The sequence below is a fragment of the Vigna radiata genome, chromosome 11 (assembly GCF_000741045.1).
Source record: "Vigna radiata var. radiata cultivar VC1973A chromosome 11, Vradiata_ver6, whole genome shotgun sequence".
NCBI classification, from domain to species: domain Eukaryota; kingdom Viridiplantae; phylum Streptophyta; class Magnoliopsida; order Fabales; family Fabaceae; genus Vigna; species Vigna radiata.
In genome coordinates, this window is record NC_028361.1 from 1898968 (window position 1) to 1965427 (window position 66460).

Genomic DNA, 66460 nt, shown 5'->3' on the forward strand with positions numbered 1-66460 from the left:
ACACGTGTCAAAATGTGATTGGACGATTTTAAATTAAAAAAACAAATTTTAGTTTTTTTCTTCCAAACATACCCTGTCTCAACTTTTTTAATTTAAAATCGTCCAATCACATTTTGACACGTGTGCAGTGTCAAAATAATGTTAAAAAATAGTGTTAAAATATCATTTTTCCTTTTAAAAATTCAGAAATTAAACGAGGATTTACTCAAAATTATATGACAGCATCGCAAAACGCAATACACAGAAGACAGTATAATACCATCGTTTTGTGTAAGGGAAATACAACCAGATAAATTAACGGTACTAATTTGACCAAAATCATGCATAAGTATGGTGTTGACATGAATGAGAAGTTGATGGAAATGCAACCCAACCATATAGCTGTCTTTAAGGAGAAGGAGGAAGCGTTCTTAGGCATGTGAATAACCATAGGCTTGTCCATACCCAACAAAAGGAGGAACTGCCTGATCAAAACGTGACATTTGTTGAGCATTCGGAACGCCCATTACTGGTTGGGGTCCAAATTTTCCATCTCGCTTGTCCATTTCAATCTTATGCTGAGTCTGCAAGTAAATTCCATTTATGGTATAATCTCTAAACACTTACAACTAAATTATTTACAATTTCTGAGTTATAGATGTCAATTTTACCTGCATGCAAGCACACACCCTACAAGATTCCAAAAGATACGCATAAATTAGCAATAAATTTCACCATAAACTGCACAATCAAAGAGGAGAGAGAGGCTGCATATAGAGAAGTCTTACGTGCAGTAGACAAAGTCAGCTAAGCAGGATAGTAGTTGGGAAGCCTCTCGAAGTTCACTATTTCCCACAATACAAGCAATGATAGAAAATATGCAGGCTAGTTGTTGAAGGCAAAACATGAAACCCTGAATGAATTACTAAATCAGATAACAGAATATCATAAATGAGACACAGTGGGTAGTATATTTTAGCGTGTGTGAAAGAGAAGCAGAGAGATTATACAATGATGCAATTATCACATTGCGTGGTTTGAATGTTAAATTCATCTTGTAACAGAAACCGAGTTGAAGCCACTGAATTTGCAAAACAGCATACAACCTGAAAAGTGAATGAGGTAATACATGTAAAATGTAGCAGAAAAAGGCCTGGTAAATCAACACAGAAAATACATGTAGAGTGACTTAGAAACCAAACAACCCAATAATAAGAAAGGTAATATATAAATGAGCTACAAAGTCAAGGAAGTCGAAAAACAAAAGGAGATTGACCTTAATTGGCATAGCAATAGAAAAGGAAGGCATTATTAATTCATCAATCAGATTTCTGATAACAGAAAAATCATTATTCATTCGGATGCCTATTAATTCAGATGTAGTTTTTCAAAAGGAAGCAAGAGATGTTGAAGAATGGTATATACCTCCGCAGCGAGGCAGAGTTCAGGAAATTTGCTTTCTCCACAGCGACCGCTGCAGGGCATGTAACCAGCACAACATGTGTATCTGAAGCAAGCAAGCAAAACAAAACCATAAAACCACATAATCCAGATTGAAAAGTTAGGGAGGCTTAAACTGAATGAATTATTACCTTGACATATCATCATAAAGAGCTCGTTTACGCAGCAGATATGATACACACGGTGCACTATAATTGGACAAATGCAAATTAGATTACCACGAAATAGATACATCAAGAAAGAACTATAATTGTGATTCAACTGGCAAGGAACTGGAGCAAAATAGGATCCAAAAAAGAGAGCGGAAATTTGATGATGAGGATGTATGAACACAAGTCAACGTTGACCCATGACTGAAAAATTGGAAGCATTTGGAAGAGAAGACTTACCACCAGAGAGCAAAGCAACAATCTGCAAATATGGAGAAAGAATACGTGAGGAGAGCATATGATGTGTTTGTGAATATGTGGGTGGAAGATAGAACTTACACGGAGTGTCAGCTTGAATGGTCGTGAATAGATCAGTGTGCCAGAAATTGCGGAAGTTCTGGCGAAGCTGCATCTTCTCGATATGCTGCTGCGATGCCATTTCCTTCCTCTGCTTCACCTCACCTCACCGATCATCAACCTAGCCTATCCAACCATAATAAATAAGGAAACGAAGACCCAACACAGCACAACACAACTGAGAACAAGTCTTCGTAAGAAGTTTCAACGTTAAAAACAATGCTACCATTATTTTGTTTTAAGCTTCGAAGTGATCACCAATTGGCTCGTTCTTGACTCGTACGTAAGTTGACTCCTTATACCTGTCGTAATAGAAGAAAACCCAAAGAGTAAGATTTAGTACAAAAGAAAACACACAACTTTTACGAAGAAAATAATTTTAACCAGGTTTTTTAAAGATTACCGTATACAATACATTTTTTTTTTAATTTTATTTAACACCAAAATTTCCTGAAAGTAAATACTATGATGTTTTAAATCATTAAAAAAATTAATATACGTAATACTATGATGTTTTCCATTTAAAAAATTTTAAATAGAAAAATGTGAAAACGAGAAAAAAGGAAGCGCCGCTTAAGGTTCATTGAAAAATATTTGGATAAAAAAAATAAAAGGATTTAAGCACATAAGTTCACCATAAGAATTAAAAACTCTAAGTTGGGTAGTTGGGTTGGGCCCGTCCACTAAGTATTTTTGTGGCTAATTAAGTTTAAGGTTCTGTTAACAGTGCGTTTAAGTCGTATATCAATGATTGGATATGACTGCTTCTGCTATAAAAAATAGTTTAAATAATATTGACCATTTTTTACTGCGTATTATCAAATGTTTTTCTTACTCAATCATCATTTCTATTTAGATTCTCCAACAATGAGTGGAATAAACAATCTGTTTTCTAGGTTTGTCTGTTCATTGGATCTGAATAAAAAAAATAAAGAGCGAAAACCATGTTGGTTTGGACCTTCTATTAATTTTAAGTTAAATAGATTTTATTCAAGTTTCATGTTTGATTTTAAGAAAATAGAGCCATCCAATTATATTAAGAAAATCATATTTTTATATGGAACGAACAAGGAGAAGCATTTCGTTGTCTCTCTCTGTGTCATGCCATGAGAGAGAGAGAGAGAGAAGAGTTAGTAATGAATTTGGAATTGTGTTGTTGCTGCAGTGCAGGCCCTCCATTAAATAAGTCAGAGCTTTGCGGCTTCTCATAAACAAACACAAAAACTTCGTCACTTTCATTTTTTCATTGAGTCAAGAAACCTAGAACTTTCCTTCAGTTGTAGAGGATTCAGGGTAGAATACTGTTAATTTCAATGTCTTCTGATCTTTATACTTTTGACATTCCTTTCCCCAGACATTCAGACACAGACAACATGGTCTCCTACGATGCAGATGGAAATCTCATGTTTTTCTCTGATCCTTATTCCTTCCCTTTCCTCACTGCCTCTCCGGTTCATGATGTGGCTAAAGGGAATTTTACCAACTCTCTTCACCCTTCTTTCTTCTCTTATTCTCCTCAGCAAAACCAGAGCCTCTGTCATGCTAACCTGGCGCAGCATGTATCAAATGGCTCAAATATGAAGTCTGAGTTTAGAAATTTCTCTGCTTTGCATGGCTCCGAAGTGACAGGTGAGGAGTGCCAAATGGGTATGGATTACTCCTGCAATCAGCACTTTCTTTCTCAAACTTTTCATGCTTCTTCTGATAGTGCATCAAAGGTAATGCAGAGGAGCTTCAGCTGTAACTCTTTCGGGGTGAAGCCAGGTTTCCCCTTTGAACCTCACCCCGACACTCTCATGGACTCCCCAAATTTTCAATTGCATGCTCTGATTTCCCCTGAAAACAGTTTCTTCACGGGACAAATGAGGAGGGTGTGTAGTACTGGAGATTTACAGGTTCAGTAACAAACCCACTTCTTAAATTTATTAACTTTATCTTTAATGTAGTACTTATCATCGTTTGTAATTAATATCGTCATGATTGTCTTTCGAAGGTTAATTACCAAGACAGCAAATAGAAACTATTTATTTTATTTTTATTATTAATTAAACTTCGTTTTAGTTTCTGTTCAGAACATGAAAGCAACGGATATGTCTCAAGTGGAGAGCCCCTTGTTGGAGGAAGCATACTTCAAAGTGGGGCGTTACAGTGCCGAAGAAAGAAAAGAAAAAATCTCTAAATACAGAGCGAAGAGAAGCCAGAGGAAGTTCAACAAGATTATCAAGGTACAGAAGACAGTAGTGTTTGTTTGACGATAAATATGATTTTGCTTTTTTAATTTTCATTTTGACTATTCGATTAGTGCCAATAATTGAAAGACAAGAATGAGAATGGTGCATTAGTTTATGAAAGATACGGAGGAATTTAGAGGGAAATATATACGAATGCATGATTAAGAGAAGAAAATGATAAAGAATAGAATTGAAAAAGAAGAGGGTCTGAGTGTGTTGTTTTTTATTGTGGTACCAACCAAAACCAGTATGCATGCCGAAAGACGCTAGCCGACAATCGAACCCGCATACGTGGCAGATTCGCTCGCAACGACGAAATCAGCGAGATTCCGAAACCACTTTCTTCAACTTCGACAACAGAAGAATACGAAGACGAATTCTGGGTAAATACTATTCATTAACATTTGATTGCTCTTCTTAAATCTCAATCAATAACACATTGTGTTGTTGCTAATAAGTTAAAGTTCATGTCTGAGATATATTTTTATACAGGTTGAGTTCATCGAAGGATTAAACGAGGAGGTCATCGGTTAGATGGAAGCAGAAGAATGTGCAGAATTTCAGTTTCTGTATCTATGTGTCTTTGGAGTCTTGACAGAAGCGTCTTTTTGGAAGACCCTTTCTACGATACCACTTAGAACGAAACAAAACAGCCTTTTGTAGGCAAAGGAAAGATTACAAAAGGCTTTTCCATTCATCTTAAATAATAAAAGTCTAAGTATATTTGCAGCATAAGATATGGTATGGAAGTCAAATGTAAGTTGGGCAGTTATAGGTTGTTTTTGTTGCTTAATTCTATTCTTGTTTTCCATTTGTTCATTGTATATAACCATGTATCATATTAAATAAATGTATGGTTAGAAAATATGTACACACTTTCTATTCTTTCTCCTATGCTCATCTTAAACAAAAACGATAACAATAGAAAGGATGAAATATCTTTTTAATTCTTATAATTTTATGGAAAATTAATATTCGTGCTCAAACTTTAAATATAAATTAACGTAATTATTTTAATTGTGAATCACCTTTAAAAATTAAAATATGTAATTAGGGGGCGCGAAAAAGAAACATGCACTTGAATTGAAGTAATGATTCGTTTTGTATTGAAGTGGCAAATATAGTGTGTTTTGGTGCATTATTAGAATTTTGTGAAGTGGGACTTCTCTTTTCCAATCAGATACTGGTCAATTAAATTCCAAGGATAAAGGACGGTTATTCAGTAGTTTATCTTTATGCTGTCAAATCATTACCCATAATCATTATATTTAACATAACAACATTAAATATAAAAAAAAAACACGGGCCTCCAGTTTCTTAATATTAAATTTATTTTTCAACCCTGTTGGTCTGTAATGGAACTTCATTGGTAATAATCTAATATATCCTCACAAAGTTAACTTTTTTTAATTTAAATACAAAACAATCATGTGGTAAAAGATCTTTATTTTTATGTTTAAATTTCTTTTACCTTAAGTGTATAGTTTTTATTTAATTTATAACAAGCATTCTAAATATCATATTACCAATATTTGTATTTAATAAAAGTATATTTTTTATGTTAAATATAATTGTTCAATTTATGAAATATAAAAGTATTGTATATACAAATAAAAATAAACAAGATACCAGGACATGACTGCTTTTACAGATTCTCCTGTTAAATTATGAGGTGTCAGTACAATGAGATGCTTCTGATCTTTTTGGATGATATCCATTTTCATAGCCCTCTTTTGGCATCTTTTTGTACATTTTAATAATTAAATAAAAAAAAAAATAGCTCGAAGTAATCAATTCAAGAGAAGTATACCTGTGTAATAACGGTTAATTAATTTATCTGGAAAATATGTACTAAAACTTTAGTTAATAAATATAAATTTTGTAAAAATGTAATTGACATGAAACGTTATATAACGGACATTTTGGATAAAAATAGCTTATGGTTTTGAGTTAATTTGAATTCTTGTTGTCTTATATTAAAGATGCTTTTAAATAGAAAATAGCATAGATGGGGTAATTATTAAATTGAATAATAAAAAGATTACCGTGTCACTTCGAGACGAGTGAAATAATATTCCTAATGGCACCAAGAAGACGGATTTATTTAGTCCTATTTTTATTGAAGTAAATTAGATATATAATTCCCACAGTAAAATATTATAAGAGAGAATAATAAAGATATTTTTAAAAAAATGAAAAATACGTGTATATACTACTTAAAAACTTAATGAAATATATAGAAACTTAAAAACTCCTGAATCTAATTACAACTAATCTTAATATTAATTTTGATGGAAGGTTTGACATTTTGGGAATGAATAATGGGAATGGTAGAAAGGGGCACTTCCACAAATGCAAGGTAAGCTCTTTTTGACAATAGCTTTTGTGGGTGTTTTTGTTTAGTATGAAATTAATTGTACATAATCAAATTCAATTTGCCTACGTTATAGGTAAAAGCAATGAGAATATTCGAGTCAATTTCCAAGGTCTTCGCATGCAGGTTCCTGATGTCTCAGTGCAATTTGCACGCATTTCTTTTTTCTTTGCTTTCTATTAACTCCACTACCAAAATTTCTTCTATAGCAAACCAAATTCTATACATTTCAAATTATAAATTGAAAATAAAAAAGATGGGTAACCTTTTACAACATGCATATTTTAAGTTTCAGGCCCAATACTCATGTGGGCTGGGCCGCGCCAGGTGGAAAAAGATTACGCGCCAAGAGTGAAGCAGTTTCATGGGTAACCTTTAAATACAGTTCATCTCCTATCGTCTACGTCTCAGTTTCTTCTTTCTTACTGTCTTCGATTTCGTTGCGCGTCATGTGCTTCTTTTCATAATTATCTATTTTCGGTATTCGTCAAACTTCTTTCTCTTCATTCATTAGTTCACGATTGTACACTTTTTTCACAAGTTGGGACAACATTGAACTTTTTAAAAAGATAAGAGTACTTGACATTTATCCTCTAAAGAGGGACCAAAAGAGGTATTAAGCCAAGATATAATTTAGATTTAAATTATTGTTGTACAGAGTTAAGAATAAGTTGAAAGTTGTTTTTCTGTTTTTAAAGTTGTTTCCTATTTTCACATACGTCATTAATGAAAAAGGTATGAATGAAAGTATCGTATTTTATTTCCTGTAAATTGTTTAACATGTTTCTCTGTTTCGCGCTCGAAACCAAGTAAAGAATATTTTCTCTTCTTTATACCTCTTTGTTTTCTCATGTAGTTTTTCATTATTTATTTAAATTTTCTTCATTATTTTTATTTTTCTTACAGAAATAATCTGGAGAAGGACACCCTTATGCTCCGATGAATTGGCCCGAAGATGGCGATATCTGATCCTGGAGTACCTGTACTCGAACCACCGCATGTGGAAAGTACTATAAAAATAGACTCCTCACTTTACCGTACACTGTGCGAGAGGGTGAAAGAACAAAATCCGACATTTCCAAAATCTTTCAATTAAAGAATACTGTTTCATCCTCAGCTGGTGAGGCCGATCTTAAAGATTTTATGAAGTATTTTCATTGGCAGATGAAGGGATGGCGCACGGGTTGAGCCTCTCCCATAGCTATTGACTTACAAAAAAAATTGGAAATGCACGAGTTTAGATTCGACATTCTGTGCAAGATTATGAAGAATTTTGGAGAGACTACGTCTTATTATTCTACAACAAAACTTTAGAACAATAGAAAACTAGAGGTGTCCAGAACTGAAAAAGAGTTGTTTTCTTTGTATGCACATGGGTTTCTTTTTTAAACTTTTCCACGCTGTCAACTAAATCGTTAAGTATTTAACTTGATTGTACACTTTTTTCCACAAATTGGGACAATATTGAACTTTTCAAAAAAGGTAGGACGCACTTGAACATTCACTCCCTAAAGAGAGACCAAAAGAGGTATTAAGTCTAATTCATATATTCTTTCCTTAATTATTGTACGTTAATTATTGTACGCTGATTATGTACATTCTATATATTGTACGCTGGTTATGTACATGTACGCTGGTTATGTACATTCTATATATTGTACGCTGTTTATGTACATTCTATATAGTTAGAGTTGAAACGTTGCATGAATTGATTCCCATAAGTGCTACTCTAAATAGGCCACGTTTACAGAAATTAACAGGTCATTCTTTCAGCTGTGCAAAAGAGTTAACCCCGTTACCTAAATTTAACAGCAGGGGTTTAATTGATTGAAATTAGCACTTATAGAAACTCAATTGGGGATTCTAATAAGACAGGATCAAAATGGGAAAACCTCCCAAAAATAGAGACAACTAAATGGTTTAAATCTAAATGGAAAATAAATAAGGACAATAAATAAAAATAAAATCAAGTTTCATTTCAACGGGTGTAGAATCCAACTCCTCGTCACTTTACTACTATTATGCCAATTAATTTTTACTAAGTATTTATTCGTTTATTATTTTTTAATGGTTTAATCAGATGATTTTTCCTATTTATTAATTTCTTACTTATTTTGTTATATGAGAACTTTTGATTTTTAAATATTTTATAAAATAATATTCAAAAATCATAAAAAAAATTAAATATTAATAGAAAAATATAGTTTTATAATAGTTTTTAAGCCATCCATTATTATAAATAACTACTCTTAGTTGTACGTAGACTAATAGATTTGCCATTTATCCTCTCTGTATGAAACAGACGGATCTCGGTTCAAAGAAGGCATTTAAAATTTCCTTTTTTCAATGGAAGCACGTTAAAATATTCACTTGAATCATATCCTGAACTATAGTGAAATCTTTGTGGAACTCATCGAAGCCAGAAGGTTCGAGGAGGAAGGGAGCTTTGTGAAATCAGCTCTCGATCTTCTACTATTTTTGTGTATGCAGGTCGCCCGACAAATGTGCAACTGTCGTGCAAGGGGTCGCGGCCGTGGCCATTGGGGTCGTGGCCGTGGCGACAACGAAATCAATAATGCTGAGTGAAGCACCGCAACCAGTTGAGTGAAGAAACACTTTTCAAGATTGTAAATAATTTTCAAGGTTGCTGGATGTATGTGATTGTATACTTTTCCAAATTTTCAAGATTGTATAATATTCATGTAGTCGCATATTTCCACTACAAAAATAGGGGTTTATCCTGCGCTTTTGAGAAACCTTTTAATTTTTTTTTAAATATTTTGGCAGTCTTCCGGAGCTTGAAATCTTTCGATTTCGGTGATGAGAGTGTGTGTAACTGTGAGAGGAGCAAGAATCAAATTAAGTTTCTTTAAAAATTCATAGTATAAACTTTTGAAATAATGTAATTTGAAATTATTTAGTTGTGATTTTTGAATAATATAATTAATCGATGTTTTTGGAACTTTAAATATTAAAGTTTTTAAAAAAATACATTTTTGTATTATAAATTTTTTTAAAATATATGGTTTTTTTCAATAATCCGTGCTTGCTATATTCACATCCACAACCTAGAGTAGTGGTCGATTTGGGAATTTTTCTGCCACTATACTACTCCGGATATCCAAAAATCCAGTCCTTTGTCTGCCGCTGTCAAAGCCGCTTTCTCAAACCAATTCATCTGTGCAGAAATCACTTAGCGTGTTATTCACCCTTTTATTCATTAACTGGATTCCAATGTAAAACTCCTAACAAATGTCTCAATGTGGCATGATTTGCCAACGGTTCATCCTAACAAGATAGGAGTTTTACATTGGAATCCATTAGAGTGTCACTAGGTCACTAGGTAATAAGAGGAGAATATATAGGCATAATTTGTTATGACGGTGATGTTGCCAAAGCTTCTTTATTCTATTTCTTTGGTTTTATGTATTATCTAAGCTTTATCACGCATGGAAGTTATCTTATCCTGTTGGGAATTGATGTTATTAGTTGACATCTTTTCATCATTTTATCCTCAGGGCACTAGTACAAAAATTATATTTTATGATGTACAAAAATGAACTATGATGTACACAGTTTTGTATGTTATAATAGGTCACATAGATAATTTTGTATGTACGTCATAACTCTTTTTTGTACGTTATAAAATATTATTTTTTGTACTAGTGGATATGATGGGGAGAAGCCAAAAGTTGACTTAAATTGTCACAATCATTTACATTTGTATATGGTCAGCAGAGAGAGTTTGTTCGGTGTGTAGTCAAGTTTGTCATTTACTCATGATCGTCTGTCTTGTAGATTTTTTGAAACATAAGCTTATGAGTGTTTATGTTTCTTATAATGCAGGACGTAACTAGCAGAAAATTTAAAGACGACAACTTTGAAATTCAAATGCACTTCCCATATGATGTAGAGAGTTCTCGAGGTTATTACTAAATCCATATAGTTCTTTTATTCCTTTTTATTTTCCACTATACCTTATGCTAAGAAAAGCAAATACACAATGGCCAGAATAGTAGAATGCAAAGTTCATTTCTCTTCATTCTTCTTTTTTATTTGCAATTTGAAGACAATTCAGGTGTATGCAAAAGTGGGGTTTGTAAAGTTTGTGATGATGAGAAGTTTTGTCCAGATAATCTTTTGAGATATCTTAGTTATATTTTGATAATATATTTCATCTTCTTGTTTCATTCAAATATTTAGATTGAAGACTTCAAGAAAAGTTAATCATAATATGCGAAACATTCTTATTTGAGAACTAAATAAATTTTTGTTATTTTCTTCAATGCTGTATTCAAAATAAAAAATTGCTTAAATAAAATTTATTTCACATAATGAAAAGCAATTTAAAAAAATTATATCTAATAATAAAAGCTCAATGGCAGAGCGTCAGTTGTAATTAAAATATTTTTTTTAGTAAAACTATTAACTAGCCTTTATAGCTCAGTGGTAGAGCGTCAGTCTTGTAAACTGAAGGTCCGTAGTTCGATCCTGCGTGAGGGCAAAATTTAATATTTTTCATTATTTTTTTTCTATTATATGTATTTCTATAGAACTTTATCCAGTCATTTTATTTTACTTTTTCAGATTAAAAGTTACAGCAATTGTCGCAAATTCATTCAATCATTTCTGATGTAACTAAATGTATTTTATTTTGGTATTTTTTTTCTATTATATGTATTTCTATAGAAGTTTATCCGACTTCTATGGTGACTTTAAATAATGACAGATACATTGGATGCATACGATGCTAACAAAAATAGTCTGCATTAGCTGGTATTAACTTTTGTTGATATTTGTGAGTAAAAAGTATGATGGTGGCAAACATATACGTTCCGGATCCTGTTTTAATATTTAATTCAATCCATTAAATGACACCCGTTGTTGCACCTTTAAATTGAATCAACTCACCTTATAACCATGATTACTTTGCAAAGCAAGTACAACTGTAGTTCCAGTTATTCATAAATTTAAGGGTTAAATATGTTTTTAGTCCCTATACTTTGAAACGATTTTGATTTTAGTTCATTTTCAAACTATGCTACAATTTAGTCTTTCAACTTTAGAAAACTCTGGTTTTAGTCCTTTTTATTATTTGTTGTTTCAAGCACGTTTTGTTATAGCATTTGGATTGTTTACACTGTTTGACACATTTTTACTTCAATGTTAACTGAGAAACGCGTTTCAAACAACAAATAAAGTTAAAAAAATTTGGATGTCACGAAAAGAAAGCAAAAATTTATAATTTCCTTGAGTCGAAAATAAATTAAAAATTTTGTTACCAAAAGACTTAATACAACTTTAAATATTTTGCAACAAAATATAACACGAAAAGAAATAGTTTGAACCAATTCTTTAATCCTTTGCATACATTAAATAAAACTTTAAGAAATCTCTCTCCCAGTTACAAATCCCCTTTCTCGTCAATCTCATAACATCAAAATCGTCTGCATTCCTATCTGTACTTCCGTATAACACACATTACATGATCACTGCACTTGCGCACACACTGAACAACACAAACAAATGTATGAGTGAGCTAACGTTTAAAACATATGTATAAAACATACCCCAATAACCAACTATTCATAAGAAATTTACCAAAACCTCGGAACATGTAATAACATAAACCTCTTTTCAGACCAATAACTAATTATTCCAAATTCACTTTTTAACTTTACCCACTTGATTCTTATTGTCAACGACCAAACCAAACATTCCCAAGACTAAAAAAAAAAACTTAATTTAACTCGTTCTTTATGTTCTAGTTAGATCTAAACACAAAACAACCAATGTATACCATTAAGTTCAATTTACTCAAGCATTTATACACACACAATATTCCATATTTAAACAACCCAGTTCTGCAAAACCATTTCAATATATCTCCCACAAATTTCCAAATTCCAAGCATCCATTTCACATAACGACAAACCTTAAACATTTAATTCACGTGTAGAGTTTAATGCATGATTTCAAGCATATAATATTACAATCCCCTAAGTTATTTTGCTCTCTTTAACTTATACCATTAGATTTTGCATACCTTAAACTCTTGTTAATACCAATCAAAACAGAGATCAAAACCTGTATAAACATCACCAGGCAAACACATACATAGCCTACAGTTACTCAAACATTTACAACACAATAGTAATTATACCCGATCAACTCTTGCTTTTGAAGTAGTCTTAATTTCCATCTTAATAATGTAACTAGTAATTAGGTAGACATATCTTTAGCATATATTCAGACATACCTCCATCAATATATTCTCACAAATTATACTTTATTATACCCAGTTTCAACAGCTACTCAATCCTAACATTTTCAATACATTATATACATGATTCAAGTAAATTAAATATTTCAACTCTACATCTTGAAACACAAAGTAGTTCATGCTTTAAACTGTCAATCTACTATTTTATAATATATCACGCATTTAGTATACAAAACACTTCACCAATTATTAGAGTTTCAAATAGAATTACTGCAACACCATAATTATATCCAAACACATTTCAGTCACTACAGATTATAAAAGTCAACCTTCATGCTAAAATGACATTATACCAAATAAACCACTATTATAATTCATATCACATGCATTTGGATAGAGTATCGTTAATCACCCATCGAGTGCATCCTACCTAAAATATAACAATCAAACGAGGCATTACTAAAACCCAATACCACCGAGACAAGGAATGGTTCCAATTCATATCAGAATACTCAATCAATGAAAACTCATTCATCAGAACCAAACAACAAATTTTAACAGTATCATAACGAACATCAAGCATGGCAGTATCTTTAGTCATGATTGTGACAGAAATCAAACAATGCATCACACAATTGCAACACAAATGAAACATATAATATTAGTTTCTCATATCCTTCGATACCATGGACTGAACCAAACATCATCGCCCTAATTTCCTTCCCCAAACACACAATTTTATCGAATACAAGCAATCAAACAAAACCAGAGTAGCTCTCCATACCTGACCGAGAATCCCACAAATTAAAACCCTTCCCGCAATTTCTCAACGTCTTTCGCTCCACCTCCACTTCTCCTCAGTTGGCCCTTTGTCCCTGGTTGTAGCTCCTATCCTTCGCATCCCCACGCTTGTGTTTTCCAGCCACTCAAAAACCCTACGACCAAACTCCATCTTCCTCTCTTCCCTCTCTAGCCCTCACACCCCACTTCTAAAGCGTCCCCCCTCAAGGTTCTTCTCTCCCCCACGTTATAATAGGGCGGTTTAATCCCCTTTCCTCCCTATTCTCATGTCGTAGCTCTCGCTACCATTTCTCATCACCTAGGGTTCGTGGTTTGCAAATGAAAAAATAACGTACAAAGGAAAGAATGAAAATGAAATAAAGCCCAAGGTTTATCGGTTAGCTAAAAAGAAATAAAATCCTGTTTTGGTCTCTCTATGGTTCAAAGGCAAGACCTCGAGTCACACACCATCCTTACCACTAAGCCAGGTCATTCTTCCTTGATAATCTAACCATTTTACGTTCTTTTAAATTATTATTATTTGCTTATTCCACCTTTTTAATGTAACTAATAATATTTCCCGCCTTGTAAGACTTGTATGCACCACAACCAACTCTATCTAATTATATCTCGTATAAGTCTTATTTTATTAATAACCAACATTTTAATTTATTAATTTATACCATAATCTATACAATTTCTCGGGTCTTACATTTCTTCATATTCGTACTCTTTCCAATTCTTAAATTCCCAATTTCGCCATGACCAATCCTTCTTCCACCTCTGCCCCATCTTCCAATATTATCATTCAGCAAGATAATTCTTCTTTTCCCATCACTGTTATTCTTGATGACTCAAACTACCCCCTTTGGTCCCAGTTAATGGACATGTGTATTGGTGCTCGAAACAAATCGGGTATCTCACTGGCGCAACTGCGAAACTCTCCATTGATGACCCAACCTATGATAACTGGGTTACTGAGAATAAACGGGTGAAAAGTTGGCTTATTGACTCCATGAGCCCCCGTTGATGCAGCGATTTATCCGCCTTGAATCTGCCCATCAAATTTGGGATGCAACTCTCTGCACATTCTATGATGGATCCGATGAAACTTGCCTCTTCGAATTGAACCAACAATCTTTCTCCACCAAACAACATGGTCGTCCCCTCTCTACTTATTATAATGAACTACTCTCCATATTTCAAGAAATTGATCATCATACGTCTTCTTCTAAAATCACCGTGAATGGCGTAGTCCAGATGCATTCTTCCATGGCTCGTCTACGCGTTCACATCTTTCTTAGCGGCTTGGATTCTGATTTTGACCAAGTTCGTGGAGAGATTCTTCGTAAAAACCCAAAATTGGATCTTGAGAGCACATATGCCTTTGTCCGTCGTGAACATCAACAACGTATCACTATGGATCGTCCTGCTCCTACATCGGATTCCTCTGCTCTACTATCTCAGGTTCCTCATTCCTCCCCTGTTAATTATCCTCCTAAACACCGTAAGGATAATTCCTCTAGAAAACCCTTGTTATGTTCTCATTGTGGTGATTCTGGTCACTCCAAGACTCGTTGCTATGAAATCATCGGCTATCCAACGTGGTGGGACTTCACCAAACGTCCTCGCAAGAAAATCTCCTCCAAAGCCCTCCATTCCTCTTCTGATGGTGACTCCTCTCCCTCTCCTCAAGCTAATGTTGTGTATGAAGGTATGCTAGGTAAAACTCTTGCTTTCTATGCTCACTCCAGGAATTCTACTTGGATAATTGATACTGTGCATTAGATCATATGATTCATGATGCTTCTATATTAAAACATTGTTTCCCATGCAGTAAGTCCACCATAAACACTGCTAATGGTGGTTCTGCCTCCATTACTGGTTAGGGTACCATTACTCTATCAAAAAATCTCACTCTTCATTTTGTTCTTGTCGTTCCTTCTCTTGATTTCAATCTTTTATCTGTTAGTCAGCTTACACCACAACTTAACTGTCGTGTGATTTTTTGGCCCACATTTTGTGTTTTTCAGGACGTCTAGACCGAGGTGATTCTTGGCTATGGTGTTAGACGTGATAATCTTTACTTCTTAGAAGTCTCTGAGGGTGGTACTGACTTGCATAGCAGAGCATCTACTACTAACACTCCAGATTCTTCCCATTCTGTTGCTTGGCTTTGGCATAAAAGACTCGAACACCTTTCCTTTGGTTATCTTCAAAAGTTATTTCCCCATTTATTTTCAAATTGTCATCCCTCTAAATTTCAATGTTCTACTTGTGAAATGGCTAAAAGCCATCGCATTCCCTTTTACCCCAATATGAATAAAAGTTGTATTCCCTTTCAAGTCATTCATTCTGATATTTGGGGCCATGCTAAAGTCCCTTCGTTTTCTCATTCTTATTGTTATGTCTCCTTTATTAATGAGTGTACTCGAATGGTGTGGATCTCTTTGCTTAAACATAAAAATGATGTCTTCCCTGTTTTTCAGAAATTTCACAGTATGGTTCAAACACAATTTAATATTTCCATACAAAATTTTCAATCAAATAATGGCCTCGAATATAAGAATGGATCCTTTTCTGAATTCTTAACCTCTAAAGGGATAAAACATCAAACTTCTTGTACATATACACCTTAACAAAATGGACTAGCTGAGAGAAAAAACAGACAATTGTTGGAGGTTGTACGGGCTTCATTATTTGACATGAACGTCCCTTCCCATTATTGCGGTGAGGTTGTCCTCTCTGCGGCCTATCTTATAAATCGCACTTCTTCTAGTGTTTTAGGTTTTCTCACCCCTTAAAAGAAGCTTGAAAATTTCTTTTCTATTCCACATGTCATGAATCTTGAACCTCGAGTTTTTGGTTGCATTGCCTATGTTCATGTTCCAAAAAAATTACGCGGTAAGCTTGATCCCTGTGCTAAAAAATGTATCTTTGTCGGTTATTCCGACGTCCAAAAAGGATATCGTTGCTTTGACCCTTAAACCCACAAAATGCATGTAACACTTGAAGTATCCTTTAGGGAGTCTGAACCTTTCTATTCAGGGGGAGTCACCTCTTCTTCTTCTCAGGGGGAGATTCATCACATTGGAGAAGAAGAATTATGCTTACCTTTACCTGTGACTCCTACTCCAACATCTCCTCTTATTATGGACAGTCCACAAAATCAAAATCCTTCTCCTGAAGTCTCCACCGATCTTCCAAGTACAAATCTTGTCAATGCAAGTCATTCTTCACAAAATGAGGCACCAAGTCTACCTTACATACCAGAATCACCTGATGTGGACAGTTCTAAAACACATCCCAAACCTACTACTAAGGTAACTTCTGTCCCTATTGTAAACTCTTCTATCCCAACTTCTTCTAACACTTACAATACACAAATCAAAAGATCAGAACGACAAAATAAAAGTAAACCAAAACCAGTTTATGAACCAGATCCGAGAGTGAAAGTAAAATACCCTATTAGCAGTTATGTATCATCTCATAGATTATCTGAATCATATGCTCTAACGGTTGATCAATTATCCACTGTATCTATTCCTAACAGTATGCAGGAAGCATTAGAAGATCCTAGATGGAAGCAAGCAATGAACATAGAGATGGAAGCACTTCAAAAAAATGAAACTTGGAAACTAACTTCTTTACCAAGTGGAAAAAGGACAATTGGGTGCAAATGGGTATACACTGTGAAGTTAAAAGCAAATGGAAGTATTGATAAATACAAGGCAAGACTCGTGGCAAAGGGATACACACAAAAATATGGGATAGACTATCAAGATACGTTTGCTCCAGTGGCTAAACACAACACAATCTGAATCCTAATTTCCATAGCAGCTAATAGATATTGGCTCCTGAAACAATTTGATGTAAAGAATGCCTTCTTGAATGGTGATTTAGAATAGGAGGTCTACATGGAGGTTGCACCGAGAGTACAGCTACCCCCTTCAAAAGAAAGTGTAGTCTGCAAGTTAAAAAAGGCTTTATATGGCCTTAAACAGTCACCCAGGGCATGGTTTGGAAGACTCACGTTAGCAATGAAGAAGTTTGGGTATAAACAAAGTAATTCAGACCATACCTTGTTTATAAAGCATAACAAAGGAAAAGTGGCCATACTTATTGTCTATGTAGATGATATGGTGTTAACAGGAGATGATGTGGAAGAAATGAAATTACTTGAGAAGAAATTGGCTGCTGAATTTGAAATGAAGGATCTAGAACAACTAAAATACTTTCTTGGCATAGAAATTGCAAGATCTGAAAAAGGTACTTTTCTATCTCAAAGAAAATATATTCTAGACCTTCTATCTGAGACTGGAATGTTGGCTTGCAAGCCAGCCGATACTCCAATTGAAATGAATCATTCTCTTGCTGTATATCCAGACCAGATTGAGACGGACAAGCATAGGTACCAGAGGTTAGTAGGAAAGTTAATTTATTTATCTCACACTAGACCTGACATTGCCTATTTTGTGAGCATTGTAAGTAGGTTCATGCATTCTCTTAGTGAAGAACATATGACAGCAGTATACCGTATCCTTAGATACCTCAAAGGTTAACCAGGGAAAGGTTTATTATTTTCAAAAAATGATAGAGCTTGCATAGAAGGATACACAGATTCAGACTGGGCTGGAGATAGAACTACAAGGCAATCAACTTCAGGGTATTTTACCTTTGTAGAAGGCAACTTAGTCACATGGAGAAGCAAGAAGCAAAAGGTAGTTGCAAGGTCTAGTGCTGAAGCTGAATTTAGAGGTATGGCATATGACATTTGTGAATTACTATGGATTAGAAGTATCCTAGCTGATTTGGGAATCAAATATGAACAACCGATGAACCTTTTCTGTGACAAAAGGCTGCGGTAGAAATTGTACATAACCCGGTTCAACATGATAGAACCAAACATGTTGAAGTTGATAGACATTTTATTAAAGAAAAGCTAGATAATCAAGTAATTCAAACTCCACATGTTCGGTCTGAAGATCAACTTGTTGATATATTAACAAAGGTTGTTTCAGGAAAGGTGTTTGAAGAAGTCATTAACAAGTTGGGCATGATTGATATTCATGAACCAACTTGAGGGAGAGTGTTGAAGATATAATTTAGATTTAAATTATTGTTGTGAATAAGTTGAAAGTTGTTTTCTGCTTTTAAAGTTGTTTCCTATTTTTATGTACAATGCTTATATAATTGTACGTTATTTTGGAAAAAGGTATGAATGAAAGTGTCATTTTGGAAGAAGGTATGAATAAAAGTATCGTATTTTATTCCCTGTGAATTGTTTAACACGAGCTTTTATTGAAACATGTAAAGCATAGCTGCAAAGGCATCTTACGTGTGAATAAATATAAATTTGCGAATAATGAGATATAAATTTATGTCAAATGGCAGGAATATGTGATATATCCTTAGACGAATGCATAAAACAAATAATTTGATTGTGTTCCTAGTATAGCAGTGGGCATTGGGAAATAATAGCAGAAGGATCGTTACAGAATTTCTGTAAGGATGTGTACTAAGTATGTGAAGATAACAAACAAAAAGGAATATTTTTTAAAATGGAAGGAATTTAGTTTGAGGTCTTTTAAAAATGCTGTAGAGAGAACAATGAAATAGTATGCAGAAATTTTATTAGAAATGTTGTGTATAATTCTAGAGTTTCCTTACAAGATACAAAATCTAAGTCTAAGTGTGAATTTGGACATTTGCATTAAGCCTGGTAAGTTTGCTCAATGTTTCACGAGCTGATACTGTATCTGGGTGATCTTCACCACAAATTGAAGTCCTAATGAAAACAGCCTTCCGGATTAGATCATCCCCTACGTCAAACTGAGCACCTCTCAGCATGAGCTTGGCCCTAGTCTCGAGAACAGTGGCTCTAGTCAATGCTAACTCTTGCCAGAGGCAAGGATTCAACTGAGCATTAGTCTGTATGGATCTCCAGCAAAGTGATTTGTCGAACCACTTGTCAACAGGGGTAACAAATGCTTGGTCTGCAGCTTCCAATGCATTGGTGCACAGACGCAGAAGCTCAAGGGCAGCAGTGCATCGAGAATATGTAATGAATGTGTGAATTGCAAGAGGCAGAACCACTCTTTTCACAAGATACAAAAGCTCAGACACTTTGAGCTCAACAATCACAGGATCGTGACCAAATCCAAACAGCAGAAAACATGCAGCCCATAAATGATCCAGATTTTGTGATATCGACCCGTTACTGATGATGGCTTGAATCATTGCTTGTGCAGCTCCAGTATTTTCTCTTTTCCGAGCATACAGTTTGAACACTTCATTGATATGGATATAGCCTTGCTTGGTACTGTTTCTTGCAATATTGAACCTCAGCAATAAAGAGGATGCTTCTAATTCTGGTTTTTTGGCGTAAGAGGATGGGAATCCACATGATAATAATTGAAGCATTTTTCTCCAGAAACACTTTCCCTGACATCTTTCTGGTATCTTTTCAGCAGCAAGTGCCAGTAGGGAAATCGGAATAGCACCAGGTGCAAACCATCCACTTACCAACACCATTCTGGTGGCCAAGCTTCTTGGACCATCCGCATGATCAAATATGGAGAAACAAACGTCAAAGAGTTGAAGAAGGAAAGCGTTCTTCGTGAACGAGAGAGCTTCTTTATCACTCCACGGCATCTCCTTCAAAGGCATTCTGTTTATGGTATCTAGGAGCCTGCTTGGTGTTATGGGTAGTTCCGACAGAATTGCACTGATAATGGCAAGGCCAAGAGTTAACCTTCCAACTTTCTCCTCAATACTTCTCAGGGCATCAACCTCTGCCACCGAATAGTCCTTACTACTACCTACCATTAAAGACATTGCCTCAACTCCAGATAAGTATGAAAGTTTCAACGGTTCCAGATTCATGATTCGAGGAAGGCGTGTTGATACAATTACATGGGTCTCTACCCCAAAACGAGGGAGAAGATCCATGACAAGTTTGTGATCCCACCAATCTTTTTCACTTTCCAAGTTATCAATGATAACAAGATATGGAATGTTTTTCATCAGTTCTTTGCGAACTCTAGAAATAGCAGCCACTTCCTGCTCTTCAAAGCTTCTTATTTTTGTTTTGTCCAAACTATTCTCAACTCCCACATCAACTTCTAAAAATGATCTGATATTTAGATAATTTTGTCTGATGTATCTGCTCTCCCCTCCTATCCATAAAACCATCTTGTATCTCTGATGGAATCTGTAAGCAAATTCAAGAATAAGTTCTGTTTTTCCAATTCCTGAATCCCCAGAAACACAAGCAATCCCTTTCCCATACAAAATCTTCATTCCATTTTTCCTTTTAGCATACTTTCCCCGCTTGAGCCTCGGATGGTTATGCCTGTGAGAAAATTCAACACCTTGCATTTCAATGTCTTTTTCGGACTCTTTCCAGACAACTGGTTCTTTTTCCTTCCTTCTGTCGTTCCATCTTTCATCTATCATGTTGCTCTTGCCCCAACCAATTCTCACACTCTTTCTCCTGGGTCTGGCCTTAAGTTCAATATAGTCTTGTTCTGCATCTCCTGTGACATCACCAAAAAGTATAAATTCTAACTGTGAAAGCTCTTTCTTTCTGCCAATAAAATTCTCGTTTCTAATGAAAGGAAACTCCTCTTTTTCTACTTTTTCTCTCCACTTTGTCACACGTTCTGCTACACTTCTCCTTCCTAACCTCATTGCTATTAATGTGACAGCCCTCAATATGCAATCTCTCCAGCTGCCATCCTGAGCTTCCAATTTGCACTCATCAACCCGAGATAGCCCATGTACGGCATCTTTCCACTCTTGTTCCAACCCTTCATACGAAAGCCAAAGTTCCCCTCCATGCTTTTCCCACAGCTCACCCCTCTTTTCAATTATATCCCTGACAAGACAATCAGCTGGACTCAAATCAAAGTATATTGGGATCAAATTCTTCCTCCTACAGAAAAAATTCAGCTCCTCAATAGTGTATTGGTTCTTGAAAGACTTCTTGGTTATAATTACTATCCCAAAAGAAGCAGCATCCATAGCTCTCTCGGCAATGCCAAGTTTGCGGGAGCTCCTACTTCGAGCCCTGTCCGAAACAAAGCAACTGATGCCTTGAATTTCCAACTCACCACACAGCCATTTAGCAAATCGTAGCAAAGGGGGTTTGCTTCCATGCAATCCTATGAAAACATCACAACTTCTCAGCCTATAAGATGAAAATGATGTGGAACCTGGAGTTGAGGATGTTCTATGGTTTCTGTCTTTCTTAATTCGCCTTTCTCTCTGTCCAGAATAACCATCATCATGGCAATTCGAGTAACTAGATATGCTGCTACTTGAGATGCCAACTGGGGAAGATTTACGGTCAAGTTTCATCAAACCGCCTGAATTGCATCCAGCTGGAGATGCAGATACATCTGAGACATTACATCTAACATTTACTGCTGAATTTGGTTCTGGAATCTCTAAAGTGGTGCTTGAGGGAGCCAGACCTAAATGAACTGTGTTATTTTGAGTATCAAGCCTGGCTGAGTGTGATAATTGACATGATGATGGTGATCTGGGAGAGAAAAAGGGTGACTGATTTGCTGAAAAGAAAACAGAAGACGATGATGACATATTCCTTGTAGTCACGGCTGTCAAGGAACCAAATACGGGGCTTTCTTCCTGAATGTCCATGCATGTACTTGTAGGATTCCCAGTTATGCAAGATACCAAATCCCATGCACGCAACCACAATTTTTATCTGAAGTTCGGATGACGATGTCCAAGTCAGTCACAATTGCACAAATGTAGCCAAGGTTCATGCGAGTGCTGAAATAAAAACAACATAAAAATATGGTAATAGAGCATCACCAAATAAGTTATACATCTCTATTTTTACATGATAGGTTAAACTTTACCCAGAGAATCAAATTCCCCGACATATAAAAAACAGCAAAAATCATTACCAGGCAGCAAGAGAATCAACTTAAACGGAAGGTAAATTTTGGGGGGAGGGGAGGTAAAACTTTGCAGTAAGAGATTGATTCCGAACAGTGATGCAGAGGATGCATGTCTCATTAATTGAATAACCAAATTCAAAAGCAAAGAAGAAGGCACCGAATCAGAAAAAAAAGAATCATCATAACCCCGTCTCGGAGAGAGAATTCAGAGAATCATAAAACTGCATTGGGATTCAGATCTGAGTACTTACAGGGATACCAAACAGAAACAGTATTGGGTAGATTATGTATTTCGCCTCCAACCAAATCAATCTCGTTACACTGAACATACGAGGAAGGTCATAAAGATTAAAACTTAGAAGGAGCCGAGTTTGCAAGTACAGCAACAGTGAAATAACTAACTGAAGAAAACCACCCAGAAACACATCATGACCACAACATTGCATAAATAAAGATACAGTACATACTATTCAATATAGGTATGATTAAGGCGTCCACTGGGTCAGAAGTATTGAGTGAAAGGCCAAAACACTTGGAAATTAAGTGGTGAGACTGAGACGTTTGGATGACCTGAGAGTATTTGGGAGACACCTCACAGCGGTCACAGAAAAGAGGGAAAAGGACAGACTCGTTGAAAATGAAGGCAAAAACTGTACCTTTTTCTCAGAAGTGGAAGAGAACGAGTCTTCTGGGAGTTCAGAAACTCTAGCTGTTTTTTGATAAGCACGCTGTTTTGTAAGTATATACATATATTTAACTGAAACCTGTCTCTGACCCTCTCAACTTCGGCCTTTCACACTCTGTCCATTATCATTATTTGTATGACTTTCTTCAACCTTTACAAGACGTTTGCTTTTTAATTTTGCAATGATTTTTTGGGTAGAGAAGTAGTATTTAATTGAAAATCAGTATGAAGGGGAAGGAAGGAACAGGTTGGGAAGAAGGCAATGGGACCAAAGATGGGATCTGAGTAGGGTATGGTGTGAATGGAAGTAGGCTCCACAGCCATTTATACGAGTGTTAAATTTGCAGATATTGAGCACTGTGATTTTGGAGCATTTGCATTGGTTTGTTAAAAAATTGAAAAAGATATAGAGTTACCTGTGGGTAGCTTAAAAGGCAACTTTGATTATGATAGTCCAAAGCAAAACGTGGAGTTTTGTATTTTGTTGGATATGTGACTGACGTTTTGAGGTTCTAACTTCTGAGGAATCCTTTCTCTGCCCTGCCACTTCTTTCTTCTTCTTCTCTCTCTCTCTCTGTTCCTCACTGTACTCTCTATTCTACTCTTTTTCTTTCTTTTTACATTTTTCCATTTCATTATACTTATAAACCTTTCTCATCATTTTCAATTATTACACATTATTCCCTCGTAACATACCAAATTATCAAATTATTTCCTTAAATAAATCGAACTGCCTGTTACTGCTCTTCTAAAATTCAAAACATTAGGGTTGCAAAACGCCTCATATATAAAATTATGATTTTAAAAATAATTCAATTTTGTTTATTCATAGTATTTATTTATGCAAGTTTTTTAAAATGTAAAGAGTAACCAGTTGTTATGTTGAAATGTTTAATAGGAGTAATATGATTTTTTAATAAAAAAATATTTTAATTCAAAAAGCTTTACATTCATTTCCCATGCGTTTTAGAAATTTATGATTTTTAGTGGCATAATTAATATTATGATTTTTTGGGGAAACTAGTGTGTTATTTTCATGATTCCATTATATTATAATTTACACACATATATATAGATGGATATTTGAGTTGGGTTTGTGTTTATTTTGGTGAAAATATAAGAAAAAATTAACTGAATATAGAATTACATCATTGGAATATTTTTTTTCCTCTTCCACTGTAACATCATTGGTTATCAGTGTTGCTCTCACTAGTTTTATATCAATCTATATTTCACGTAATATATTTTTTTATTTTTTAATTTGACTTGCAATTTTTATGAATTTATGATCAAAGAAATGTTTATTTTATTTTTACTAATTTAAAATGAAAACCTCATCCGAATTAACATCATTAAAATATTTAATATTTAGGCATTAGCATTACGATAAATTTGTTTTAAAAAAACAGTTTACAGGGTATTTGTTTGAACTTAAAAGTAAAAAAGTAGACTTTTTGCTATAGAGAAAAAGTCGAATAATATGGTATTTCCTGTAAAATAAGATTTTTATAAAGTTGATTAAAATAGGAATACTATGAATGAAACCAAAGATAGGATGATGAATTTGATTTTGCAATGTGTACAAATGATTTGAATGGAACAATCAAATGGTACGGCAACCAATCAATCCATCTATATAAAACACCAGGACAGGACAAAAAACTTCAAAAGTAGAAAACAGACTTCGGACATTAATTAATTATATATAAAACATCTATACCACAAAATAATATTATATATATATACTCATTTCAGTAAAGTTTAATTTTTATATATAGAAAAACATCTTTTACATAATAAATTAAAAAAAAAATACTTAAACACTGAAAGAAATTTGTTAGCGGGCAACGGTCATGAATAAGTAGGTGGATTAATAAACCTATTAAAGTTATATAAATAAATTAGTATTGTATTATTATTAAATATTAACATAATACACGTCACGCACATATATATAATTATGGATTAGTTATAATTTATTGCAGTAGTATTTACAAATTACATAGAGCACATGCTACCATGTGAGACCTCACCACATCCCAATTTATTATCTTTGCAGTGAATGGCTTGGATTACGCCACTTGCTACTAATACAACAACTTTCTGCGTTTTATAATATTTTCCCTAAAAATTTAAATTATTGATTACTTTTTATATTTTATAAAAATTTAAAAATTAAAAAAAAAAAAGAAAAATGACTACTGCTCCTATCAGTAGTAGATAAAGAATAAAAAAAAAAAAAAAGCGAATGTGAATCTAATAAGGACGAAAACACATGGTCATTGTTAACTCACCCTTCTGGCATAGTACAAAGATAGCAAATTCATCATTAATGGGACCCAACCTGTGCAAATATATAAAGATTCTATCTTTATATATAAATACAATCCAATTTCATGGTTTCCAGAAATGGTGCTAACTATAGGCCAGTTTTTTCTCCTCAATTTTACTTTCTTCTGTTCCTTTTTATACCTAAATATAACGCATGCATTTCTAATTTTTTCACATTCATTTCAAATTTTAGTGCCATTTGTCTGATTAAAATATTTTTTATAATTATTTTTAAATATTTGTATGAAGAAATAACAACAATAGTGAACTTTTAATTTTTAAAACTATGTTTTCAATATTAACAGAATAAAAAAAAATACCTTGACATTTTAAAAGAGTTAATAACTGTACACACGAATTGCATATCTAAAAGAAAGATATATTGCATATGATAATAACAAAACAGTTCAAAGTTAAATAAAATATAAAAAATTTATTACAAAGATGAAATTATTTAATTCATGTCATAACATTCATGTTGAATGTGATTAAAATAATATATCTTGTGAAAATTTTACATCTCCCCAGGTAAACAAGAAAGGAGATATTGATGTTATATAATAAATTCTAAGTGTTTTTCACCCCAAGTTTAAGATACTTCGTGTTAGTGTTTAATTTTTTTTTTATTGTTGAATATATAGTTGTATATACGTTTCAAAGCAATTTAAATTGTAATATTAGTTAAAGTAAACGCTAAAACAATACAGGGTTATATTACTTAAGATAATTGTAATTTTGAACTATAGACTGTAATTTTTAATGTATGTTACAGAACAGAAGAGACTTTTACAGAACTATGGATTTAAAATTGAAGAAGCTTAATGTAAAAGAAGCATGTTTGACTTTAAAGTTAGCTATTAATATTTAAATGATTATATCCAGCTAGAACTTGGATTTTTGTGTATAACTATTTTGGTGTCAATTTTTGGAGGCATGTTGGCTGAACTTGGGCTACTATGGTCCATTCAAGTCCAACCATCATGTGTTTGTGAAAATGACAACTTACATAAACAAATCAATTAATTTGCGATCAACCATGCAATCAGATCAAAAAAAAGGTTAAAAAGGAAACTTAAAAGGCAGAAGCAAATTATGTTGACGAAAAACCTTTTCAGCTTGTGTTTTTCACTTCCAGTAATGATTTTTTTCAAATGACAAGGCATCTTCGATTATCTTAACCGATCAAAACGAAATATCAAACGAAATATTATTTTAAGAAACAAAGAAGTAATATGGGCCTTAATCGGAAGAAAAAAAAGTGGGGCCTCCTGAATTCAAATTTATTTCCGGAAGCCAATTTGCCAATTGCTTCCTGCAACCCATCATATTTATTTCTACACCTAACCGTACAAGCAATGTATTTAAATATCTTTCAACTGTTACACCACACCACCACGGACACTGTTACTGCGTCATCATACCGCCATTGGAGAAGAAGAAAAACAAACATACTAAAAGAACTTTAAAAAGGTTTTTTTTTTTTTTCTTTCCTAATAATGGATTATAAATTTAATTCACTTTCATAAAATTAGTTTATACGGTGAGATTTTACTTATTTTAATATTAAACATTGATTTTATCTTTAAGATGTAAAATTTTTGACAACTTTTTGTAAATTTTGTCAAAATTTTTGTCGTGAATTTTTTATTTTGAGACGTTAATCCATAAATGTGGAAAATCTTGTTTATGAAAGCTTACTCCAGAATTAATAACCCGAAAGTCAAATTTTCAAAGTGAAGATGATGATTTTGAAAAATTGATGTGAGTAAAGAAAGAAATGATTGGAATGGAATGAGATATTCTTATAATTTTTTTCACAACCAATAATAATAATTATAAATATTAATATGAATTAATCACATAATAATAAATAATATTAATATATTGTAAAAAAAANAATATTAATATGAATTAATCACATAATAATAAATAATATTAATATATTGTAAAAAAAAAGAATAGTTTATCTGTTGTTGGAATGCAAGGAAACAATTGCTTTTTCTGGTTCTGAATATTTTTTAAGGCACATAGGTTAGTAGGTGGGCTTTGGATTTAAACTCTTTAATAGGTCATAATTATGTTCTACCAAGGTTAGGTAAGCGAAAACCATTCCTCTGTTTTTTTGTCCTAGTTAGCTCCTTCTTCTCATGCTTTTCCTTTGCAACCTATGTTTCCTCTTTCCTATTTCTTCTTCTATTTCTCAAAAAAGTAATATTGTTTAGAAAAGAAGAAATTTGAGAGATGTAGAGAATTAAGAAGAGGAAGAAGATATTTGGGTGAGGTGGAGCCCGAAAGAAAGTAGTGGAGAAATGGGTGAACACTAACACACGTGCACACGGACTTCATTATTTGGGAACAGTAACCCACTAATGACTCCTTTCTTGTTGTTTTGTGTGGCGGCCACAACACAACAACATTACATATACTATACTAGTACTAGGTGTAACGTTTTCGCATTAATACCAAGATACCCAATGGGTATGATGCAGAGTCAAAAGGAACGTTTTCGCATTAATACCATCACCCAATACTACTACCAAACATCATGTGATGTACCATTTTAATATTATTACGATGCTGTGTAAGCATAGTAAAGCCTCATCTGGTCTTCCTTGGTTAATCACTTGACACGACATTACCACCAATCAAACCAAACCAAATCAAGTTAGTCAGTCATTGCCGTGTTTTGACCTCTTCAACAACAATACACTCTCTCCCTTTTTCTCTCCCCCAAATTTCATCATTCATATATATAAACTATACATTTTATTTTCTTTTCATTTCTCTATGTAAATTTAGGAACATCTAATCCTCTTCTCCCTGCTACTCTGTTTCTTTATCCATCCTAAAACAAGAGGTAGAGATGAGAGCTGTTAACAACACTTTGGAGACTATCAACGCTGCTGCAACTGCCATTGCTTCGGTAGACGATCGCATTAATCAACCTCTTCCTCACGTCCAGGTAAAATACATCAATCATTCATACCATAATCACTTTTTTTCGCTACAGATGTGAATTTTTTTCTTTTTTATGCTTCACGCCTTTCGGTTCTCTGTTTTCCTTGGTCAGATTCTATTATGCAAAACTTCATTTTTTTTGTTCAATGTTGCTCTGCTCTGATTGCTTTACCAGTTATGATCATCTCCTACCCAAAAATAATGATATTTTCAAAAATTGTTTCTTGGGTTGAACGATTCAACGTGAAATACATTAAAGGTTAAAGTAGAAGTGTGTATGATATTATGTTTGATGTGGTATACTGGAGAAACATTCCATTTTTGTTTTATCGTTTATTTATTTTCTCAATATACTGATTTTTTATTTTTTTTGTTTATTTTGTAACGGTGATCCGATTGTTCGAGAGAACTGGCATGTCTCTATATTTTCTACAATTCAAAACTGCTTCCAATCCAGCGAATGCCATATGATTTAGAGTCTCATTCTTTTAACCAGAATTAGACTCTGCATGTTTTTGGGCAGAGAGTCAATTTCCGGAATGGTGATGTCTAGATGCAGGCTAATAGTATTTATCCTAAGCAGTCTGGACAGCGTCATGCCGTGAATGACAAATTCAGTGTCTTGTTTTCTTACTTTCCTCATCCTGCAGTCATTGATTCATAAACTCTTGCTGGGCATAATTGTGGTGTCTTCTATGACTGAAAATTAACTCTCAAGTTTTGTTGGTTAATGTAGAAGAAAACCTGGGGAAGCTGGCTGAGCATATATTGGTGTTTTGGACACCGCAAAAACCAAAAGCGAATTGGGCATGCAGTCCTTGTTCCCGTAAGCACAGCTTCTGCTGCAGATGCTACTGCTGCAGCAGTAGGTTCAACAGAAGCACCTCGTATTCCATTGCCCTTCGCCGCACCTCCCTCGTCTCCTGTATCTTTCCTCAACTCAGAACCTCCTTCTCTTGCTCAATCCCCAGGTGGTATTCTATCTCTCACTTCTGTGTCTGCCAGCATGTACTCTCCCGGTGGTCCTTTATCTATCTTCGCCATTGGACCTTATGCCCACGAACCACAATTAGTTTCACCACCCGTTTTCTCAACATTCACCACTGAACCTTCAACCGCTCCCATCACTCCACCTCCTGAATCTGTCCACTTGACAACACCTTCTTCCCCTGAAGTGCCGTTTGCTCAACTGCTTGATCCCAACAACAAAAATGCCGATACCTATCAAAGGTTCCAAATATCTCAATATGACTTCCACTCCTATCAGCTTCAACCTGGAAGCCCTGTTGGTCAACTCATTTCACCAAGATCAGCTTTCTCAGCTTCTGGCACCTCATCTCCTTTCCCTGATGCTGAGTTTTCTTCTCGTGGCTCCATCCTTCTTGACTTTCCAACGGGTGACCCTACCAAGCTTTTAAACATTGATAAACTGTCTGCTCGTGAAAAACACAAGTCACGTCAAGGCTCTGGCTCTCTCACCCCGGATTCTATACGATCCACAACTCAAGCTTCTTTTCTTCCTAGTCACTGGGTTTCTGAGGTCATAAGGTCTCCACATACAAGAAAAAATCGCCCCAATGATATTCGTGTAAATCACAGTCTCTCTATTGAAGTGTCTTCCCAGGAAGTATTGAAATCCGTGGAAAACAAGGCAGTGACATCGGCTAAATCGCTTCCATTCAAAACTGACACACCAGGACCAGAAAAAGATAATTCAAGAGAAGCCCTCGTGAGCGAAACTCACAATGATGTCCCCCAGCAGATCGCAGACGATGGAGATGTGGAAAGTGTTCATCATAAGGATGAAAGTGTGACATTTTCTTCTCCTAAAGAATTCAACTTTGATAATGCAGAAGGAGGGGATTCTCCTGGGCCGAATTTAGTTATTGAGTGGTGGGCTAATGAGAAAGTTGCAAGCAAGGAAGTAGAATCCTCCAAGAATTGGTCTTTCTTCCCGATGGGATTGGCTAATCGCCAATGAGGACTCCCTTAGTTTGGTAACTGTTACTTAACATAGCCTTGGGTTCTGACTTTGGTGCCATTGTTCGATTGCAGCCAACACCACCTCTGCTAAGAATTTTACGTTGCTAGATCTAACAACATTACAGCGATGGCCCCGAATTGAAGGTGAGTTTTGCAGACTAGTAATCAAATTTTCAGGTAAACCCACTTTAGATTAGGAAATGCTTTACATTTATAGCATTTACATTCTTCACACCTGTTAACCTTTTTGTGTGTAAGTGTAATATAGTTGACATAAAGACAGTGGTTACCAATAACCAACCGATGATGTTTTGTTTTTTTACTGTTACTACTGACAGTTCAAACATTTTAGCAATGTTCTTACAGTGCACTCTATCAGTTTCCACCAAAATACAATTAAAGTTCAGTCATCTCATTTTCTAGTCCAAGCATTTTCAAATATTTGAAATAGTGTTCATAAGAGTATGATTAAATCTCATTAAATTAATTAAAAGCAATAATAACAATAGATGACAACTTGAACTAACTTACCAACGGTCATATCTATCGTTGCAATTAATGCTAATTTTAATTTACTCTCCATTTTATATAAAGGATTTCATGCAGTCGTTTAGATTTAAGAGTGTTTCTCAATAATTAAATAAATAATACTTATTGCAGTTTAAGATAAATAATCACGTGTACAATTAATAAATTACTTAATTACAGATTACAAAACATAATATTCTTCTTTAATTAACTTAACTGCGGGATGCGGGATCTTCTTCTGATACTGATTGAATAATTAATCTTTTGTTTAGGATTAAATTACGTAAACAAATGAAGAATTATTCTCTTCAACCAATCGGATCTAGTATTTTTTTCTAACCATTTGATACGATTGTCATAGGCAGTATAATTAAATAACCATTTATTCTATACTTTAATTAATTAATTAAATAACTTTTTAATTATGATATCTTAGATGCATCATATCAGTCAGTATACGGTAGCAGAATAAGATTAAGGCTTAAATCTTTAATTGGTTCCTATGTTAAGAGAAAATTTTCAGTTTAGTATCCGTTTTTAAAAGTGTATACATTGAGTTCCATATTTTGCAATTTGTGTCAATTTAATCCCTTTGAACCATCAATTTGTCTTGAAAATTGCAAATGGACAAGTCATTTTGAGTTGCAGCATATTTATTAACTGTTTGAATGTTTGGACACCTTTCAATTGTTGTTACAAACTTGTTTGAAGTGTCGTTAATTCACTAAATGGACACAAATTGCAAAACATAGGGATCTAATGTATACACTTTAAAAACGGATACTAAAGTGAAAATTCTCTCCGGGATCAATTAAAGATTTAAGCCTAAGATTAAATAAAAAATGAGAATTAGAAAAAGGCATGAGATGTGTTCTTGATTGCTTCGCTCAATGTTTCCACTTGGTGCCTCAAATCTGTCTCCACTTGCCTCTTTTCTTCAAATTTGTCGGTACATTTTGTTTTCCAACATTGAATTTTGTAACTAAATTATTGAGTTACATTTAATAACGAGTAACACCAAAACCATTGTGTCGGTCGAAAATGAGTGTAGGGGGGTGTCTAAGCTGTCTTACCAAGCTTTTTTTTTTTCATACCGATAAATCCATAAGCTATTGATTTATTATTGTAGGTCACATTGTTTTTAATATTCTCCATTAATAATATATATAATAATAATAATAATAATAAATCTTTTCATGTTAATTTCTTTAATATTTAATATTTTTCAAATAAAATCATTTTATAATATATAAATAAAATTGAACTTTATTTTAATGAGTTTGAGTTGATTTTATAAGATTAAATTATATTTAAATTTTGTATTAAAAACATTAAAAATCATCATAGATCAAGTTTGTTTAATATATTATTTCACTCAAGTTTTTTTAATCTTTACATATTATTAATATGACACAATAAGTCCTTAATATGAAAAAATATATTAAAAATCTCACATTATATATAAAATTATATACAATAATTATTCTTTATTAGTTAGGATTTAAAGGGAAGTCTTTTTTGTCATATAACATACGTATACAATAGTAGAGAATTCTATCAAATTTTAGTATAATGAATTATTTCACATTTCAAGATTGTTTTGTTAAAAACAAATATAAACTTAATTATTTGATAAAAAGAAACTAACGTTTATATAATCTTGAATTTATCATATTAATAATCAAAATTAAAAGCATAAAGCATATATGAATTTAAAATAATAAAAGAGTGGAGAGCTTTGACTTTTCAAATCAACACATTCTCTTTATAGAATCTTTTGTTAATCTATCTGTCCTATTAATAATAAGATGTCAAAATAAAGAAGAATACAATGTGATATTGGGACCTAACTAACTTATTTTTGAACATATAAGACTGTCCTTTAGCATTTATATTTGATCACTTTTAATAAAAAGAATCTTTTGATGTATATAATAAAAAGATTAATTATCAATGATTTTGGATTGGAATGGAAGAAGTATAATCATTAGCGATTTCTACGCAGCACTATTGGAACAAACTCTACACTAAATGTAGACTGTTTCTATAAATGAGTCCCCTGGTTTGTTTAAAGGGTAAAAAAAATGTTACAACTTCATTCAGGGCTTAATTCTTCACTGTTTTGGAGTCTTAAATGTGGGCAGTGTTTTTGAGGTTCTCCATTTCTCCACAAACCTTTCAAATCTCCTCGCTTCTTCCCCAATGTCATCAAGGTTCCTGCATCAATCCATGCATGCAAAAAAGTAAGCACCTAACCATCTATTACTACACTTTTCTAGATAGATTATGGTTTCAATGATTTTTTTTATCTTAATAGGAAACCGAAACAAAATAATAGTTTCCATCAAAAGTACCAAGGGTAAATGGAACGATGTATAGTAGTGCTGGTTGGCCATGTCCGTCCATCAAGTTTAGTGCCACATACGTAACTAAAAGACCTACAACATTAGGAAAAAGTCAGAACATGCGTATGTACTCGCCCAATCAATCATGTAACCTTTGAATCAATTATTAAAAATGGCTATTTAACAAGGGAAAAAATTATTTGATTCTAATAGCTGAAGAAAAACTGTTACTGAAGTAAACAACAGACAAGGCGATTTGTATTTGATTCTCACCAAAGCCATATGCAAACATTGCCCACAAGAAATATCCACCTCTAAGGCTCTTGTTTGCCAGCCAATCGTACCTGAAAACACGGACCATTTTGATCAGAAAAGCTTTTTCCTCATCTAGAACTTGTCATTGCTTCACCAAAACAGTATTTTAAGTCTTAAGATCTCAAATTTCCTTTGTTCTACCTTCTGAGGTTGCTATTGTGAAAGAAAAATTCCTGGAAACATACTTAAGCAAAGATTCCAATTCATGAAATTTGGAAACTGTTATTAAAATCAAATTTTGCGTTGTCACAAGTCATGCAAGAGGGAGGACAGAAAACCTGAGTGAGAATGCCACCAGCATTCCAGGTAAAAGGATGTCTCCAAAACCTATGATGCTGTAGCCACCCCATGGATCAAAAATACGTGGGAACTTTAGTAACATTGGAATTCCATCTTCTCCAGTTCGATCACCTCGGGCTACCTATGAGAAAAAGTAAGCAGAATTAAATTAGGTAAATACATAGTCTTAGTGATTGTCATGGAATCGAATGGTGCATGGTACTAACCACAATCATGACACTTTCCTTGAAGAACTTCTTTGAGACAAACACCCAAAAGATGTCGTAGATGAAAGCACAGCCGAGAAGAACAGTACCAACCTAATTCAGTAAACAGTCAATATTTTAAGTATCTTGGGGCCTATTTGGGATGGTTGCCAAGTTCAAAAGTTTTAAAAAAAATAGAACCAATTTAAGTTTTATGATTTGCTCTAGTTTTTTTGTGATGATCTTGGTTGCAACAATAGTCAATAGTAGTAGTGTTGGTGGTGATAGTAGTATTGATGTGATAGGAACTTGGTATTATGGAGCAGGTTGAGTGATAAAAGATGTTCGGTAGAATACTTAAGTATTCGGTTCTCCACTTTTAATAGTTGACTTTTGAGGATGAGTTTTCCAAGTGCTTATCAAAAGTAGCATTTAAAAGACCCTTTTTTTAAGTCTTAAAAGTTAAGTGTTTTGAAACTTGGTTAATAATCAATTCAGCCCAATTATACCATTTTAGCTTTTTTTGGTACAACTAAGAAATAAAAAAAAAAAAAAAACAAGGATCAAAGTAGGTAATCCAAATGTAAATCATGTCAAAAGCTGATCCCAATTATCTTCATGTGTTCCCCAACATGCTAATATAAGCCACCACATAACAAGACCTTGATTTTCTTTAAAAAAAACATTTCATGTAGCATAAATATATCAAGACAACTTCTCTAACTTGACAAACTATAGAAGGGAGTGCTTGCTGACCAAATGGTAATTAAACATAGAGGTAATGCAACACCAGATACAAATTAAATACGTTGTTAGTTAATTTCTTCCCAGTAAAAGATTTATTAAAAAAAAGGCCCATTCAATGGCTTCTACTGAAAAGTGACAGGATTCAAGAATAATTTTATCATGGTTAACATAAAGCACAGAAGAAACATAATAATGTGAGCTCAAATAATTACCTTGAGATTTGGTACATGTACAATCTGTAGAACTGTTATAATCAGTGCAATTCCCTGTTAAAGCAACCATGAAAAATTATTTATGATTAAATGGACAGTAAGTATAAAAGCAATATCTAGTTAAGTATAAAAATATAAACAAAATTTTCATATCATGTATTTAAAATAGCGAAGTTCATGATATTTGTATAGTCGGGGCTAGGAAATATTGTGAAAAAGTTGCATTTAGAAATAAGGATCCAAAAGAAGCCTTCACCAAAAGCACCCCTTCGACAATCCTGACAGGCCATTAAATTTCCTTGTCGTATGTAGCATTGGCAAATGGCTTCCTGCCAGGACACATTATACAATTTATGCATATAAAGCACAACTGAATTATGAGAAATGTACCACCTTTCATAATAACAAAAAAGACAAACTTTCTTTAGATCTTGAGTGGCTACATTATATGTAAGACTGGAGAAGTATTTATCCTTACAAGTATATCTTGACAAATCCAGGCAAAGGAATTGTTACGATAAACTGCCCAAAGAACGGCAAATGTTGTACAGAATGGAGAAACAGCCAAAGTCAGGTATGAGATAGATCCCAAGAAAGGTACTTTGATGTATGCCTCTCCAGCATGCTTGAACCACCTGCACAGGAAAACAATGTAAGTTTCTTCTATGAGTTAACATCATGGAGGAAATGAGAAACAAATTGATACTTCAATTAAAAAGGACATAAAGGATGAAAGAGTTGAAAATCAAACATTATGACAGAATAGAAATCCTTAAACTTTGCTCTACCAAACGTGAGGAAAGAGAATAATTTACATTATGACATGATTTTCAAAATTACAAGATATCACTTGAAACATATGTGTGTGTGTGTATGTGTATATGTATGTGTATATATGTGTGTGTTTACTATTTGTAAACAAAATGCAATAAGATTATCAACATCTCTTGTTATTCCTGCACATTACAATTAAGTTTACTACATAATGTTATAGCACATCTTCACAAAATTAACGAAAGATAAAAATAAGTTCAATGGAGTCTTAAATACTAAATGCTGCTTTCACCTAGAAAATCCTTTTCTGAGTCATTTAGTCAGCTTTGTGGCAGAGTGTCTGTGCATGCATGCTTATGTGAGTGTGCAAGTCCATTAGACCTGATGTCTCCATAAAAATCTTACAATTTAATTATTTTCATGATATCTTCTGGAGAATTAAATGAGTGACAAACTTCTCGTAAATGTGAACATGGCCTTTGTTTTGCATGGTAAAATCATCCTAGAACTATAAAATAATAGTACAAAATACCAGGTCTACAAAAGAGATGGGAAGCAAATGCACCATCAATGTGGGGGAACGGAGTTGGGGTTCGAAGGGTTTTGGAGAAGGATGCAAAGCCTTGGTCGTTGACCATACAGCTCACTTTGTTGCAGATTATATGCAAGAAAAAGCCCATATTTGGAGGGTTACAGTTACTACTTTTCTATCAAGACAATACACTAGCTTACATGAATTTCCAGTCTAAGATTTGAAAATAATTGATTAAATATGCATTTAAATGAGAAGGAAAGATAATTGCGTAAGTCATAAACCTGATCATGCAAATAAGAATGCAACCCATTCAAAATCCAACAGAGGTTATAAAATATTTGTCAACTCTCCTCATATCTAATATGAGCTTCTTAATCGAGGAATTGTTAAAAATAAATAAATTATAACAATCTTAACAGATGGATACTAAGAGCAAATTTTTTTAATAACATTCACTGAAGATAATATACCACACCTGGACAAAAGAGCAACCAAGCAAGTTTGTAATCCCTACATACATATACAAGAAAACATATGGTTATCGATGACTTGGTAGAGAATAGCATGTCAATTGAAGGAAAGACACAGATTGTATTTGGTAATGACAACAGAGGGTTTCTATAACATATGCATTTGTGCTATGTCATATACGTTAATGTGGTGCTCTTCTTTTTCCTGCTCAGATTTGTTTTTTTCCTCACACTGATGCAAAAATATAAATTTTTGACTGATTTATTGGAAGTTAATACCTCAATCCCACCAATGCAGAAGAGAACAACCAAAACATCAATGAACCACGACGACATCAGTTTGTAAAGCATAAACAGGAAACATGAAGCAAATACAACAAAAAGGACTGCAGCTTTCACGTTCATATTTACAACTCCACTAACACTAGCATATTTAGTGTTAGGGATTTCATCTGAAGCATCCTATAAGAAAAGAAGAAATTCAGATTAAGTAGTGGGACAAAAAAACGTATTAAGACAACAATGAAAATCCAACTTGAGGGAATACTGACATAAAAGGAAAAACAGACCTTTAGGAGCTTATCCTGTTCAATAGCTGCTTCTCGGGCTGTCCAAGCTGACCAATATGATGCACACAATATGGTAAGAACTGCCATCATCCAAAGAAATACTTCTGCTATGTCAACAGGTGGTCTACGTGGTGAGTATAGCTGCACCGACACTGCAAAACGGCAAAAAAATTTAGAAGCTCCCCTCTCTTGCAGGAAAAACAAAAATAGCAGTTGCATTGCAGTTACAGAATCTTCTCATAAGCATTAAAGATGTTGTGAGCATCACTTAGCTAAACGCATTACTCAGAAACTACTACAATTTCCACATAGCATGCACAAAAAAACATCCAGAGATATTTTGAAAATCGAAAGAAAGCTCACCAGATGAAGTACTTGTCAGCATTTTTTCTAGTCTTGCACCCGCATCTAGTGGAAGCATGACTGCAGGTATATGTATGTTCAAATCAGTTTCATCAGGATCGCAAACCATCTTGTAGAGTTCTGCAAACAATGAAAACAAAATTGACATGTAAAGAGAAATAGGTGTACGAAATAGACATAACAGCGGAGCAACTCCTCCAACTACTAAAATAACAACCCCGCACACAAAAATAAAACCAAAAAGGAAAAAAAAAATACTTAGATATCTTTTTACCTTTTTGGTTATTTATAATGAGGATGGCTGAAGCATTTGCATTTTGTGCAGTATTTGCCTTTCTTGTGAATGTACAGTTGCCTCGATCCACCATGATGACATCTCCCACAATCTGACAGTTTAGACAACTACTAACATTCAGTACTTTGCTACACTAGTGACCAAAGTACCGACAAAACGATACAATCGAATAAAGAACCTTATTCTTTGGCGGGCTGCAACAATCACGAGGATCTGAAAGAATAAGGCGTGTATGTTTTGCATTTTTCTCTTTTGACACAATGGCTCTGCCAAATCTGGCACCCACACCAACAAATTCAGCATCCTCTACACCGTTAACCCAAGTTTGCACTTTTACCTGACAATTATAACTAAGTTATTCATAACTCAGATTGAACTCGAGTCTGATTAATAGCTCAAGAACTAAACGCTCAAATATTGTCTAATTCTGGACAATATGATTGTGATGCTCCATGACCACGCATGCCTCCAGTACCTGAAAAGGTGAGAAACCCAGAAACGAAAGGAGAAAAAGAATAGAACTTTGCAAAGTGGGTATACCAGAACGAACTGGTTCGCGCAACCCGGCTTCTTGGGAGTAGAATCGTCGTCATGAACTATGTCCCCAGCTAAGACAGAAGGGGCATCTTGGAGAAGCAATATAACTGCAGAAAATAAGAGAATCGAGCAGATCTTCTCCGAAGCCATGGATGCAGTCTCACCTCAACAAGATTAACAAATCATTACCAACTCATAGTTGAAACGAAGAGAGACAGACGCCGCCGCGTCTCGGAAAAATCCACTTTTCAGCTTTGATCCATTAGTAGGAAATAAAAAACAAGAGGCATGTTACTATTATTATTGAAAGGGAAATTACCTGCTTCATCAGGTTGTTGAAATTTCTAATTCGTACTTATCTTCCTTTTAATTTAATAGTATTCATGCAAACCTTTTAAGACTATTATAAAACAACAATACTAATTCCTCTAATTTTTTAAAAATCACTCATTTTTTTTTAATGAAACTACTTTCTCATTCTTATATTTTGAATGAACTAGTATTTACCTATTTTATCTTATCTGCACTTTAAATAAACTTAAATACAATGTAATTATATGCTTTTAGAATTCGCAAGGAGAATATGTCACAGTGATTTTGTTTGCATTGCACAATGAATCAAATAGTGCCTATTAGTAAGCAAATTATAGCTACACAAGCTATATTTTAGACTGAGATAAGTGAATATATATATATATATATATATATATATATATATATATATTTGGATATATTATTTGTTTAATTATAAAATGTCTATATTTATTTTTAAGTTTCTAATATATTCTATTAAAGATCCAGATAATTGCATAATAGTCATGTGTGGATAACTTAATTGGTATAATTTAAACTAGAAGAAGCAAAAGTCACACTTTTATAATACTGAATATTATAAGTAATTCCAAGAGCTTATTTAAGAAACTTCTCTATAAGTAATTCAATAAAATAAAATAAAATAATGTTTTAACAAATAAAAATTAGAAAAATTGAAATAAGATCATTTATAAACTTTAACTCATGCATACACTGATTAATTTACCCAAAAAAAAAGTCCTTTTTTATATTTTTTGTAGAATGTTTAAGAAGAAATTTATGTACATGCCTTTGAAAAACAGTTGTGGTTGTGGTTTCTGATCTACTCTGTCTTCCTGTTAAATGGAGGTTCATCTGGGTTTTTATCCCAGGCACTGACAAGTTTTATTAAACAAATTAATAGATTGATTTCCAGTGTGATTTGATTTCTGAATGTTTACATACAGAAAGGTTTGGAATCCAGACTACAACCAATTTCTATACCCTCTTTTATCCCTTACAATATGGACAATATTATGTTCTATTTGGTGTTACAGACTATGATTCACATTTTCTTCATGATAGCAGCGCATTGTGGGTGACATTGTGTATTCATGTAAATCCAGACTCAGTTCAAGCAGAAGCAGAGAATGTTCCACCTCCTACTCATATTCATGTAAATCCTGTTCCTAGCAAAGGCCTGAACAATGGGCTCAAAGCTTGCAGAAATGTCTAACTTGGATCGAGTGTACTCTACACTTTTACACGCGAGCAATAGGAGAAAAAGGTGGGTTTGGCACATAGGATCGAGGAATTCCTTTATGAATCTTGGACACGTTCTTTTTCTCACCTTTGGTCACTGAGTTCATCAGTAACTCCACCTCCTCCTCAAGAAGCATTTTCAATGAATTGCATCGAGAAATCTGTTGCCTTTTCTCCTGCCCCGAACCGCCGAAGGTGGAGGTGCCATGCAAAATGGCAACACAAATGGAGAAAGCTTGTAATGGAGATAACTGTGCATGGAAATCAACTGCATATTGCCCCTCTTCAACCATGGTCATGCCAAATGTAGGAGTTCGTTCTTTGACTCCCTATGCACCAGAAGGAGAAATAAGTACCAGAGAAAACAATGAATTGACATCTTATGCAGATGCATGTCTTTGGAATTAGATCACTTAGCAAAATAGAGTCAGTATCTTTTTGTTTGTTATCCTATTCTGGATGCTTATATCTTTATTTCGAAAGAGAAAATACAAAAAGTAAACTTTTATACAAGAAAAGAAACGTAAATGTATAACTATTTTTCTACATAAATTTATTTAAAGTCTTTTTCACTACAGAGTTTTTGTGAAATTGAAGCTTTACCTGAGTGAAAAGTTCCAGAGTTTGATATTCCTCCATAAGAGGGTTGTCGTCAGCAAATTGAACAGCAGGGTTGCCTAAGAGAATAAGGGGACACGCCATGTCCCAGCCACCGCAATCACAACCTCCACCATGTTTCCATCGATCAAGTAATGATGAGGGACCCTGGCTATCAGAACTTGGCAAGCCATGGTTGCCAGTTGGTAGTACCACCTTCACCTGTTCTAGGACTTTTCCGTTATGAAGGCTTTTTCGCATTTCAGCCTTCACTCTATCCTTCCTTTCGCATTTCAAGCTTTCACTCTTGCGAAAAGGAATTTGCAAAAGAATGGCAGCCATCTCAGGGTTTGAATATAATTCTGTGGATGACAAAGGATAAGAATTTGAATTGTCAAAACACGCATTGCTTGATATAGGCTTGCTTTTAGTTGCCAAAGTCTCTTCGTCTGGTCTCAAAGTTTCTCTCTTCATTCCTACACGGGAATCTTTTAGAGTGCTAGAACAATTATTCTCGCTGTAAGGCTTTTTTTCCGGCAAAACACTTTTTCTTGAGCGTGCAAGATCAAACAACACAAATTCTGTCACCATAGAGTTGTCAAACATTCCAACTTCTAATTTCGAACATGAATCAGAGGAAGCTAGCATCTGTGCTACCATTGATGAATCTTTGTCAGAATAATGGGATCCAAAGTCAGAGGCCGTACTCTTCTTTCTATTATCCATTGAGTGAAAGGTATACACCCAGTTGAAAGCATTGTCTGATTTCCAGGTCTTTGCCACAAAGACATCTTCAGGGCACTTTACCCTGAACTCAAAAACTGGCAGTCCATGTTTGTTTTTCAACTTGAGTTTGCCATGAAGATGAACAGGTGAGCATGATAGACCTGAAAACTGGATATCTCTATTGATAAATTCAGAAATAATGTCAGAATGCTTTGCTGTGCCAGAGAAGTCATTTAACAAAGATCTCTGATAAGTCCTGTTTCTTGTACCATTTCTAGTACGAGTTAATTTGACCTCAGTTTCCAGCACACAACTCACTGGGCTAGTCAAAGTTTTCGACTTTGTGAATGGAGTTAACCTTTTCCTCATAGAGGCGAGTGAGACTTTTGGACTTGCTCTTGGAGAGCAGTCACTCTCGAAAGGAGATTGCATGTGAGAGATTTCAACTACAGAAGAGACTGACTTTTGAAATCCATGAACTGAATCTTTTTTGAGATGATAATTACCATCGATCAATGAACAAACAACCTTTTCACCTATGCTTTCTGTATTTATAGAACCAATCCCTTCTACAGCACCATATTTTTCATCCCAAACATCCGAATTTAAGCAAAATTCAATATAGCCATTTGAAGTGTTGTTCTCCATTCCAGCACAGGAACCAGAAACAGATGAAAATGGTGAACCTAAATTAGAGTCCTGGGATATTACTGAAGGTCTCTCGTCCCTACTTTCATCATCTGAACCGCACAGAGAATCAACAACACTACCCGAAAAAGAGGCATCACTACTCCTAGATGAAATTTCTATTTTTTTCCTTCCCCTCATGGTGCTCATTTTCTTTATACTTATAGCTTGCTCTGAAGTCTCATACTTGGAACCTTTTCTAATTTCTAAATTACCTTCAAGTCCATGAGATCTAAAGGTAAGGCTCTTATGTGAAGAAGAATTACGGGACCTACCAAAATTGATATCAGCAAAGTTCTCTTTAAGTTTCAAAAAATCATCTTTCCCAGTGGGTTTCCCATTTTTATATATTTTCTTCACATTCAAACAATATTGCTGAGATGGAAGAACTGTGTCGGGACTAAGACCCACGGAAGACTTGTCGTTCAGATCTAACTCCAATTCTTGCCCCATTCACAGACTACAGCCCTGCAATACTATTCAAAGGAAAATTAAAACAAGAAAAAAACGATTACTTTGCAAGAGAGAGATCAAATTGCACTTGACACAATGTTGCATTTGGTGTGTAATTGAAAGAGTTTTAAATCTTATTTTGCAACTAATCTACGAATATTTAGCTCAGCTTCCCAGTCAACACAGAAATATCAATAATGATTCGGACCCAAACAGCTGAAAATCACAATTGGAACAGAATGTGATAATATTTAACAACAAAGTGCTAATTGCAAGTGAGAAACGCCACCAACACTAACAACAGATATCAACGTACTCGCAATTGCAAACAATTATAGTTGTGAAAGATGAGAGCGTCCCACCAGTGTAATCAAAAGTTAGAAACTGGCTTGCAGAGAAGCTTGAAGATAACATTTTTTTACTCCCCCAAAAAAATAATTGCAAAAGTAGAAGGTAAAAACGTGTGTAACAGCCAGAATTTGAGTAAAGTGATTACAAGGATGGTAATTGCAGCGCGAATGTTCAGTGTAATGTTCGAAAAATGAAAATAAAGCTCACTTTAACACCAAACCATAACAGTAGAAAATTACAAGAAATGAAAAGCAGCAAAAGAAAATGGCCATACGAAGTAGTTGCTGGAGAAGTGATGAAAGAATGAGTGTCAACACATAATCATTGTCTTGGCAGCTTGGAAATTCAGAATTCCAAAACGAAAGGCAAAGACAATGGGAAGAAGAAGAAGAAGAAGCGAAGTATTATAAATGGTTTGAAAAAAGTGAAGGGAGAACGGTAACTACAGAAAAGAGAGGAACAACGAACTCTCTCTCACACGAAAAGGAGGAGAAAGAAGAGACAGTGAACAGATGATCTTCTGTATATGTCTATGCTAAAATTAAAGCTATTGTCTTCAAACACCATCATTGTGCTGTTCTCTTTTCTCTTTGCTTTTTTATTATTATTTACTAAGCTAAATTCTTCTTTTTTCTTGTTACATTTATATTCATAAAAATGTTTAATATATTATTTAATCATTAAAATATATGCAATGTGATTTTTTGTTCCATTAAACATTCTTGTTACTAGAGGATAACATAATATATTTCAACCGTAAAATTGAACAAATTAAAAATTCAAATAAATAAATAAATAAATAAATAAAACTAGTTAATTAAATTATTATGTGTCTCACTCAATAATCGGCATGTGGGACCAATGAAGCACGGTAAAGTGCGTGCGTGCAGCCATATGAAAAGACAAATAAGCCCCCCATAAAGGATGAAATGAAACTATTCCCTCGTACACAGCAATTCCGTGAAAATAATAATTCATCTCTGTTCATATAATGATGATAAGATAATCAGGTTGGATTTTATTTTTGTCAATTTTAGTGAATGTTGTAATGATCAGATAGGTTAGGTTAGGGTCATTATAGGCAGGAGAGGCAGAGGGGTGAAATGACCTATAATTAGAAACACAAAAGAAGGGACAATATGGTAAAAATGAAAATATGGTTGAACTGCATGTGCTTGGATTGCTATGTGACGTCATTTCTATATTTTTACTAATTTCTTAGTATTAAACAAGAAATAGAATATTAAGTATTTAAACTTTTTTAAAATTGATACAAAATTATTGTAAGAACTCAAACGTAGAATTCTACCATGTCTTTGCTTAAGAAATTGTAATTGAAAATTTTGGTTGATTTTCAATTTATACATGATCATGAAAATATTGTGCTTGCTAAAGAATGGACCATATAAGATTTTGGGTCTTTAGAAGGGAAGTTGAATTTTATTTAAAATAAGTTTAATGATATAAAATGTATTATTGTGTCTGGATAAAAAAAATTAGGAAATTTAAATATAAATTTGAATTATTTCATTTTAAATTGGTTAGTTTTCAAATATTTTATTGATAAAATAATTTAAGTTTATTTATTTATTTATTTTATTCAGATATAGAGTATTTTAATTATTCTGTGCATACAAAAAATAACATTTTAACTTTGTCGAAACTGATAAAAAAAATAATCAGTATTATTTCGTGAAAATAATCTATTTGCAATTATAAAAGGAACAGTCTTATTTTACTAACATTAGTTGAAAAAACTCAACTGAAAACTAAAAAAATAATTTATATCAACACTCAAAAAATTTCACATACCGTAGTGAAAGATAGTATCATTGATATTGTCAAAAGTTTAACTGAAACCAACTTAAAAATAATTAATTCTTTTAATGATATGAATCTAATTGACATAAACTCCTAATACTACATCTTCGTGTTAACTAAAAAAACTGTGATTGAAATAAATAAATAAATATATATATATATATATATATATATATATATATATATATATATATATATATTTATTGTCAATATTGACAAAAGAATCCTAATTAAAGTAAACTAGGAAATAGTAATGGCTTAAATAGAAAAAAAAAACAACTTTCATGTTGATTAGCAAAAAATAATTAAGATTGACTAGAATTAAAAATTTCTCTAATGATATTAAATGAGAAAATAATTTCAAATCATTAAGTCTAATCAAAGAGAAAATATAAAAAGAAATATGAAATTAAAAGTAGATAAAGTGTTAAAAAAACTTTAAAATATTACTCTCTTTTTTTGTGTGTGAAATTTGGCGTTATATGTAACTAGAATGCGTTTTTACAAATTTTAAAAACTTATTTTTTTTTCTTAAAAATTATCCAAACAAATTATAAGCTATTTTAAAATATATTATATAACTAAATTATCCTCCAAAATATTTTCATAAATAAATGTATATTTTGAAGGATATTTGTTTTTGTTGGTAATTAACATGGGAGCATGGCACAAAGTTCACAAACACTACTTGAGGAGAGTTAACACAGTGATCCTCATAATAACAGACACCTTCTATATGGATTTCCTAGCTTCAAAGTTCTTTAAGCACTTGTTTATCAAACAGATTGGATTTTTATAATTTAGATTTATGAAAAAAAAACAGTTTATTTAAGAAGAAAACAATAGTTTATTTAATTAGTTTGATATAGTGAGATTAACAGAATGAGCCAAAATAGTTGTCGGAGGTTAGACTGAATGAGGGAACCGGATGTGTGCTACAAGGAATAACATAACAACAAATAAATAATTATAATATAAGAAAGAACTTGTTGAAAAATAATGAATTTCAGAAAATGACGTTAAATATGATAGTTGTAATGACGTGGAAGAAAAGGTGCATGGATGAATGAGGAATGAAGGAGAAGCTGGTTCAATATAACATTGTCTTCTGCTCTCCAAATTATGCAAAACATCTCAAGCATGCAATTGCTTCTAATTCTAAGCGACAATGTCTGTCATGTCAAGCTTCTCTTGCTTCAACTATAGCAATTGGTTGATGAAAAATTGAATATCGTCACGCTCAGTGGTCACCGTCGCACTAATGCTGGCCATGATGTTCCAACCTATATTCATGTCTTGTCAAACTTTCTTCTCAGCTAAAATAAGTTAAACTTTCTTCCAATCAACAACTTGTAACTAATATCCTCCTTCTGAGCAAAAGACGAGACTTTCATACACAAAATAAACGGATTACAATAAATTCATCAAAAGTATAATGCCGACAACAATCCTTTATTTGGCTCAAAACAAAAGTAATCAGCAAAGGACTAACCGTCGGAATGAAGAAGGTTCGTGCTAGAATACTGATTAAAAGATATTGAAGATCTTAAAGAAACGTTAAGAAAATAGAAGAAAGCATTTTATGCATCCCTGCAAAAGAAATTCACTTCTAACTTGTTATATAAGTAACGTAATTCTTACCTGTAAGTTTATATGTATTTACTAATTAGAATTTTGAACGCTTGCTAACAAAACAAACATAATTACATTTCAAAAGAGAATGTAGACGGGCGATGGAGAATATGGTGATGGAGTAAGTAAGAAACAGCAATTGACGTTTCCTGTCCGAGAGAAATACAATAACTTTTAGTTTAAGTTTTGATCGATTGAAAATTACTTAGTATGATTATTTAGCATATATATGATATTGAAGCATTTAGAGGAAATTCCGAGTAAATATAAATATTTTGAATGGTTTCACTATTTTCATAAATAGTTTGTTGAAATTTTAATGTTGACTTTTTAAAAGATTCTCGTACACATATTATGTTATGAAAATCACATTTATATAAATTAAAAAAAAAAGTTGTATGATGATAACGACAAAATGAAAGAAAACAACTTTTAACTTTTACAGATTAGGTAATTTTAGTGATAGGAAAACTTCATTGTATTTAAACATCACATTGAAACTTTTAAAAGCATAATTGATCTTTTAAAAAGAGCTTTCACGACAACAAAAATAAAAATTTTCCCTTATCATAGGCTGAGATTTGAATCAGAGAAATATTATTCAAAGTTATATATTGTGTAGTATTGAAGAAGGCTACCATACTTGGTCCGTAGGGTTTATACTATTCACTATTAGATTCATCCATTGTAGAGTTTGTAAGTGGTCCTCACGATCATAGGTAACGTCATACCAACCAAAAGTCTCCTTTGGTCTTACGTTCAATGCAGTGATAAGGAAGGAGATAAACACAACTCCAAGCATGTTATGGGCATACTTGACGTACAAGCCATGAACTAACAACCTATGGGGATGAGGGGAACGCGTAATGTGTCTAACCACTGGTATGAGTTTTACTAGTTTTATTTTTCCCATTAATGTACGTCCAGGTCAAATTAAAGAATTCAATTTTATGACAAACATTACCCTTACAATGTAGAAGGTAACATCAGTCAGTTAATGTGAAGTTTACCCAACACAACCGCTTTTTGCATGGAATAGGAGGAGAACTAAATCTATTCATAAAGAATCTTTTCCTATGATGTGACTCAACACTGTACAAGATACATACATGTTTACAGTCATCTTCGCACGACTAACTAGAAAAATAATTTCTGGAGATATACGATTAACTTGTTTTGTAAGAGATTTCATTGGCTGCCTTTGAAATCGCAGGGCCTCACCAGCCTCATCTGAACATCTTTAAATTATGCGACAGGCTACGGCGCTGTGCCTATGTTTCTTTTTGAATCAGATGAATCTATTATAGGCATAGACACCTCGTCTCTAGAGGCATACCAGGAATGACCGCAGGAAACGCATTCCAACTGTATAGACAAAGCAACAGGCAATCAAACCCGGCCATAAAAGTTCAAGGAATAGTTTTGGAAATACGGACTAAGTTAAAAAGATGCAAACCTGATATCGTTCATTATTTCCAGCATGGATAATCTCTCTCAAGCCCACCTTACATTCCATGCATTTTGAGCAGCGACCATCTGTCATCTGTTTCAGAGGAAATAAAGCTGTTAACATATATCTTCACACTAAATACTAATGACAATAAAATTGTAGACGGGAAACTTTACTTGCAAATGTTGGGTCTCGTCAGGTTTCTCCTTGATTTTTTGGTCAGCAACCAAACCCTCCTGAAGTTCATATGTTTAGTATATGCCATAAGAAGTTATCAACGGGTAGCTCAATCTTTTATGAATGCAACTTTCAGAAATTGATGACAAAAGTTACCAAAATTCATAGCTGCTATTGACGGGTTGATGTATTTTTTTAGTTTTTTACATTGAAAAGACACAGCGCAAATAGCTTTTTTAAACATAAAAAGTTATTTCAGAGCGCCGTTCAAATCAGCCAATTTTAGAAGTAAAATTTCAAAAAAAATAATGCAATACACACACACACACAAACCACCCCTTTGTCTTTGCCTTAGTAAGACTTGATTCGCATAAAGCAATTCCAAACAAAACAAGCACTAAAATGAGGACTAAAGTTCCTATTCGAGTAGTCTCAAGCTGAATACCAACAATCGAATATAATGCATGTCCCAAAGTCACCTTAAGTGCAATCAAACCCTAAACCCTGCCCACCTTAACTCGTTCTAAGGACTACTTACAAATGATCTTGTTAAATCGAGATGTTTCTAACTTAACATTTTTTTTTTCTGAAAAGAACCTCTGGCCAAGCAATTATTCTAGCGAATTGCATAATAATGAACCGAGCCAAAACTATGTTCTTTTAAGATAAATATATACGCCAAATAGGCAAAATATGCAAGAGACTACTTGAGAAGGTCGAGTCTAGGGGTTTAGACAAGTTGAGTCAAACTGAAAACTAAAATTATAGGCTTCACTCGCGAGAAAAAAATAAATAAAACTAGTTGTTCAGGCTTAATCCATTTATTCAAACAAACCTAACTAAAAACATGGCCTTGACATATTCAGGAAAAGAAAAATACAGCTTCAACTTGACTTGTATAATGTATCTATAACTTGATTAATTTTGCTTTTGTCAAAGTTTTCCTTAAAACTATTTTAACTTTAAATATGTTATATTATTTAATAGATATTTTAAAAATGGATAGTAATCTATAAAATACAAATACATGTTAGTCTAGTGGTATTATACAGTAGAATCTATGTAATCTGCATTTTTCTAGTTTTCTAAGGTATAAACAGGTTTTCAGGAACTACTTTCGAGTTATAAAGGTTAGAATAATCGAGCCCAATCTCAAGCTTGACAGGTTTAATTAATTTAAAAAATGAACTCAGATTGAGCATTTAACAAATCGAACTCAAGTAGTTAACAAATAACTTAAACTCCTAATTGAGCATAAAGTATTTCACTAATGGAAAAAAAAAAAGATCCTTCATGGCTGAAATAAAAAAGTAGTAACAGGAAATCTAGGAAATAAGTTCATCATTTCATCACAAACAAACAACTCAATAGTTGAATTGATTTTTTTGTAAAGGATGTGGACATATATCATACCTTTAATTCAATGGGTGTCATGTTTAATATTTTTGAAGGTTCCAACTCTCCGTTTAATAAACGGCATGCTAACACTGCATTTTTCTGCAAAGAACAAAACTTAACAATATAATCAATTTATTATTTTTGCAGGAAAGAAACATATATATTGAAAAATCGCTTTAGTTGTGGTCATCCCTGACCAAACCTCATGCAGTCTCTCAGAGGAGATTGTCAATGCCTCAAAAGAAGCTACCCACAAAAGACTGACCAAAAAGACTGGGTCAAGCATCATGGTGTTCAGCCAACAAGGCGGCAACTCTTAGGGGCTTATCTTAGGGGCTTAAGATAATGTGGTATACCATCATACAACTTCGCCAATCGTCAACTACAAACCAATTTGTGGGATTAAATTAGATCTTAAATTTAAATGCTAAGATAGTATTAGAGCTTAAGATCATTCTCAAGCTCCAAGCCCATCACTTGGGAACGAGTACTAGGGTGTTGGAAAACCATTATAATAGCAATCACCTCCAGTTCACTTTAATTGTAGCCTGTTAGAGTTGGTTGTAAATGTCTCAATAAGGTCTACCTTTGATGATAGGATTGATCTACTTGTGGTAAGGGGTTGAAAATTCAACATCTATTAGAGATAAGATCTAAATAGTGCTTATAGATTTTTGGTGATCCTTACCATAGAAGTCAATTTTTCAAAGTTGAGTTACACCTTGACCCAAAATTAAAAATAGCATCAAAATTTATACTAAGTTCATTGTTAAACCACCTACATTACCATAGTCTTAGCCAATAGTTTTAGGCATGAGTTGGGGCATAGGAGAGTCTCCTAAATTGTGATACCACTATTCTGCCTTAATAGCATTTATCAGAATTTGTTGTGGATGTCTAAAAAAATACTACCTGTGAAGAAGCTAACCAAAAAGGTTGAGTGAAACATCATCCTGTGCAACCAACGAGCTATAAACTCTTAGGAGGATGACATCGTGCATTCAACTAAAGATAAACGCTAAGTAGTTCTTCTAAAACTTAGAAAATCCTCAGCACACAAATCAATTTAGTGGGATTGAGTTAAGCTTTTAAGTTCAAATTCCAAGAATAGATTCACACAGATTTCTCAAGCCAGAAATATCAAAATCACAAGTTATGATGATGCATGTAAGTCAGAATATATAATTATTGTTACAGCTAAGGTCATCTTTAATGAAAAAACGAATTTTGGGTTCTCTCCATTTTTGTGGACCCTTTACTGACAACTCAGACTTAAGAAATTAAATAATTTTTTATTTTAACTTTAAAACTTTAATATGGGTTCTTATGTTTATCTTTTTTCTTTTCCTGGTTTTTGACTCTCACATGATGCAACACTCCTTTTTCTTTTTTGACTTTCACGATTTTTATGTTTATCCTTTTTCTTTTCCTGGTTTTTAACTCTCACATAATGCAACACTCTTTTCACTCCCCCCCTTCTCCATACCCTCACAGATCCTTTTGTCGTCACATTATCACACATGCTATTTTCTCCTCCTTGGCCATCTTAACCAGCTGATCCAAATTTTCCCCTCTCCCTTTCCTCCATGGAAGGATCTGGTCACAAAAACACAAGAAAGACGGTTGATTGGAAAAAGGATGTGCCTTGACTGTGGATGCTAAAAGGATGACAACTCTAAAAGATGCAGACTCAACAGCAACCATAGGTGCCATCATGGATGTGATGGTCTCAATGTTTCTTATTTGCCCCCTCCTTTATCAACTATATCTGGGATCCAAAATTTATGTTTTATTTTCAATAACAGTTCTTATAGGTTATTCAATAAGAACTGATTCTCCACAATGAAAGCTGACTCACTCTTCTCCAACGGAAGAACTGAGCAAAAACGGGTTCTTAGATTTAAAAGTTTCCGTAAGAACTTGTGATAAAGATGTTCTAACTAGCTTTTCTCATTCTTTTCCATGGTCCGAAGAGATAATAGCACATGGATATACATAGTGTGTTTCATGCATATAGAAATTACTTAGTATGCAATAGCAATATCATCCAACCTTCCAACTTATCATTTCTTCTTAAATAGAAAGATAAGAAATGGTCCATATTTGTAACCTCTTAGACACTACTTTTAATAGATAACATGAACAACGATCAATACAAGTTAAAAAGTTCCAGCTTAGAATTTAGCAGCAATATTAATGCAACAGTTAAAAATATCTCAAGCATATAACTTGTATATGCAAAAGTAATCTTCTGACCTGCAGATTAAAAGCTAATTGCCGCAACTTTTGGTTGTACTTCATAAAATCTGATGAGAGAGCGTCATGTGAAGCCTTTTCGAGAGAAACAATGGCTGAAACAGCAGCATCTGGCCAGATAAAAGACTTGGAATTCTGCAAAAAAAAAAAAAAAATGGGGAGAGAGATGAGGGAAAGAAACCGAATTCATATTATCCAATAAGGAAAACATGAATTTTAAAAACAAAATAAGGAAAACGACTAGTTCCTAAGAATCTAATAATACATATTATTCATACCTTCTGAAACTTATCTTGACAGTCATTTAGTGATTCTGAACTTATATGCTTGCTTCCACCGTTGATTTCATCAGAATTGCCATTTCCCAATCCTTTGTCACTTTCTTTGCTATCTTTACAATCACACATGTACTGAATGCGTTGAAGCAACCTCTCCAACCATTTGTCACGATGGCTATCTCCAGTTAGCGCGTTGAATTCTACCAATATGCCATAATACTCTGAGGCATTATTTGTTACACAATTCACTGGTGTTTCTGATTTTGGATGTTGTTCACTCCTGGGTGTTTCCTCCTCTTCCTTTGAAGCATTGGGAGGTGAAACACTTTTTCTGATCAAGCTTCTTTTATGTTTTATCTGGTCCTCGTCATAATCAGGGGCTTCCTCCTTAGGCTCAATGTCAAGAAGTTCACCAATACGTTCCAGAGTCTTTTGAACAAGCACATCAATTTCTTGCTGCTTAATATCCTCATAATCTTTATCACTCAGCCTCCAGAGTTTTCTTTCCACAGTGTCATACACCTTCTGGACAATAAAACCAGGGTGATCCTTACGTTTTGGAAGCTGTTTGTGTCTGGGAACAAAATGCACCACACACTTATGCATTACAGACTCCGCAGGAACATCATCACGATGAAAACTATAAAATAGCTCCCTCGTATCACACGATTGCCAGTTTCCACCACCTTTTTTCTCAGCTTCTTCTGGGCGATAAAACCATTGTCCCGTTACTTTCACGTTGCCACTGATAGACTGTGTAATGTCCTGACAGCAGAAAAACGTCTAAAATTCAAGTCCCTTGAAAGAGGATAAAAGGTGCAGAAAACCCTCCCTAACAGCAATGGAACACAGACAGGTATTGATAAAGAGGAGTGACAATTATTTATCAGGAATGAAACAATTGAATCGACTACCCTTTTTGATGAAATAATTAAACGGACAAGGGAAACAGATAATAGTACCTTAATAATTGCAACATATGGCTTTTGGCCTTTGTCCTCGGGTACAAGAAGAACAGGATCCTCCTGCCCAAACCAAAAAAACCAGAATTGGAACTATAAAGTGGTCATAGAATCCCTATAATTGAAGAATCGATGAGAAAAAGGAGCTCACGAGAGTATATTGCATGCCATCGAACTCGAAGGAGTCATAGTGCCTTTTCCTGCCTCTTCCTTTTCCTGAAACCCTAACAGGCTCGCCAATAGGCTTAGCGTCCTCCAAGGGTTGAGGCGGTTCCGGTACCTCTTCCTTTTCTTCCTCTTCATTCTCGTCATCGTTATCTTCCTCGAGAAGCCTCATCCTCTTGCGCGTGGGCTGTGGGCGTGGTGCTTCGTCTTCGTCATCGCTCGTCGCCACCCGAGTCAGGCGTCGACGATTCACCATCTTCCAATTTTCAACTACGATCACCCTCTCACCTTTTCAATGTCAATTCAAAACTCGCCTTACAAAAAATGCATATTCCGCTCAAGGTGAGTCAACACATGCACAATGTTATTAACACTCCTCTCACCCTACCTACGCCCTTTTTAATTATTTCTCAAATTTTAATTTCTATACATTTTAATTATTATTAAACTTAGTTATACGTTTATTAACTTTCTTTTACTCTTTTATTTGGGAGCTTTACTATTATTAGATGTAATGTGATGATGAGGGCTGGAAAAGAAATATAAAAAAAAAAAAAACTCTTATTTGATATAAATTTCAATTTTTAATTATGATAGTTATAAATAAATAATATTAATGAAATATTTATGATATAATTAATAAAATATTAAGTAACACAAATTTTTATTCAAATGTCTATTCAAAATATGATAAATTATATTGTACATACTTTAATGATATTACTGCATGATGGTTATATTTAAAATATAATTAATTATCTGTATTTGAGTGATTTTTTAATATTGTTAGAAAATTTATTATACTTTTCCCTTTTCCTTTCACAAACAGGAAAACAAGGGCCTTTTTCACATTTTCTTGCCTATTTTTCTTTCTTTTGTTTGGATTGTCGGAAATCAGAAGTTAATTCGTTCAAAGCAAAATTCTTATTTTTTTCAAGCAAAATTTATGAGGAATTGTTTTACAATAATTATTTTTTGGATAATAATACTTAGACAGTATTTTTTTTTTACAATATTTGAACATTATTTACGTGTCATTTTGTGATTGGTCTAAAATTATTCTACAATCAATAATAATAATCCAAAATTACTCCTAAATCAATAATAATAATTATAAACACTGTTATGGACCAATCATAGAATGACAAATATTTAAATATTGTCAGAAAAATATTGTTTAAATATCATTATCGTATTTTTGTAGTTACCTATTAAATGAATTGTTTTCAATGGTCAAACTTCTTTCCAACTTATAAAATATAGTGTTTGAGAAAACGATACAATTACATAAATTTTATTATGTAAATAAAGTGTATATTTTAAAAATATATACACATATATTATGAATTATAATTTTTATTATTTTAAAAATTTTAATCATTTTATTTGCTTTTCAAAAGGTACATGTGTTTTTTATTTAAACTATTTAATTGAGTTTATCTGGTTAACATTAAATACATTTATTTCTATTTATTTTCATAAATCTTAATTACTTTTTATCAATTTAAACTATTAATTTTTACAATTTTTATTGTGTATAATTTTGACATAATATATTGTAGTGAATCAATCACTACTTTAATTTATAATGTTAAGAACAATGCAATAAGCATTTGTTTTGAAACAGGTAATAGAAAAGTACATTAGCATTTAAGGGATGGTACTAACCAAAAATAATTAAGTTATGAATTATATGTCATAATATATACCTGAAGCAACTCCAAAATAATAAGTTAAAAACTCCTTTAATAACTATTTTAAAGTATTAACAAATATTTTTATGTTTGTGTTTAACTTGAAGAATTGTCTCTTGAGAAATTTATTAAAGAAAAAATGAAAACCTCAGTTATTGTATTTTCTAATAAGATTATTTGAATTTTAAGCAATAAAATTAATTAAAATAAAAGAGTTAATTTGGTTTGGATTTTCCCATTGATTGGAAGAATTTCATATGATAAACTGTTTTATTTGTTTCTGTTACTTTATACATAAAATATATGTCATTTTTGAAAATTCAATTTTGACAAGACTACTTATAAGTTCCATAACTTTCTTTGCAATATGAAAATTTAGAAGTGTGTGTGAAAGAGAAAGATTGAGAATATCACGCAAAGAATTTTATCATACTTCCCTTTATTATAACTTTAAAGTTAATTCCTCCAGCTAAAGAATTTTCAGTATCAATAACATTTATATCAAATTCAGCAACCTTTCTCAGTAACAAAACATGAATTTAGCTTCTAAGTATTAAGTCTATATTAAATTGTGACGCTATTAATTAGTATTTATTTAACAAATTTAAAGATTAAAAATATATAAAATTATTTTTAAATTCTTTTGTTAAATAGAGTATCAGACTAAGGGGATAATAACTATTAACATAATTAATGTTAGTGCGTAGATGCCGACCTTATTTAATTTTAATGTATTATTTATTTAAGTTAGCATGGCTAAATGGATATTAAATCTAAAAAAAAAAATCAGTGTTAGTTTATTGGACTTTAATCTTATTTATTTTAATATTTTATTTATTTAAATAGGTGTTGATTTTAATGATAATACTTTAAAACAAAATTAAAATAAATAAGTTTAATGTAGGCTCGATAATGTTAATTACATTCATTTTCAACGTTTCTATTTATTCAAATTATGTCTATTTATATATTCTGATCATTTTTCATGTTGAATATATGAATGACAGATTAATTTTAATTTTATGATTCATATTTAATATATGACAAAATTCTTCATCCATGATTTGTTTCCATCAATTTCTATATAAATTTTATCACAGAGATATCTTTTATTTACATTTATAAATCTTTTCACGTCTTTTATTCATATACATTCTTATTTTCTTCACCAACATTCATCTTAGTTATCCAACGTCATCTTTTTCATTCATCCACACACGTTCATTTACATTTTCTTTTTAAATCTTCTTTGTCCATATTAATTTTCTTCTTTTCTTTATTTACATTCTTCTTGTCATTTTCTTATTTTAATACTTATTTGTTTCATCCATATTCATATGTCGTTACACAATAATTCATTTCATCCATTTTATATATATATATATATATATATATATATATATATATATATATATTTATTTGGGATTTTTGTTTTAACTTCAAATAAATTCACACTAAATTAAATAAATAATTACAAGTTTGACTAACACTAAATTACTTTAATAAAATATTTAATTTAAAAATTAATAATGACTTAGAGTTGACTAAGTTAACACTAGTTAGATTTAACTTTAAAGGTTAACATTTATGAATTAAACATCATAATTTTATAGTTGTAACTTAAATATGACACTAACAATTATTTAACGTCAATTTTTTATGTTAGCATCAACATTTGACCCATGTTAAATGTATACTTTATCATAGTATTTTTTAGACGAAATTACAAATTGACTAAACATGATGTCTACTTAAAATTACAAATTAATCAAGTATTTCTTTTAATTAAAAGTCACTCTCTAACTCTCCTTTATCCCACTTTATAGTTAAATGTTAGTTTTTATAATTTTTTTGTCTCATGAATTTATTGTATAATAATTTTTATATAATGTATAGTATTCGATTTCATTGGGATGTGAAAATAATGGTAATAAGTGTAAAGTGATTTATTATTTATATAATATTCTTTTTTTCTCTACTATACCTATTAATTATTTTTCAGCTCTTTGATCTCTCTTTATCAAACAAAGTTTTATTTTGATTAAATAGTATTGATAAGTTTCTACTCATTAAATGGTATTTTATTTTGTTTCATATAAAATGTGTTTTTAAAGCTATGTTTTTCTTTAAAAGTAAAATCTACGTTTGTGAAATATGTTAAAATATCTCGTGTGCTAGAGAAGTAGAACATTCCAAGTAAAAAGCCTCTTGATTAAGATATTAGGCGCATTTTAGACAATTTTATTTTTTTTTTCAGATAACTTTTAAGAAAAAACAAAGTGAAAAAGAATAAAAAGAAATTTTGATAGGTTAAAGTTAGTTTATGCATGATTTAAAGTAAAAATTATATATAATGTTGCAAAGTACATTAAATATATCTTAGATTAAATCCTAATATTTAAGTTGTTACTTTTTAATCAAGTAGGAGATATTACAAGTTGACTAATTAATGGTAGTTTTTAGTATAATAGTAAGGGTTTAAAATTATTGGAAATTATCTTAATATTTTGAATTAAAAATAATATTATTTTTTTATATAAATTGAATTTATATTTTATTAGTATAGTGTTTCTATACGATTCTTTATAAGAATTCATCAAATGTTTCTTGAAATTTTAAATAGGATTGGTTTTATTAAAAAAATATATATCTTCAGATACATAAAATTTTTACATTTATCTAACATTATTATTTTTTTAATTTTTATCTTCTTTCTTTTTTGAAAAAAAATAAAAACATTTAATCTTTTACTATCATTTTATCTTAAATAAATATACGTTGGAAACGGAAACTCGGCTTTTTGACTTCATAAATATGTTTCCGAAAACATTTTCCGAATACAATAAAAATAAATAATAATAATAATAATAATAAACCACAAATCTAGGGATGATTAAATATAACTCTAAGAATATAAAATTATAATAAATTGAATTTCAATATGATAAATATAAATTAAAACGCATTGTTGAAAGTCCAAACATGAAAAAAGATTCAAATTATAAAAATATCCTCCATAGATTTGATAAGAGACATATAAATTTTACTTGCTTTGTATTGGAGGAATATTTCTACAGCACCACCATGAAGGAGCAGTAAACCAGGTGTCTATCCACATGTGTTTATAACCACGGAAGAAAAAGGACTTATCATTATTCTTCTCATTGCCAAAAGTGAAAATGCTCCAATTGTTTACATGAGTCCTTGGAGTCTTTTTAGGTATTACAAACCTAAGATCCCATGCATTATCCCATTCATTCCAAGGATCCATTGGATCATTGCATAAGTAAATGCTGTTTCTAATTCCAACTCCCAGTTCCTTTGCAGAGAAGGATGTCGAACAACATTTTCCCAAAAATATCATTTCATCTCCTAAATCATCAACCTTCTTCCACTGAGACTTCCCAAAGTCACATACATATACTTCAATTTTTTTGGTCTCAATCCATTTATTTCGTTTGAAATTAAAATATCTAAGAACAAGTAAAAGTTTCCCAACGAACTCCACGAGATATGTAAAAGTTTTTTTGGTAACTTCATTCCGTAATTCTTGCATTATACCACGCCCGGATGCTTTAAAAATCTTTGATTTTGTATGGGGAAGTGCTCCATCAATGTCAGAGTAGATATCTCGAACATCAATTTTCCAAACATTTAATCCATCATCGAGAAGGTAAAAACTTCCATTATAAAATACAGCATCCTGAAATGGCTTATCTGTTATTCTCTCAATTTCAGTCCATGAATTTGCTCCTGTAGACCAAAAAGCCAACCCAAATCGACGGCTTTGTACAGCCATGCAAGTAAAGTTATTCTCATAGGGAACCCCAGAGAGCACCATTTTGTGATATTCGTTCTGTAATGGAGGGAGATTAATTTGACTTCCTGAAAATGGATTCACTAACTTAACTTCAACTGTAATATTGTATACATTATTTACCATAATCAACCAGTCACAAAATGATCCCCAACAATACTTTCCACATGACTCTGGCAACTTCAACTCCCAAATACGATTCTCTAATATACTTACACAAATTTTAGTCTCATTGTTCCCCAGACCTGAAACCAAGAGACAAGGAAGTCCATGCCTTTGTGTACTAGGATGTTCTTCTCCAAGAATACCATTCCAACTCATACAAACTTTGCTCATTGATAAGCAATCAACAAAGCTCACTTTTTCAGCAATCAGTTTAAGTATATCATGAGGGAGACTACACCAATAGTTCAAATATTTCTAGACAATAACATTTCAAAATAATATTAATAAGAAAAATTTTAAAATAATATAAATAAATCTCTATTTAGAATAACAAACTTACAGGGATTGATCTTTCCTCAGTCATCTGAAAGTAAGGAAAAATACAAAAATTAGAAAAACGAATCAAGAAAAACAAATAGAATGATTTCCATGAAATGGTAAGACAACCTAACTGCAACTGTATTAATCAATCAGAGGTTAAACGAAATAATATAAATACATATACAGAATTTTGAAAAAGTACCTCAAGCTTGTAAAAGAACGTGAATCACAAATATAATTTTATTCTTGAATTCATTGAAGTACTTTTTATTAAAGGTTGACGATCTTTAAATAGATCCAAATAGAACCTTGAATCAAATAAAATAATAAAAAATAATAATAGAATATTAACTAACTTAAAATCAAAACTATCTATATTTATTTTATCTCTCACAAAAATATTATTAAATTCAAAATCAATAAAATAAGATTTTGATGGATTCCTAAAATTCAGGATTAGGAAAAAAAGAATTTATAGAAGCAAAACGAATAAAAATAAAAAGTATATGTTATATATGGATAACTACTTAGAAAGATTTACGCTCCCAAATTCTAACATCAACAGAAAATCAACCCAATTAGATTTTGGAAAATGATATTTTAACACTATTTTTTGACATCATTTTGATACTGCACATGTGTCAAGATGTGATTGGACGATTTCAAATTAAAAAAGTTGAGGCAAGGATATATTTGGAAGAGAAAAACCAAAGTTTGTTTTTTTAATTTGAAATCGTCCAATCACATCTTGACACGTGTGCAGTGTCAAAATGATATAAAAAAATAGTGTTAAAATTTTATTTTCCTTAGATTTTACCTGGTCAACATAGTAGAAATAAACAGACGGGCAACGGATAAAATAATTAGAAAACGTGACAAATAATTCCAGATATATTTAATTTTAAATATGTCAAAAAAAATCAAATCACGATATTTAAATTTTCTTCCTCGAGAAGCCTCATCCTCTTGCGCGTGGGCTGTGGGCGTGGTGCTTCGTCTTCGTCATCGCTCGTCGCCACCCGAGTCATGCGTCGACGATTCACCATCTTCCAATTTTCAACTACGATCACCGTATTAGAACACAGGGTTTATACTGCTCTGATATATTTATTTGATAATGAAAGATGACTTATATATAAGCCTTACAATGAAACTGAAAAGAATATAAAGAGCAGAAAAATAGGAGCACTAATCAAATGTTCTTAAAATCAAAATGCATTGGTTCACATGAGTAGCCAAATCAATTCCTTTAAGTTATCTTTCAACTGTATAGTCCCGCACCTATATAGTCTCTACCTCTCATTCCGGTGTATGTTTGATTCGTCCACGTGCCCCTTCCACTGAAAGCCTGTCAGGAGTCGCTCCTTATCCATGCCTCTTGCACCGGCGAACACTTCCCGCCCTCGTCAGTGCCCGGGTATCACATAATCTAAAGAGTAAAATTAAACTTAATATTAACATTTCCTCTCTTAAGCTATAATAGTTATATTTAGTTTATTTCGGTAACTTCTATGACTCCAAGCATGTGTCGGATTCTTCCAAATTGATCAAGCTTTAATGTCTTCGTCATTATATCTATTACTTGTTAGTCAGAGTACTAAGATTTTAAGAAAGTGAAATCTCACTGCAATATACTTATTTCTTCCATTCTTGGACAATTGAACGGTGGAACTATTGTCACATAGAATTTTTGTTGCTTCTTTTTCTTCTGATCCAAGATGTTCTAAGATTCGTCGAATCCAAATGCATTGACAAGCACAAAATGATGCAACAATGTACTCGGTAGTAGATAAACTTACCACGAACTTATGCCCATGAGATAGCTCCATTTCTGATTAAAAATATTGAACCAAAAATACTTCTTTTATCATCTAAATCTCCAACATAGTTACTCTTACTATAAGCCGTCAGACTTCTGATATATCGTAGGAGCCTTTTTATTGTAGTCCAATACGACTCATTTGGGTTTGTAATATAATGTAAAAGATTAAAAAATATATAAAATTAGTTTTAAACTCTTTTGTTAAATAGAGTATCGGACTAAGTGGATAATAACTATTAAAAAAAATTAAAATAATTAATGTTACGTAGATGCTGACCTTATTTAATTTTAATGTATTATTTATTTAACTTAGCATGGCTAAATGGATGTTAAATATAAAAAAATAAAAAAATAATATCCGTGTTAGTTTAATGGACTTTAATCTTATTTAATTTAATATTTTATTTATTTATATAGGTGTTGATTTTATTGATAATACTATAAAAATAAAATTAAAATAAATAAGTTTAACGTAGGTTCAGCGAATGTTAATTACATCCATTTTCAATATTTCTATTCATTTAAAGTATGTCTAGTTATATATTCTGAATCTACATAGTAGATTAATTTTAATATCATGATTTATATAAAATATGACAAAAATTTTCATTTATATTTGTTAAATACAGAAGTATTGTTTGAGGTTTTGTTTTAACTTCAAATAAATTGACACTAAATTAAATAAATTTAAAAATAAATAATACATCAGCATAAGTTTGACTAACACTAAATTATTTTCATAAAATATTCAATTTAAAAATTAGTAATGACTTAGCGTCGACTAAGTTAACACTAGTTAAAATCAACTTTAAAGGTTAACATTAATGAATTAAACATCATAATCTTAAAGTTGTATGTGTTGCAACTTAAATATGACAATAGCAATTATTTAACGCCAATTTTTTATGTTAGCATCAACGTTTGACCGAAGCTAAATGCATACTTCATCATAGTATTTTTTTAGACGAAATTACAAATTATAAATTGACCAAATATGATGTCTACATGAAAATACAAATTAATCAATTATTATTATTTTTTTTAATTAAAAGTCACTCCAAGCTTTTAGAAGATAACGAAATTGTTTCGCAAAAGCTAGTCCACCTACGAGAATACGAAACTTCAATTCAAAATACAAATTTGAAAAAAATAAAAATAAATTAGAAATTACCGTCCTAAAGTACCATTATAATAGTCACGTAGTCGTTTTTCCTATCATTTAAAAGTCTTTCACTCTTTCTAAAACTCACGGAATACATCACAACATATTTTTAAGGAAAAAGTATCTTTAACAATTTTTTTTGATAATTTTTTTATAAAGCATAGGTGACCGTGTATGATTAGTCTATTTCAAATATTTTTTTAAACATAAATTTAAACAGACCAATAAAATAATAACACGTATTCAGTTGTCAAAAAATTATCGAAAAGAATTATGAAAATATCATGATTCTATTCTTAATGTTATATAAAACCACATGCCAGACACTCTTTTGTAACAAGTAACGTTGGACGATAAAATAAAAAAAGAAAGTGTTTTTTGTGTGTAAAACCATGTTTTGGATCATTAGGTCAAAAACACTTGGCAGCTTTGTTGGATTTACAAAAATTCAATATTGGATTGTTCCCATCAAAACTTTCTAAGAGTTGGACAATATTCATATGTTTAGGGTAACACAAACTGCACACAAAAAGGAACTTAAACATAAAAGCATGTATGGAAAAAAGCCAGGTTGGTGGGTGGATAATATATATATGTATCACTATAAACAAGTATATCAGAGAAATTTAGAGAAAGAAAAAGACAGAGATGTATCGGACCAAACATTCTGTCAAATATAATTTAACTCTGAAAGACAAAAAAGGCTAATGGCCATCATGCATGAGTTGGTGGAGGTACATGGAAAAAAAGTGGTTGCTTAAATAGTCATGCAGTTCACCTTATAAGCTTTTGATCCTTTGAAATATCAAGAGTTGAATTAGTGCTTCTCTCAAACTTTTTTACTTTTCATCTGGTCATGCGCATCATCAGTGGTTTCCACAAACTCAATACGAGGTAGTTCACCAATACGTTGTAGAGTCTTATGAATAAGCACATCAATCTCTCGCTGCTTAGTATCCTCATAAACTTTATCACCCAATCTCCAAAGTTTTTTTCCCACACTGTCATATACCTTTTGTACAATAAACCCAGGATGATCCTTACGTTTTGGAAGTTGTTTATGTATGGGAGCAAAATGCACCACACACTTGTGCATGATAGCCTCAGCAGGAACATCATCACGATGGAAACTATAAAATAACTCCCTTGTATCGTGTAATTTCCAGTTCCCGCCACCTTTTTTCTCAGCTTCTTCAGGACGATAAAACCATTGTCCCGTCACTATCACATTACCATTACTTCCTTGTTTAATGTCCTGACAACATAACAACGTTAAGAAAACCCCTTTCAAGAAGAAAGATATCAATGCAGCATTAATATTGACAAATAATACTGACTGCTAACAGTGGTTATTTATTATGTATGAAGAGAAATCAAATGGATTAATTTTGAAAGATCTAAAATCACAATCAATAGTGATTGTTGACAAACACATAATCGTATATATATACCTTAATAATTGCAGCATATGGCTTTTGGCCTTTTCCCTCGGGAAAGAGAAGAACAGAATCCTCCTGTATAGAAACAAAGCAAAAGGAATTGGGAAAAGTGTTTGGTCTTGAAAACCCTAATTTGTGAAGAATTAATGAGAACAAGGAGCATACAAGAGTATATTCGATGCCATTGAACATGAAGGACTCGTAGTGACTTCTCTTGCCTTTTCCTTTTCCCGAAAACCTAATTGGTTTACCAATAGGAGTAGCATCCTCCGCAGGCTGAGGCGATTCTGGTACCTCTTCTTTTTTCTGCAGTTGTTGTTCTTCATTCTTGTTATCATTATCGTCGTCTTCCTCTTCCTCAAAAAGCCTCAATCTTTTCCGCGTTCGTCGTGGACGTGATGCTTCATCTTCATCGTCGCTCACTGCAACTCGAATAAAGCGTCGACGATTCACCATGTTCAAGTGTGGAGTGATGATTACTGTCATCAATCTAAAATCTAATGCAGACTCAATATATATACAAGTCAAGACAAATCTTGTACACACTCACGCCATGTCGATTCAACTCAAGCGTTAAATATTTTCTCTACCCAGGTCTTTTTTATATAAATAATTAATTAATTTTAAATATATATATATATATATATAATATTAAATATATTTTTAATCTCTAATTTATTTTTGTAAAATTATAATTCTTTTCCAAATTTTAATATATTTTATTTTTTAAATTTTAAAATTGATCTAATATAATTTGTTAACTCAATTACCTTAATTTTATTTTATATGTTTTATATTAATATTTGACTTTTACACCATTTAACACGTTTTTATTTAAATATTAATCTAAAATATGTAAAAAAAGTTAATATTATGTGTTAAAATAATTATATTTATTATTTTTTAAATTTGACAACTAAAATATATTATAGTTTGAAATAAGAGTTTTAATTTTATAAAGATTAAAAACATTTAATCCTAAAAAAAATTAATTGTGTAATTAATGTAATGTTAATTTTTATGTATTTAATTTTATATAACTTATATATTTACAAGTATAAAATTTATTTATTATTAAAAAATTTAATGAAATGTTGATTTGGTTATATGCATGTAAAATTTATATTTTATGCCTATGTAACACTAATAAAATGTATTATAAGTCATACGTAAAAATAAAACATTGAAAAGTAAAATATTTATACCATTATATAAAGAGATTCTTTTTTGTGTTTTTATTTTCATTTTTATCTCTTAAATAATATTTTTGAGAAAATTACAAACTCTTTAGTGACACAAAATTATTTAGAATCATGTTTGTTGTACATGTAAAAGATTTACCAAGTTGTGATAATTACTCTTAAATCAATTTTTCATTTTTATAATAGTTTTATTATGTTTCGTTCTTCGTAAGTTTTATTATTCGATACGAAGATGGGTGTGTTGATGGGGTAGGCTCTCTTTCACATACAAAAATATAATAAGATAATGTTTTATTTTCGTATACTGTCTAATGTTTTCGCTTTTATTGTCTAATGTTTTTTCTTTTATTGTGTAATGCTTTTCTTCTATCATCTAATGCTTTTATTATTGTTGTTTATATTAATATAAATTAAGATAACATCTTTGAAGCTAATTGATGTATTATTTTTTGGAATTTAAAACTCCCTTATAATTTTATTTTTACAAAAACGTTTTATGAATTGCAGGAAAAAAAATATATTTAAATCATCCTTAATATTAATTCCTAGATAATGAAAGATTATTAAGTATAATACTTTTATCCTTGTTACTGACAATCTTAATCATTCTCTTCTCACTATTCTCATTATCGTTGTTTATTATACACACTTATTATCATATCATCATTTTATCATTATCTTACTTTTACGTTTTATTCATACTTTAAAATTTATGTATTAATTTATATATTTCACAACAATTTGTCCGTAAATATATACAATTATTAATATCACGTTATTAAAATTTCATGACAAATAACTATATTTAAATCAATTCAACCAACATACTGCATTTACCTTTTTTATAAACACACACCACATAACCTTATATAATTGTCGCGAGTCTAGGTATTTGTTACCAGCAAATGTTTTGGAACAACCACATTAACTTAAAATATCACTGATCTTACCTATCCAATCACACAGGTTAATTAATAACTTCAGATTACTTTTAATTATTTAAAAGAAAATACTATACATCATGTTTTATTTTCCCAAAAAGTAAAATATATTTTATTGCCTTAATTAAAATCTGAATTGTAAGTCAGTTCAAAGATTATATAAAATGTAAATGGTAAAATAATTGAAAAATATAAAAAGTCTAACGATAATAAACACGTGTTAAACAGCAATTCTACACCTAAAAATAACTCTTTATTTTAGTTCTCAATTTTTGTTTTACATTTAATTTTTGTTTATACATTTGAAGATATAAATATTTCTAAGATATTTAGATATAATAATTTATTATCCGATTCTATATCTCTAATATATTGTATAATATCTTATTATATAATACTTGATTATCTTTAACTATTATATCTATTTATCCATGACTTAGGAAACAGGAGAACAGGACTCTAACAGGGTATCAGTAAAGACAATCTAGTTAGGGGTGTTGCTCCCTACACCTCCCCAAGCGGGACCTGTACCTCCCCATTAATTTAATTTATTTCAAAAATATTCTACACATCCCTATTATTTTCTTTTATTCCAAAAACACCCTACACCTCCCCATTATCCTTAACAATCTTTCTCTTTCTCTCTCTACATTAATGGAGCATTTACATGACTCATTAATGGAGCATTTACATGACTTAAATTTGAATATATTTTCTTAAATAAGTTTGATTCAATCTTATTTTCGTTCTTGAATATATTTTTTCTTTTCAAAT

The 66460-nt window shown here is 32.3% G+C and overlaps 8 protein-coding genes and 1 non-coding gene across 16 annotated transcripts; 3 read left to right on the plus strand and 6 right to left on the minus strand.

Annotated features, from left to right (window-relative positions):
- Window positions 1–200: 200 nt before the first annotated feature.
- On the minus strand, window positions 201–2239 carry LOC106777284. Its single transcript, XM_014664854.2, has 9 exons — window positions 2173–2239; window positions 1929–2072; window positions 1830–1851; window positions 1572–1628; window positions 1405–1486; window positions 990–1085; window positions 768–892; window positions 651–669; window positions 201–563 (listed from the first exon to the last, which is right to left on the minus strand). Exons 2-9 carry the CDS (start codon window positions 2026–2028, stop codon window positions 411–413), a joined length of 654 nt encoding a protein of 217 aa, XP_014520340.1. The 5' UTR covers window positions 2029–2072; window positions 2173–2239; the 3' UTR covers window positions 201–410.
- A 786-nt stretch (window positions 2240–3025) lies between these two features.
- On the plus strand, window positions 3026–5059 carry LOC106777391 (zinc finger protein CONSTANS-LIKE 1). The gene is made up of 4 exons (XM_014664974.2): window positions 3026–3841; window positions 4019–4171; window positions 4426–4560; window positions 4670–5059. Exons 1-4 carry the CDS (start codon window positions 3260–3262, stop codon window positions 4709–4711), a joined length of 912 nt encoding a protein of 303 aa, XP_014520460.1. The 5' UTR covers window positions 3026–3259; the 3' UTR covers window positions 4712–5059.
- A 5924-nt stretch (window positions 5060–10983) lies between these two features.
- Window positions 10984–11055, plus strand: TRNAT-UGU. The gene has a single exon. It is a non-coding gene; the product is annotated as a tRNA-Thr (tRNA).
- Window positions 11056–19102: 8047 nt separating this feature from the next.
- On the minus strand, window positions 19103–23780 carry LOC106776548. Of its 6 annotated transcripts, XM_014664028.2 has the most exons (4): window positions 23141–23567; window positions 22952–23054; window positions 22736–22805; window positions 19103–22353 (listed from the first exon to the last, which is right to left on the minus strand). In XM_014664028.2, exon 4 carries the CDS (start codon window positions 22216–22218, stop codon window positions 19243–19245), a length of 2976 nt encoding a protein of 991 aa, XP_014519514.1. In that variant the 5' UTR covers window positions 22219–22353; window positions 22736–22805; window positions 22952–23054; window positions 23141–23567; the 3' UTR covers window positions 19103–19242. The 6 variants fall into 6 exon arrangements, with proteins under 6 accessions (XP_014519514.1, XP_022631466.1, XP_022631465.1 ...); XM_022775745.1 differs by lacking the exons at window positions 22952–23054; window positions 23141–23567 and adding an exon at window positions 23586–23780; XM_022775744.1 differs by lacking the exon at window positions 22952–23054.
- Window positions 23781–28123: 4343 nt separating this feature from the next.
- LOC106776320 lies at window positions 28124–30845 on the plus strand. The gene is made up of 2 exons (XM_014663734.2): window positions 28124–28462; window positions 29195–30845. Exons 1-2 carry the CDS (start codon window positions 28364–28366, stop codon window positions 30437–30439), a joined length of 1344 nt encoding a protein of 447 aa, XP_014519220.1. The 5' UTR covers window positions 28124–28363; the 3' UTR covers window positions 30440–30845.
- A 2067-nt stretch (window positions 30846–32912) lies between these two features.
- Window positions 32913–38902, minus strand: LOC106777808 (signal peptide peptidase-like 2). Its single transcript, XM_014665569.1, has 14 exons — window positions 38620–38902; window positions 38258–38416; window positions 38059–38170; window positions 37785–37904; window positions 37422–37573; window positions 37132–37314; window positions 36858–36892; window positions 35552–35708; window positions 35074–35127; window positions 34136–34228; window positions 33908–34050; window positions 33588–33658; window positions 33324–33407; window positions 32913–33186 (listed from the first exon to the last, which is right to left on the minus strand). Exons 1-14 carry the CDS (start codon window positions 38764–38766, stop codon window positions 33065–33067), a joined length of 1632 nt encoding a protein of 543 aa, XP_014521055.1. The 5' UTR covers window positions 38767–38902; the 3' UTR covers window positions 32913–33064.
- An 834-nt stretch (window positions 38903–39736) lies between these two features.
- On the minus strand, window positions 39737–43525 carry LOC106777052. 2 transcript variants are annotated; one of them, XM_014664559.2, is made up of 3 exons: window positions 43259–43525; window positions 40774–42648; window positions 39737–40499 (listed from the first exon to the last, which is right to left on the minus strand). In XM_014664559.2, exons 2-3 carry the CDS (start codon window positions 42631–42633, stop codon window positions 40170–40172), a joined length of 2190 nt encoding a protein of 729 aa, XP_014520045.1. In that variant the 5' UTR covers window positions 42634–42648; window positions 43259–43525; the 3' UTR covers window positions 39737–40169. The 2 variants fall into 2 exon arrangements, with proteins under 2 accessions (XP_014520045.1, XP_014520043.1); XM_014664557.2 differs by having other exon boundaries at window positions 40774–42656.
- A 3941-nt stretch (window positions 43526–47466) lies between these two features.
- Window positions 47467–60149, minus strand: LOC106778010. Of its 2 annotated transcripts, XM_022787519.1 has the most exons (9): window positions 60078–60149; window positions 53110–53290; window positions 52959–53021; window positions 51997–52761; window positions 51719–51853; window positions 49478–49561; window positions 48064–48123; window positions 47894–47980; window positions 47467–47802 (listed from the first exon to the last, which is right to left on the minus strand). In XM_022787519.1, exons 1-9 carry the CDS (start codon window positions 60146–60148, stop codon window positions 47695–47697), a joined length of 1554 nt encoding a protein of 517 aa, XP_022643240.1. In that variant the 5' UTR covers window position 60149; the 3' UTR covers window positions 47467–47694. The 2 variants fall into 2 exon arrangements, with proteins under 2 accessions (XP_022643240.1, XP_014521374.1); XM_014665888.2 differs by lacking the exon at window positions 60078–60149 and having other exon boundaries at window positions 53110–53498.
- Window positions 60150–62933: 2784 nt separating this feature from the next.
- On the minus strand, window positions 62934–63999 carry LOC106776599. The gene is made up of 3 exons (XM_014664081.1): window positions 63709–63999; window positions 63556–63618; window positions 62934–63359 (listed from the first exon to the last, which is right to left on the minus strand). Exons 1-3 carry the CDS (start codon window positions 63997–63999, stop codon window positions 62934–62936), a joined length of 780 nt encoding a protein of 259 aa, XP_014519567.1.
- Window positions 64000–66460: the final 2461 nt, after the last annotated feature.

Coding starts and splice junctions, on each gene's coding strand:
- LOC106777284 (XM_014664854.2), bottom strand. CDS start 2,028: ATGGCATCGCAGCAGCATATCGAGAAGATGCAGCTTCGCCAGAACTTC. Junction 1,852..1,928: donor CATTCAAGCTGACACTCCGT/GTAAGTTCTATC, acceptor CCATATTTGCAG/ATTGTTGCTTTGCTCTCTGG. Junction 1,487..1,571: donor CTTTATGATGATATGTCAAG/GTAATAATTCAT, acceptor TGCTTGCTTCAG/ATACACATGTTGTGCTGGTT.
- LOC106777391 (XM_014664974.2), top strand. CDS start 3,260: ATGTCTTCTGATCTTTATACTTTTGACATTCCTTTCCCCAGACATTCA. Junction 3,842..4,018: donor GTAGTACTGGAGATTTACAG/GTTCAGTAACAA, acceptor GTTTCTGTTCAG/AACATGAAAGCAACGGATAT. Junction 4,172..4,425: donor AGTTCAACAAGATTATCAAG/GTACAGAAGACA, acceptor AACCAAAACCAG/TATGCATGCCGAAAGACGCT.
- LOC106776548 (XM_022775745.1), bottom strand. CDS start 22,218: ATGGACATTCAGGAAGAAAGCCCCGTATTTGGTTCCTTGACAGCCGTG.
- LOC106776320 (XM_014663734.2), top strand. CDS start 28,364: ATGAGAGCTGTTAACAACACTTTGGAGACTATCAACGCTGCTGCAACT. Junction 28,463..29,194: donor AACCTCTTCCTCACGTCCAG/GTAAAATACATC, acceptor TGGTTAATGTAG/AAGAAAACCTGGGGAAGCTG.
- LOC106777808 (XM_014665569.1), bottom strand. CDS start 38,766: ATGGCTTCGGAGAAGATCTGCTCGATTCTCTTATTTTCTGCAGTTATA. Junction 38,417..38,619: donor GCGCGAACCAGTTCGTTCTG/GTATACCCACTT, acceptor TATAATTGTCAG/GTAAAAGTGCAAACTTGGGT. Junction 35,128..35,551: donor GGATTTGTCAAGATATACTT/GTAAGGATAAAT, acceptor TTGCTTTAACAG/GGAATTGCACTGATTATAAC.
- LOC106777052 (XM_014664559.2), bottom strand. CDS start 42,633: ATGGGGCAAGAATTGGAGTTAGATCTGAACGACAAGTCTTCCGTGGGT. Junction 40,500..40,773: donor CTCTGGAACTTTTCACTCAG/GTAAAGCTTCAA, acceptor TCTGGTGCATAG/GGAGTCAAAGAACGAACTCC.
- LOC106778010 (XM_014665888.2), bottom strand. CDS start 53,379: ATGGTGAATCGTCGACGCCTGACTCGGGTGGCGACGAGCGATGACGAA. Junction 48,124..49,477: donor TGACACCCATTGAATTAAAG/GTATGATATATG, acceptor TATGAACTTCAG/GAGGGTTTGGTTGCTGACCA. Junction 47,981..48,063: donor ACGAGACCCAACATTTGCAA/GTAAAGTTTCCC, acceptor CCTCTGAAACAG/ATGACAGATGGTCGCTGCTC.
- LOC106776599 (XM_014664081.1), bottom strand. CDS start 63,999: ATGGTGAATCGTCGACGCTTTATTCGAGTTGCAGTGAGCGACGATGAA. Junction 63,619..63,708: donor ATGGCATCGAATATACTCTT/GTATGCTCCTTG, acceptor GTTTCTATACAG/GAGGATTCTGTTCTTCTCTT. Junction 63,360..63,555: donor CATATGCTGCAATTATTAAG/GTATATATATAC, acceptor TTATGTTGTCAG/GACATTAAACAAGGAAGTAA.